The following is a 72,089-nucleotide window of genomic DNA, read 5'->3' as shown; positions in this document are numbered from 1 at the left end:
TTATAATTCTCCGAATAATATGAGCTTAATAAAATATAAGTTTCACAATTTTTAAAGATTCCCATAATTAAATATGGATTTTAGCATTTAACACACTCAGAAAATCATTTAAAAATGAATAATTAACGAAATATTGATTTCTCAATTTTATAAAGTCCTAAAAATAATTATTGAAATTATAAAATTAGAAAACCAATTTTAAAGACAACCCAAATATTTATGGAATTAAAATTATAATAAAATCACTTTTACAAGCGAAATAAAATCATATAACTCACCAATAAATCACATGATTCCAATCTCACGTATCAACAAATCACAAATAATTAAATAACAATCAGTAACCGCTGCCAAAATCAATACACACCTTTTATTTATTTACTTAAACTTTTATTACACTTCCAAATATTAGAAATAAAATAAAAATACACGAGTCGTTATACCAACTGTTAGACCAAGGCAATACGGCCCAAATGAGTTATAATTAGGATAATTATGGAACATAATGTAAAGTCCAAGAAGGCCCATTTTGTAAGAAAAATCTCATTTGGGACTTGGTATAAATATAAGACAACAACCTCATTTAAGGAGGTTGAAAAATTAAGTAAAGAAGATGCCTCCTTTAAGATTAAGTCTTAATTATTAATAATATTAAGGCATATCATTTGGTGCTAGAAGAAATTTTACTTTACAGATCCAACTGAGATATAATTGTAGAAGAAATTGATCCGGAAACGGCCGGACCAACCCCGGTGAAGGAGTTGACGGAAGAAATTTCCGCCGACCCCTCGACCCACGGTGGCCAAGAACCGCCTAAGCAGCCGACGTTGAAGCCGAAATGTTTATTTTCTCCACCGGAAGGTGCTTCCCATGATCAGCCACTGAACGTGAAAGATGCGGATCAAAGAGACAGGAAGAGAAAGTTTAAATCAGATCAGCGTTTAAGAGTCCAGACATCCAAATGAAAAAAAGTTCTCTCAAGTGACATGCGACTCCATCTGGAAAAGAGAGAAAGGCTAAAAGATTAAGACAAGGAAGATCCAGAAGAGCCTCCCTATTCAGATGAAGAACTTGAGCTCCTAAAGCGTGAGACTCGATTGCTTCAAGCTAAACTTGAACGACAACGTGAAATTTATCGTCTCTGTCGAGAGCTCCCGCAAACGTCAATTCAGAACCAAGGACAAGATGATGAGCTCTACGATGAAGATGATGATGCTGAATACGAATATGAACCATCAGCATAGTCAACATACTCACAGCCACACGAGCGTCGACAGCGCACAGTATCGTTTGCCGACGTCTCTCAGCGAACCGAGTCCACAGAGTCCATCTCCCATGAAGAATTTGCTAAAATGCAGGAGGAAATTGCTCAAAAGCGCACCATAATGAGAAATCAAACAGGATTTGAAACTGCCTCTGAGAGCCCCTATCATTGGTCCTCGAGAAGGCACGCATCGATAGGACGCTAAAAAGTCCTGCTCTCGATCATTTCGACGGATCTTCAGACCCGTTAGCATTTCTCAACACCTTCGACGACCGCATGGTCTTCTTCGGCCACTCAGAAAATGCCCGTTGTCAGTTTTTCTCAACGTGCCTTCAAGGCACAGCACTTCGATGGTACAACAATCTGCCCCCTCGATCAATCGACTCATGGACAACCCTAAAAAGCAAGTTTCAAGCTCGATTCTCCAGTAACTACAAAGGAATCAAAGTCACAGCATCCTTGATGACAATACACCAACATCATGGTGAGAGCCTTTGAAGTTTCCTAACTCGATTCAGAGAAAAAATAACGGAAATTTTGGATTTGATAGAACAGATGGCAGTCAATTTTCTAGCAGCAGGCATTGATAAATCTAAACATGGACTACTACTGGAGGAAATTTTTGAAAAAAGGCCAAAAACCCTTCAAGCTACATTTCAGATTATAGAACATCGAATGATGCTTCAAGAAGCAGTAAGCTGCATACAATCTCCTCGACGGTCGTCAAGATATGGCCGACATCGTAGTTATAGTCCACGATCTCCGTACCACCAGTCCAACGCTCCGTCGGTTAATTTCAACCCTAACAACCTCCTTCCTCGACCGAGGGTCGACAGTGTTAGACATCAAAGCACGATTACCAATCAGGGTTGTAGTCTTGTTAATTCCGCTACCCGTCGCAACGGTCTCCGCGAGGTTAACACCATCAACATTTTCTCCCTCAACCTCCCGTCGGCTCCTCTTGTGAGGGTTCAAACCAGTCACGTCAACATCTTCCACGACTTTCCCAGAATCTTCAACCACCTTATTCCCTTGTTCCTAGTTCATTCAGCCAAGAAAGAGCCAGAAGGCATTTTAGTGCATTTGTTCCTAGTTCTCACATATTCCGGTGGTCCTCCTCTATGTTTTTGATACAAACAAAGATTTTATATTGAAGATTTATTAAAAAAATTAATGAAAAAAAGGACAAATTATCATGTAATTATACAATCGTAAAATTATGGCTATCTTTACAATGTTAATCTTTCATTCACCGAGACTTATATCCAACTAAAACAATATTGGCATTGAGCACGGCTATTCCTTAAGAAAAATTAAGTTATCTCATTGAGCCCCAACAAAATTATCAATTTGATGGGTTTGTGCTGCGGAGGTAAGCTTAGAGAATCGCTCCACTTTCGGACTCATGCAGAACAACCAGTTTAGGAAGTCCTTTTGAATTGTTGTCTAAACTGAGCAATAATGTTATAAGTTCTTCATTTGCTCACCTGATATTTGACCTTGCATTATATGATATACGGGTATGAATGTAAAGGGCAGGTGATGATGGGTCGCTGCTGCCTGCTATTTAAGATAATGAAGCAGGCGTTGGGTTCAGTGACGAGTGGAGGAACTTTCTTTATGGTCTCCACAAGTAAAAATGAAACAATGTTAGAAATGAGAGTTGAACCATATTTCTTGATACATATATAGAAGCTCTATAGAGTACTCATAAAATACAAATTAAATTTGGAATATAAATCCAGGCCTTTGATTTTTTTGGTTTTACACATAAACATGTAGTTACTGCTAAAGTACTTGCTTGCTCAAAACCATTTGAACGAGGAGGATGAGACTTGAGAATGAAGACTAAAATCTTCTAAGCCTATTTATAATTAAATTCTTATGAATATTACCAAGGAATTAGTAATGGTGCAATATATAATAGCATTGTTTTCAATGTAATGCAACAATGTTAAGTTGTCGGCTTCATTTTAGATTTGGAACTGTACAAAAGCAATACATTTTGCTCTTGCTGCCTATTTTTTGACATTTTTCCAAGTCGATTCAGTTAAATGGAATCATGATGTAGCTTAAAATAATAAATTAATTTGTACCATACATTAATATCTTGCCTCTATTTTTTCTTCCCCAGCCCTAAATATGGTTGCCAAAACAGCTTGCACAATAAACCAACTTGATGGTCATCTTTAAACTCCTTGTTAACATCCTCGATATTGACTTTGCAGAGCCCATCACTATTCGTATAATTATTGATATTGGCTTCCCTTATCCTCTCTTCACATGTGAAACAAGCTGGCTTTTTTTTCCTACTTATTTCCATACGCTCAGGTGGAATCGAATTTGGGACCTTGATAAGCAACTGAGACACCTGCGCGGGATAAGCTGACTTTTATTTACACATTTCAATAATTCAATGTGATAAGGAGTTATACAGAGTATAATGTTATGTTCTTATATTAAAAAAAATTAAAAATAGTTTATAATATAACTTTTTTAATGCAATATAAAGTATATGTAAAAATTAAGATATTTTATTTATTTAACTTAAAACGGATGTAATAGGTAATTAGTGATATTATTCTTTAAAAAGTAAAATATCACACATATTTTTATCTTGAAATTTATTTTAATATGAAATGACAAAAATACAAAATAATATAAATTATTAAAAATTACTTAATATAAATTATTAAAAATAACTTAATATAATTAGATTTTCACGTAGAGTTAGGTTTACACGGGAAAAAGGAGGAAAAGGGGAATTGTTACAGCAGCCCTGTCCCTATATTTTTTTAATTTAAATTCGTGGCCGTTCATATCTTCATCGAACGGGGCAATCATTATGACCCCTTATTAAATACCAAATTATAATATTAGATTATAAAAACTTGTTTTTTAGTACAACAGGTTAAGGCTCTATATTGTTTGTATAGTGTTGTGACCATTTTCTTGAGTGAAAGCGCCATGAGCCCACAATAGGTGGTTAATATTGAAGTTATACACCCCTTTGGATGCTTAATTTCTTGTGTTTTGTTAATTATATTTATTCATATGGCTCCCCTGGTATCCGTGTTTTCTTGTGTTTTATCATTATATTTACCAAGGCTCACCCTTTACTTCCAACACCCGGCAAAGTTGATATAAATGGGTGATCATTTTAAAGCCATAAAAATTAAAGATTGTTTTTTCATGCACAACTACAACCTTAAGTAATACTTGTAGCTTAAATAACCTTCCAATTATTGTGACAACCCGGGTCAAATCCCGAGCCTTTTTCGAAAATAGTGTCAAATCCCGATTACGAGTCTGAAATAAGCCGAAGCATACTGTCCCGAGTGCAACCAACTTGGGTTACGACAAGCCCACGACAGGCTCCCAAAAGATCAGGATTTGTTGGTGCACCTAGTAGAAGTAGTTTGTCTTATAAACTGAACAGAATTCCCAAATCTACTCGATATGAGACTGGGATGTTACAAACTCCCCCACTTAAACTCTTGACGTCCTCGTCAGGCCCAAATAGACAGCCCATATCCATAGGACCAAGATCGCACCTCTCTAGCCACTGTGGGATAATACCGGCTGGCTTCGTGTCCCCACCTCCGGACCTCTTGCCATTGTGGGGTAATACCACAAGCCTTCGTGTCCCCACCTCCAACAACTTGACGCATCAAGCTTTTGAGAGTCGGCTCGGATACCATATGTGACAACCCGGGTCAAATCCCAAGCCTTTTTCGAAAATCGAGTCAAATCCCGATTACGAGTCTGAAATAAGCCGAAGCATATTATCCCGAGTGCAACCAACTTGGGTTACGACAAGCCCACCACATGCCCCCAAAAGATCATGATTTGTTGGTGCACTTAGTATTAGTACTTTGTCTTATAAACTGAACAGAAGTCCCGAATCTACTCGATGTGGGACTGGGATGTTACAAAACTGCAATACCACGACTTTTCAGAAAAATAGTTATACTTAAATATTCAGCTAAAACTCCAAATTAAATCCATAATAAGAATAAGTTTCTAGTTTTTCATAAAATTCTAAAATTCGAGACAGAAATAAAATCATCCAAGCTGAAAATAAAGCAAATCCTGGGAGACGCAGCTCCAATACAAACATAATCACTAAAATATTATTCCAGAGCAAGCTCAAATCAAGTCCACCTTTAAGATGTCCCAAAAGCTAAGCACCTGAAAATTTGTGAGTAATGAGCCAAGAGCTCTGCAAGAAAACAATTCTACACTAGTGGATCAAGTATCATAATTTTATAAAACAAAAATCATTTTCCGAAATCCATATGGCATAAGATATAAAATTTCACAGCTCGCTAAGGCCACAAATACCTGGTGACACAGTATCAAAAGTTCATAATTCCTGTCAATAATGCGCCCCTTACTAAGGTATCATAGAGTGTGCACTCCCGAAGGCATCATAAGTAGCACTCCCTAGTAAGGTATCAAAGGCTAGATCCGGAACTATACGCAATTACTAAATGGTTCAAAAGTCAGAGCTCACTGGGAATTCTTATTTCTAAAAAAGGGTATTTGATCTATAAATTTTAAAACAAAAGCAGTGCAAAAATATTTAAAAAATTTTAAAATAAAATAAAGTGTGAAGAGTTAACTTACCTTAATGGTCCAAAATATTTCTAAGTAATTCCTATATTTAAGTGAACCAACAAAAGATAATTACTAACCTAATTTATACAAGTAGAGCAAACACCTTAAATCCAATCTGAAAATATCATGCTAAGCAGCAATGTTACATATTAATACATGTTAGAATTGTGTAGCCTAACATGCTTACAAAAGAACAGAGTAATTGGTTGACAACAAAATAAAACAAAATAATAGGCTGGCAACATAAAATTATAAACAAAACAAACTTTAAGATTTTAAAACATAATTTAGATAGTGTAAAATAATAAATAAGTAATAATAGTTTTTCATTCATCAAATCAAATAAAATATTTACTAACTCTACCATATTATATAAATTAAGCCAAATACATTAATAACACGTAATTAATGTATACATAATGATGAAAATAAATATACACACATTACGAGGCACATTAAACTTACAAGATGTATAAAACTTTGAAAAATAAATAATAAAAACATGTGTAAATTTTACATTAACTAATATAAAATTAATAAACACATTATTAAAGTCTAGACATAATATATTTAGTATAATAACATGTTAAAACAATACCAAATCTATTTTTATTTTACCACTCACTAATAAATTATATATGACTACCCAAATTAATTAATATATAATAATAGCAATAATGATAACAATACATAATAATAATATTAATAAAATATGCAGGTTAGTGAACATATTATATACCATAATATTACAATAAAACATATCCATGCACACGAGTATATAATTATATCTAACGACAACATAAATTATTAACCTGATACTTTGCAGACACCTACATAATTTAATAAAATCATAAGAAACCTACCATAAATCATCTTATCTAAAATAAATTGCTAATTTAAAAACATGGTACTTAAATATTTAACAAATTACATACCAAGTACATATGAACTAATTAACAAATATCAATATCTAATAGCATGTATAAATCACGTATTATTAAATCAACAAGTATGCAAGCATTTGAAGGAACTTGACATCAATGTAAATTAAATGTATTAAAGTGAGTATAAAAAACTGAGAAAACACATTTTAAAAGAAAGGTAGAAGAAAACAGAGAGAATGAGGAGTACCTAATAAAGAAGATGATGTGCAAGAAATAAACTAGCTGAGACACGTATTTTTATTTACAAATTTGACGTAGTGCCCTCCTATTATGACGGTTACCCACTATTTTCTTAAATGACCCATATCTTATCTCTGAATAACATGTTGTTGTTTTTTTGACCAAGTAAAAATAGACATGTAAGCATATAAAATAATATATAATTGTTTTAAAAATATTTTGAAATATAAAGAAATGTATTATTCAAATATATATATTTTTTAAGATATTGCATATGTATGTATATGGATCCACTCAATTTAATAAATATTTATTTTTACAACTACAATTAACTTAATTCATATATATATTTACAAAGAAAAATACTGGTTATTACATTCTACCCACCTTAAAAAAAATTTGGTCCCCAAATTTAAACATATATAAAAATATATAAATTCCAAAAGTCACATAACATATCCATTTATGAACCAAACAGAATAGAAATAATTATGTACCTTAATTTGTGTTTGGCTCTGTAGGAAGCTTAAATACGCGTCCATAGTTTGGTCCAAGCGCGGCTAGAGTGCCAATGTTTCTATTGCCCTTGCCCTTTGAAGTATCGCGTTTTGGACACTTTGTAATCTTGTGCCCAGACTCCCCATAACTAAAGCAGGCTCCAGTGTTCCAACGATAATCCTTATCCAAGTGATTCCTTCCACATCTAGAACAAGAAAGCTTAGCTCTTGAATCACGTCGATTAAAATTACCTCGATTATTGAACTTCCTCGATGATCCATTCTCGTTAAATCCACTTGTAGGCTCAGCTCTCTTCTTAGACTCAAAATCTTTCATTCCTTCCTCTACCATCAATCCTCTCTCCAGTACTAAAGCTTTGTTCAACACCATCTTGTAACTACTTAGTTCAAATGCTGACACATGCCTCCTTATCTCACTTCGTAGCCCCTCTTCAAACCTACTTGCCCTACTAACCTCGTCTGCAACCAAAGATGGTGCATACTTGGCAAAACGGGCAAATTCAGCTTCATATTCTGAGACAGTTTGCTTTTCTCCTTGCTCCAACCTTATAAAATCACGCTCCAACTTAACCCGAATCGTTCTAGGAAAATACTTGTCCTGAAATGACTCTTTAAAAGTTTCCCAAGTGTATGCTTGGGCCGCTCCATCCTCGTTATCTTCAACACGCCTTTTCTCCATAATCCACCAATCATAGGCACTCCCTTGGAGTTGGTAGCTTGCCAAACTGACTTTCTGTTCGTCTGTACTCCCTAACAAATCAAAATCTTCTCCATCTCTTGCAGCCACTTATCCACTTCCGAAGGATTTGTGGATCCTTCAAAAATGGGTGGACTTAACTTCTTAAATTCGGATATCAAGCTCCTAGGTCCACCTTGCTGGTTCCCCACCAACGTTGCCAATGTTTCAGCCAATTGAGTCATCACGTTGTTAGTATTCTGACGAGGCATGGTTCCTACATAATTCATTTAAAACTCAATCCCGATATTAATAACAATATACAAAATATTTATGATAAAGTAAAATCAATACTCGAAACTTTATTTACAAATCTCTTAAAATAATACAAGTAATCAAAACAAATGCATATATGAAATGAACTACAATCTAATGATAAGCTCAATCTTTCTTAAATAAGCGCTCAATTTGTCGATTCGTAACTTCCATTTGGAGTCGTATGTCCGATATGAAGTTATTAATCTCCTTAAAACATGTTTCAGTACACCATTTTTCTAAAGTTTTTGGATCATAAGAGTTAGTGAATTGGACAATCTCATCTAATTTCTTTTTATAGGTCTGTTGTGAAATTCTTGACTTATTCCTTTTATCCTTCAATTCCTCCGCTAAAACATCTATTTCTATTTTCAAATTTCCACTTTCAATAGTCAACTCATCAATCTGCTCCTCCAGCCAAACAATAGTATCACTATCCATATCTGTCAACTCCCCAAGAATTCCTCCTCTCGCTACTACCAGTCTAGTAACAGAGTCACAATCATCATAATCAGGAATTGGTGCTGAATCCCCCATATCCATAGTAGTAGGGGCCGTTACCTCCTGCTCTTGTTCATCTTCATCCTCCATGAACTCCTCTTCCGGATCATCCTATTCAAATATCTCACCTTCAAAACCCCAAATATTATCATTATCTGCCATCTACAAGTGTCACAACAAAATGTTAATATTTTAAAATTCTCAACTCACATGTCACGCTTAAAAGGCAGTCTACAGAAAGTTAACCTGGCTCTGATACCAACTGTAATACCCCGACTTTTCAGAAAAATAGTTATACTTAAATATTCAGCTAAAACTCCAAATTAATTCCATAATAAGAATAAGTTTCTAGTTTTTCATAAAATTCTAAAATCCGAGACAGAAATAAAATCATCCAAGCTGAAAATAAAGCAAATCCTGGGAGACGCAGCTCCAATACAAACATAATCACTAAAATATTATTCCAGAGCAAGCTCAAATCAAGTCTACCTTTAAGATGTCCCAAAAGCTAAGCACCTGAAAATTTGTGAGTAATGAGACAAGAGCCCAGCAAGAAAACAATTCTACACTAGTGGAACAAGTATCATAATTTTATAAAACAAAAATCATTTTTCGAAATCCATATGACATAAGATATAAAATTCCACAGCTCGCTAAGACCACAAATACCTGGTGACACATTATCAAAAATTCATAATTTCTGTCAATTATGCGCCCCTTACTAAGGTATCATAGAGTGTGCGCTCCCGAAAGCATCATAAGTAGCACTCCCTAGTAAGGTATCAAAGGCTAATTCCGGAACTATACGCAATTACTGACTGGTTCATAAGTCAGAGCTCACTGGGAATTCTTATTTCTAAAACAGGGTACTTTATCCATAAATTTTAAAACAAAAGCAGTGCAAAAATATTTAAAAGATTTTAAAATAAAATAAAGTCTGAAGAGTTAACTTACCTTATTGGGCTAATAATGGTCCAAAATATTTCCATGTAATTCTTATATTTAAGTGAACCAAACAAAGATAATTACTAACCTAATTTATACAAGTAGAGCAAACACCTTAAATCCAATCTGAAAATATCATGCTAAACAACAATGTTACAGATTAATACATGTTAGAATTATGTAGCCTAACATGCTTACAAAAGAACAGAGTAATTGGTTGACAAAAAAATAAAACAAAATAATAGGCTGGCAACATAAAATTATAAACAAAACAAACTTTAAGATTTTAAAACATAATTTAGATAGTGTAAAACAAATAAATAAGTAATAATAGTTTTTCATTCATCAAATCAAATAAAATATTTACTAACTCTACTATATTATATAAATTAAGCCAAATACATTAATAACACGTAAATAATGTATACATAATGATGAAAATAAATATACACACATTACGAGGCACATTAAACTTACAAGATGTATAAAATTTTGAAAAATAAATAATAAAAACATGTGTAAATTTTACATTAACTAATATAAAATTAATAAACACATTATTAAAATCTAGACATAATATATTTAGTATAATAACATGTCAAAACAATACCAATTCATTTTATTTTACCACTCACTAATAAATTATCTATGACTACCCAAATCAATTAATATATAATAATAGCAATAATGATAACAATACATAATAATAATATTAATAAAATATGCAGGTTAGTGAACATATTATATACAATAATATTACAATAAAACATATCCATGCACACGAGTATATAATTATATCTAAGGACAACATAAATTATTAACCTGATACTTTGCAGACACCTACATAATTTAATAAAATCATAAGAAACCTACCATAAATCATCTTATCTATAATAAATTGCTAATTTAAAAACATGGTACTTAAATATTTAACAAATTACATACCAAGTACATATGAACTAATTAACAAATATCAATATCTAATAGCATGTATAAATCACGTATTATTAAATCAACAAGTATGCAAGCATTTGAAATAACTTGACATCAATGTAAATTAAATGTATTAAAGTGAGTATAAAAAAGTGAGAAAACACATTTTAAAAAAAGGTAGAAGAAAACAGAGAGAATGAGGAGTACCTGATAAAGAAGATGTTGTGCAAGAAATAAACTAGCTGAGACACGTATTTTTATTTACAAATTTGACGTAGTGCCCTCCTATTATGACGGTTAGTTATCACCCACTATTTTTTGAATGACCCATATCTTATCTCTGATTAACGTGTTGTTGTTTTTTTTATCAAGTAAAAATAGACATGTAAGCATATAAAATAATATATAATTGTTTTAAATATTTTGAAATATAAAGAAATGCATTATTCAAATATATATATTTTTTAAGATCTTGCATATGTATGTATATGGATCCACTCAATTTAATAAATATTTATTTTTACAACTGCAATTAACTTAATTCATATATATATATATATATATATATATATTTACAAAGAAAAATACTAGTTATTACAATTATGCTTAAAAATATAGCATGCCCTCATGCATATCTATTTATATTGCTGACTCTTTGGTTATCAATATTCACTATCAATACACTCATACACCCTTCAATAATTTTACAATGGGTTGCATATGTTCTCCTAATATATACCTTGCACTTGTCTTTTTACTCACTTGACTATCATCGTTCTCATTTTTTCCATTTAAAGACATTATGTCATGAAGATGGATAAAACTCTAAATTTTATTTTTGCTTTAAAAGCAGGTGTGGAGTATTTCTTCTCCTCTTCTTTGATTCTTTTATTTTGGTTTTTTTTTTATCAAACCTGATACACTTACAAGTTCTGTTATTCATTTCGTTACAAGCACACTTGCGATTTTTGTAATTGCCTCTGGGATGTGGATGTCTAAGATTATGGTGTTAAGATATTGGATTGTCGTTTTCATGAAAGAGATTACTTTCAAACTATTCAAGCTATGATCTCTCATGAGTATGTTCTATAGACTTTTTTCGGACTTTCTAGAGGAACTTAAAATTCTAATATCAAAACAGTGAAAGTTCAACTAAAATGGATCAAAGGAGCATTTGCTAATATGAAGCTTCTTGTTTGTGCGAGGTTACATCCATCAAATTGAAAATTCCATTTCATTGATTTTCAAGAATCTGACAAACAATGAGTTTAGGTAGCAGAGGCGTAGCCAGAAAAATATTATTATAGGGGCTAATTTAAAAATATATATATACTAAAAATTATTATATTAAAATCAATATTTTAACACGAAAATTCACCTTTCAGGTTTTTATATATTAAAAACCTTATAAAATTAAATTACCTTTCTATACACTGAACTCTACATACGTCACTAAATAATTGTTTTTTAATCATGTCACTAAATAATTATTAATCCATTTTTTATAGGTAATTTAATTTTCACAATATTCAGAGTTGAAAAAACTCTTGCAAACTAGTCTTTATTTTTGTAAAGGTTTAACATTTTTTAATGGGGTTTGAAAACCACTTTCAACCAAAATTTTATTCAGTTTATAACGTAATCATTACAAATTTATCCATTTAAAGTCCTAGTTGGGGCTTTAGATCCCACTTCCCCTATGTAGCTCAGCCAGTGTTAGGTAGATAGAAATCTATCATTGTCAATTTGTCAGCATATTAAATACTTTTGATTGTTCTGTCTTTGAATTCCCTTTTAATTTAGTGAAATAATTTTGTATATTTATATTTGACTAGGAATATAAATGAGGACGTCATTCTATGGTTCATGAAGAAAGAGAACATAGCAGACGTTCTACAATTATTCGAAGGATCCTCCACAACAAAGAGCATCAGTGAAGCATCTTTAAGAAACTAGATGGTAAGCTGGTCAGTTATTTGTGCTCCTTTTAGGTATTTCCCAGATTCGTATATATGGTTTCAATCAATTAATATGAATATCAATCCTTCACACTATCACTCACAAAATACTTTTTTGGTACATATTCATTGTTTTATAAATTTTAATACTGCACCTTTTTAACAGGTTAAAATCTTCAATGAGCGCAGACTCGTGGTTCATCTCTTAAATGATACTAGCAATGTCATATAGCAATTGAATAAAATTGTGTTGGTGAACCTATCATTTTTGTTACTTCTTTTTGGTCTTTCTTGATGGTTCTGGAACTACCAGAATTCTAATGTACATCTCATCTATTGGTATTGCTATATATCTTTGGTGATTATTGCAAAATGATTTGTGAAGGAATTATGCTTGCCATTGTAATGCATCCGTTTGACATAGGCGACCATTGTATCATTGACAATGAGTAGGTGATACAATATCTCTACGATTGCAATTTGGAGTATTTACAAATATTTTTTATTCTGTCGTAATTTGTAAAACAATCCGCAGTTGGTCGTTGAAAAGATGGGGCTTGTCACTACAGTTTTCTTGAAGGATAACAATGAGAAAGTGAATTGTTTGAATTCTATATTGCTCCCCAAAACTATCAGCAACTTAAACCGGAGCTCTAAGTTGAGGGATACTATAGAGCTTCTTGTCAGTAGTACAACTTCCTCAGATACTATTGCAGCTTTGAAGCTGGAGATAGACAAGTATGTAAGTTTAACTCTACTTTGAAGCCGTGAACTTTTCATGTTCTGGATTCTTATAAATCCTTGACCTAAATATGTTCCTAAAACTAATTAAATCGACTCTAGAACATTAAACATCAATGAGAAAAGTTTTATGTATAAAGTTTAGATCAGAATATAATAATCTTCAAACTATATGCATATCTTTGATCTTGCAGGGTACTGGAAAGTAAGACTGAAAGTTGGAGTGCTGAGCACTCTTTCATCCTTAAAGGAATAAACGATGTGAGGCATACTTATATTCTCGAGATCACTCAGGCAACAAAATTTTAGAACTACAAGGAGAAGAAATACCTAAGATCTAAGCTAGTCCTTAAGCTGAGTAGGGCTGAGCATTCGGTCGGTGCGGTCCAAAACCGGACCGAACCGAATAGACCGAAAAACCAAATTATCATTATTTTTTGGACCGAACCGGACCGAAATTATATTATGGACCGGACCGAACCGAACCGAAATAATTCGGTTTGGTCCGGTTTTGGACCGAACGGACCGAATTTTAAAAATATAATAAAATTATATTAAAATTTTAAATTAAAAATTATAAAATCTAAAATATAATTAAAGTAAGGTGATATGTAGAGTTCTAAGAGTGTATAAATACAATTACAAATTAAAAATTATGAATATAATTTTTAAGATATATGTAAAATATGTATAATATAAAATTATAGTATTTATGATTTGGTCTATTCGGTCTATTCGGTCCGGACCAAAATATTTTTTACAAGAACCGAACCAAACCGAATTTTATTTCGGTCTATTCGGTCCGGACCGAATAGATCGAATTTCTGAAAAATCAGGACCAAACCGAACCGAATTAGCATGGTTCAGTTCGGTTTTTTGGTTTCGGTTCGGTTTTGCTCAGCCCTAAAGCTGAGAGAGATTTTGGAAGAGCTTAATATTGAGAATTACACCATTCAATAAGCATTTGGGCCGAAGAGAACTTGTAATCTGTTATTAATATCGTCTAGCTAACTTTTGGCCAGAAACTTAGAAATATTTTACATCAACAGTCTTACTAAAAGGTGCTCCTCTGTATTCATCAATAAGCATTATATATGGGTGCATTATTGTTAAACCTTGTCTGTGTTAAGGAAGAATATTAAGGTTGTACTTCTATGTGCATTTGTCGTGCTTTAACTATCTAATCGTTATTACCATGCACATACCTTAAAACCATCCACATATGGTAGCTTTATAGCAGCAACATCTGCTTCATGGGACTCAATATTGTCATCAAAGTAGAAAATTCCAGAAGACATTCATGGTGGTATAGTTCTGGATCTTGGTCTTGTGACCTCGATGCTTTTCTTGCAACCAGTTTTCCATCAAATTATACCAAAATTATATTCCTCAATCTAATACAAGATTTGAAACTTCCAAGGTAGAATTACAAAAGAAAATTATAGTTAAAGTTCAAGCTTCCAAAATTTCTTCTCCATCAATTTTTTTACAGAAGTTTGAGATTTGTGCTGCTATGCCGGTCACACTCTGACCAACCACACACAGAAAAAAGAGAAAGGACAAAGATCAAGAATATTTTATGCTTTCTCCAGAAAGAGGAAAATCAGTCAAGCTGTCTATCTGAGAATAAAAAAACCAGTATGATAGCAGAAAGAAGACAGTATGCAGAACAAACTTTGGGCATTCCCAATATCCTTGAAGAAGTTGTGTTTTTGGACCATTGGAATCAATTTGTATGCTTCCTGAATTCTCTGCAAAATTCAAGAAATCGCACCTGAGATTTATATATAGATCATTAAAAAACTTCTTACTATTCGAGGAATCTATAATAGTATTTTATTCCCTTGGTCCCTCCTTGATTATCTAATCCACATCTGTCCTATGACTATGTTGCTTTAACTGCATTTTGTTCTCCATATATTCATCAGGTGGCCACTTTTTTTTCACAATCAAAAGATAATGCATTTCCTCATTCAAAAAATTGCACCAGCAAGGTTGTCATTAAGGTTATAACTTGCAAACAACTTTAGCTAATCCCTTTTCTCATATTTTACCCCACACAAAAGATATGAAAAAGGAGGTTGTTAATTGCTTTTCTCAGATTTAACCAAGAAGAAGAAAAATCAAGGCCAAGGTATGTTCTAAAACTAGCACATGATTTGGACAGCCAATATCTCTTTTCATTTGATGACCTTGTTTTAGTGACTGGCGGGGGAGATTCAGATCAGTTGGCACTGTACTCAACTTAATTAAGTAATTTAGGAGGAATCCGCTCACAACTGATCGATTTGCAGCATTGCATTATAAGTCAACAAGATATCCACTTTTACAAGAATTCTATGAAGTGCATCAGCTACAGACCTGAAATATAAAAAAAGTTGATAAATTTTCATTTTTATTCAGCACTACTTAGAAATCTGTTGTATATAGCTAGATTAATAAAGGTAGCATAACATATTGTCTAGATGATTTTGTGATTGTGTCTTTCGATGGAGTTTGGAACAAACAAAGTTCTTGTATCAACCTCGTCACCTCTACTGCTGGCGATTATCACAAAATTGATCATCTTTTACGGATTTATGCTTGCTATCGTGATGCACCCATTTGACATAGGCAACCGCTGTAATATTATTGACAATGAGCAGGTTATACAATCTCTCCTCAACTGCAAATTAGAGTCCATATAGTAGTTGTCTTCATCTGTCCTGACATATATCACATTATTCGCAGCTAGTTTGTTCAAGATGTATCAAATTAGACGAGTATGTGAATTTCAGCTATAATAATTTCATGTAATAAACCAATGTGCCTTTGAATTTTAGTGCTCCTACACCTATTCGTTTTCGTAACTAAATCAACTCTACATTACTGAAAGGCTTTTCTATACAAACTTCAGAATGTATAATCATTTAACTTTAACTAACTGATAAAACCTGTTTCCAAATGAATTAGGCGATGGTTCATGAATAATTTCAATATGGTCACGATGACGTATTGGCTGGCATCATGACAATAACCATATCGTTGAAAAGGGAGAGAGATGATCGACTTCATTTTTCCATCAATGTTACCCGTGTCTAGTGTGTGTGTGCCTGTAAAATAATTTTCACATCTTTGGCCGATAATTAAATATAAAGAAAAATGTTCTTAACCTGCCTTTGAGAGTTTTAAGTAACTTCTCTAATATTAGTACTTTTTGTAATAATAAAATCTGATTCTTTATATTTATAAAAATAATCTTAAAAAATTAAAAAATAATCTTAAAATTCTTTCAAAAAAATATTAATCTTAAATTGTATTGTAATATATCTTAACATTAAATATTATTAAAGATGATCTCACACCCATCGACTTTTTAAATATAATTTGTAATAACATTTAACATCGAGCATTTACTTGGTTCGCCTTTAAAATTGAAAATCGAATTTTTAATTTCCAGACAACCTAAATTTTAATTTTCTTACATGTATGTTATATTATTTTATTTGTTTTACTCATTAAGTTTATAGATAGTTGCTTTTTTTGAACTCGCTTCCACAATTTTAGGTATTCACTTAATCTTGTTAGGTATAGATGCTTTTCTTCTTGTATTCAAGACTCTTTATTTTGATGGTGTATATGATACCTGGGCTCCAAGAGGGGGAGATGTAAGAAAAATTACCAACCTGACTTTTTTTATTGAAAAACAAGGAATCTTATCGATCTAATTCATTAAAATTCCATCCAATAAAATGGAAGAATTATAAATCTCCAAAATAATAGATAGAAATATTGTAAATAGGGCCATTACGACACCCATGATGGATTATTTTGTGAAACAATTTTTGGGCCTATCAAAAGTAGAATTTGTGCTTGTGAAAATTATCAAGTTGACGAGAGTTACTTCACAAACAAAAAAAGTAAAGTCTAGGTATTCTCTCAATTCCAATAAAACGATCTAATATTTTAATTCTTCCGTGTTTCAGCAATAGCCTATTGTTCCCGAGAGGTAAGGTCCAAAATATAGAAGAAACAAGCGTTTTCGTCGACTCCAACTACCGTTTATGTACGATCCATACTGGATCTAACCAACTGCCTCCTCTGCGTTCTTGACAGCTCATCTTTATACCCACAGACAAGCGTTTTCGTCGACTCCAACTATCGTTTATGTACGATCGATACTGGATCTGACCAACTGCCCATCCTACCTCCTCTACGTTCTTGACAACCCATCTTTATACCCACAACTGCTACCATTTTGGGTGCGCACTAGGTAAACTCCTGACCCAGAATAACATAATCAGATATTCTCCTCCCGTGAGATTTGAACCTGTGAGCAAGAGGATAGTTATCACTCTCTTTAAGCAACTGAGACAACCCTTGCGGGCCTACTCAAGTTTCTGTTAGAAACATTAAGAGGTAGTTTTGGTATGTTTGGCTAAGCTTATAACTAGCTTATAAGCTGAAAAAGTTGGTATATATGTACTTATTCTGAAAATAAGTAACTTGTTTTCAAATTTAGAAATAAGATTTGGTCTTAAATTTCTAAAATAAATATTAATTTTAAAAAAAAAGTATGAAAATACTTTTTAAAAAAAGTAACTTATTACTTATAAGGTAAGCAAAATGCCCCCTTTATTTCGGTGGTTTGTAGCTTGAAATGAGGTATGGATTTAGAATGTATAAAATGCATACATGATATTTTGTTTCAATTTTTCTAATTTTAACCACACATATCAAACTCATAAAATATGAATTTTTGATATCAAGAGGGTGGTGAGTATGAGGAGAGAGTATGAATATAAATTATAATAATAGTATTTTATTATTGAAAATTAATATTATTACTAACTAAAAAATAATAATATATACAATCAAGCATAACTAATACTAAAAAATATATATTTATATTTTTTATATAATAAAATAAATTTATCTAATTATTAATTCAATAATATTTTAAATTAAATATTTTTATTTCAGAACTAAACCAGACACATGATATTAATAATGAAATTCCATCCTCATACTAAACTAACTCGATTCGTCAATAGCAAACACATACCGACTCATGAATCAAATGACTAGCAAATATAAGTTTTAACGGTAGGTCTACTTTAATAAAATAAAATTTAAATATCATTGACTATTATTTATGAATAATCATCACCTCTCATAAAAATTATAATATTTGAAATTTAAATATGATAAATGTGATATATTAACATACGTTACCAGATCGACATTGCAATCACTAATTTATACTAGAAAAATCATAAATTTGTACAACAAAAATTACTAATTTGTATTAGAAAAAATACCAAATATACGATAGATGCTCATTTATCTTTATTCGATCTCTAACTATGTTTACTCAATAATTCGATTTTCACCACATGCAACAATCATATATGTTGGAGCATATGACAGTGATGATTTACAGCATATAGGGTGGAGCATAATTAATTTATTAAGGAGAGCAAGATGGATTTTTTTTAAAGTGTCTATATTGGATGAACGGAGAAAGAGTGTGTGTGAGGAGGGCAGGGAGAGTGTTATGATGATAGATTTCTGATTAAAATTGTCAGAAGTTATTCATGGGAGCACACACTTCATAAAATATAAATATGATAATACATGTGTATTTGTATATGTGACTAATGTAAGTAGATGGAGGGTATTCAAATAAAACTGGAAATGGAGAGTGTGAGAGTGTGGAGGAATTTAGGTGAATATAAGATTTTTGTGGTAAAGAATTAATTGATTAATTTGTAATTTTTATTTTAATTTTGCTTCCATTAGATCAAATTCTTATGTAGAGTTTTGTTTATATGAGAATTTTTTTAAATGAAAATCGTGAGAATCGATGATTTTCATAATTAATACCGAGAAAAAATTGTTATATTTTACACAAAACACCAATTCTCATAATTCTAATTTTAAAAAATTCACTTGAGCGAGGCTTTTATTTAATATATATTATATATATACATGTTTAAATAAATATTAATCTCGTAATCTAAATTGTAAGAAATATAGAGATTAATAAAACCTAATCATTTTATTTACATTAGTAGTGCATTTTTTATGTAATTTGTATTTGCGGAAACAAACTGCTACATTTATAAAAAGTGGAGGTGAAGTCGTAATGATAAGTTAATGTGGTTTATCTCTCAAATTTTATATTTCACATTTATATGCATTGTATAAGTATTTAGATTTTCTAACAATATATAGTTAACATCCTTGGTTCTCTTTTCCTTTTTGCTTTTTGTATAAATATTTTAATCTCCCTAATCTCATTATTTTATTGATTAGCTTATATCATCTCAAGATTACAAGTCAGCTGCCATGCACGTCACTATATTTTAGAAGGAAAAATCTGCTCTAATTATGCTTCCAGAACAAAATTTTGTTCCAAAGTCTAGCTGACAAAGACAATTCTCTTAAGTGTCATGGAAAGTTAATTAATTACGTGGGTCACAAGTTAGATAGAATCTTTTGTTCATTATGGTAGGGATGAAATCGAGTCGAATAAGTATGATGTGCAAATAAAAGTATAATCAAATTTGATTCGCATTTATAATTACTCATTTAGATTTGATCTGGATTTGAATTAAAATTTTAACATTTTATTCATATTCGATTCGAGTTTAAATATCAACATTCGTATTTGATTCGGTTGGCCTGGAATGGATATTGAACTACTCATTTTAGTATATTCGAATTTATATGTAGTCGAATGCATTTTTACTTTATATTTTCATTTCAGGTTTGTAAAATTATCTCATAGTGACGTCTATAAATAAAAATTTTAATAAGGATTCTCATCGTCCATACTCCATACCCATGCGCATGTAAATTTTACTCATCCTCGTTCCAATCCGAAAATTTCCATATTCTGTATTTATATCAGGAAGCTTCTCCCAGTGGCTATGATAGCCTTCCTTCAAATAAAAAAGAATTCAATATTTTATATGAGAATAAAGTTTCTAAGGTTACCTTAGGAAAATTTCCTGAGATGCAAGTAATTTTTAATATGAATATTTTTATAATTGTATAAAAATATTTGTAACTATAAAAATACCCACATTAAAAACACTCAAAAACACTTGCATCTCACGAAATTTTCTTAAAGTAATCTTAGGAACTTTATTCTCATATTATATATTTATTGTTCGCGGTTAGATTATCTCTTTAAAGTTTCGATCACTCTGCTATTTGTTTATGTATTGGACATAAAATTTTAGATTCAGCACATTATAATAATAAATGTGATCCCTTCGATCGTTAAGGAGCATAGCAATAAGTATATATATTTCTCCAACTTCCTTCAATAGCTTGATTCGGCAATGGCAGAAGCAAATCAAGTTATATAAATTGAAGATTCTTTGTTGGCACCCACAACTTTGGCCTCTAGTAGTGCTACTATTAGTTGGCCAAAGTACCTTGTTATGCTAAAGAATGTAGTATGTTCCCTGCATTTGGACTATTTGTACTACTACTTCTCTACATAACAACTTCGGCTCTCGATGTATTCAAGCAAACTTCCATCCTTTTTCAGTGCCTTGCATTTGTTCTGCTAGTTATTTTTGTTCTTATTTTTGCTAGCCTTATTGTTACTCCTCTCATATATTTCATGGAAAGATTTTTTGTTACGAAAAATATCAAGATTTTCTATTTTCTCTTTGCATTGAAAAAACGTATTCCCCGCTTCTTGTGCTCTTGTTTGGTTCTTTCTTTTTGGTTTGTCCTCATCAAACCGGACATGAAGAGTCTTGGCATTCGTATTATTACAAGTACACTTGCCACTTCTGTAATTTACACTTTAATATCGATGTTAAGGATTGTGATTTTGATGGGATTGGATTGTTTCTTCCGTGACAAGAATTTCTTCCCAAACATTCAAGAACTGATATTTAACAAGTACTTTCTTCAGACACTCTTGGGGTTTTTAAGAGAATCTAATGATTCTAACAATACCAATATGAGAGCTCCACTTAAATGGATCAAAAGAGCATTTAACGAATAACGAATAACGAATAATTTCTTTGGTTTACAAGAATATAACGAATAACGAGTCCAGGTAAATATATTTTGGTTGTTTCACTTATAGTTCAGTTGCCATTCCTTTCTTTGTTTTGTCTTATAATTCAGTTACATATATAATCTTGTAAATTTTGTGTTGGCCGGGTAGGGATATACAAGAAACTGATCTTTTATTAGTCATGAACGAAGAGAATGCAGCAAAGTTTTTACAATCTTTTGATGTGGCGGGAGAAAAAAAAGCATTTCTCAAGAATCATTAAAAGATTGGATGGTAATTTATTCAATTTATTCATACTCTACTTTGAATTTCCTAGATGGGTATATCTGTTCATATACTTTTTTCTTTGTGGCTTTCAATCTCACGAGGTGGCACACTTTTGCAGACTACAATATGCAATAATCGCAAACACGTGGTTCAACTCTTAAACAGTACTAGCAAAGGCATAGAGCTGTTGGAGATATATTTGTGGGCGACCCAATTATACTTGATAGCGCTATATTGATGTCGTTTAATGAGTGTGACGACAATATCTTGAGGGTACTTGTCTCCTATTTTATTAGTTTGTGAATACGTTTTTGTGTACTGCTTACTATATGCGAAAAATAACCATATTAATCGATATGAATATGTATTTTAATGCGCCTTCCCTCTTTAGGGTTGTTAGATATATAAACGATCCAGAAAAGAAACTTACCCTCAGAAATTGGTATCAGAGCCAGTAATAGGCGGGAGATGAACAGTAAAAACACTGTAGCAAAAGTAACCGTGAATAGTAAGCCGTGAATTAATAAATAGAGAAACGAATAAAGAATATAAATCTAAAATAATAGCAACTCTATTAATTTTATTTATAGTAGAAAACAAAGCAACACAACAGATGTGTAAAAAAATTTTATACAGACAATTAATAAGAAGGAATTTGACTTATGGAAGATTCGAGGATACGATCAATTCAGTATATAGCTGATAAAGAACCAACATATAACAGGCTAATAAATCAACATATTGAAAGTTGTAAGATAAGCATGCAAATAATAAATGAAAAATTAGATATTATAGCTATGTTACGAACAATGTTGGAAGAAAGAGATGAAAAAATTAGGAGACTAGGGGAAGAAAATCTTTTATTAAAACGAGAAAAATTTATTAAAGACACTAATTTAGAAATCCAAATAAAAGACTTAAAAGAAGTATTAACTGAACAATATAGATTAATAAACGATTTGAGACAAAAAATTAAAAAATGAATTGGACATATCCAAATGCAATAACTAGAAATAATAGAAAACTAAAGCAATTAATAAAAAATCAAGAAAAATTAGAAATAGATCTGGAAAAATTATTAGAAAGAAAAAATAAAATAACATGGACAAGAGAGAATAGCGAAGAAATTATGAGAATTTACCAACAACTTGGAAATATGATAATAACATTTAGAAATGATAAACTAAGAATACAAGGACTTAAAAGAATAATTTTAACAAATAATATAACTGGATAAAATATAGATGGATAAAACAAGATATATATTATCAAATGGATGAATACGAAGGAGGAACATCACAAACCCTAAGTTTTAAACCAGATATATATAATCAAATTTAAAGTGAAACAAAAGAATTAACAATAAAAAAGATATTCAAGACATCATATTTTGAAAGAAATAAGGAAGTTAAGTATATAGCCCAAAAACATGAGAATGTAATAAATATAGATACAATAAATGGAAAAACAAGAATAAATTTAATAACGGATGGATTAATAAAAAGAGAATTATCCAAATTAAAATAAAAGGAAGCAAATAAACTAAAAAATATATATTTTGGAGTAATAGAATTTATAATAAAAGCATATTTTCAGAAAAATATCGATACTCCTATACAGATATATGTATTGGATGATAGAATAATAGGAAATATACAAGATTCATTAATAGCGGTAATAAAAGGAAACTTGATATATCAGAAATTAAAATTTATAATACAACCCGATTTCAGTATATCACTAAGGGATGAAAATAAAGAAAGATCTTTAACATTATACTATAAGTTAGATGGAATAAAAATGCAAAAAGGAAGTAAAGTTATTAGTATAGAAACCAAAATGGTTTATGCTATGACTGGAAACCATCACGTAAAGAAACAAACGGAATTAGGAATAATAGTACCAAAGTTGTATAATGATATATTAGAAAAAATTGAACATAAAGAAGAATCTCAAATAACAATCCCAGAAGAAATTACAATAGATTTTAGTAATAGACAAATGATTCCAAGGCAAAGAATTAAACCAATATTAGAAGGATCTAGATTAAGTTTTAGAAAAGAACAAAATCCAATAAGATTAATTAGATCAATGAGTATGACGAGTAGAAAGATAGATTTAATAAAGATAGATACTGATAGTTTGAAAATAAAAATAATAATATTTGACGAAACAATAACAAGAGACTGTATAGCAGAAATTAATACAGGAGCTACCAAAAGTTTTATTCATATAAGCAAGGTAAATGAAGAAAATTGTAAATGGATAGAACCTCAGACTTAAAGATATGCAGAAAATGATAGAGAAATATTTATTACTAAATGTACTAATTTAAAATTTAAAATATTAGACTTGGAATATAATATAAATATAGGAGTAATAGAATATGATAGTTTGAGTGAATTATTATTAGGGAGCGACTTCTTAAAAATGATAAATTATAAAATTAATAATAATGGAATAAAAATAGTAGATCAAGGAAAATAAAGATTTATAGAAAAACTATGAATATACAAGAAAAATTAAGAAATAAGAAAGAAAAGTTAAAGAAGATACAAAGTATGTTAGAGAGCGAAATAGATTCACAAATAAAATACTTAGAATATAAGGAAAGACAAACAAAGTTAGAAAATGATATTAAGAAATTAGAAGAACAGAGTAAAAATACTAGTAAATATTGGATAGATGTTGGAAATGGTTGGAAGAAGCGAATCAACAAATAATAAAATGTCAGACTCAGAATTTATAAAAAATTTATGGGAAGAAATAATAGTTAAGGAAAAACTAAATGCATTAATGAGACTAATAGAAAAACAAGATAATCAAGAAAATTTGAGACAAATAATAAGAGAAGAGTTAACAAGCTTATGGAATAATTCTCAAATACCTACTTTAAAAATGATACTAGACAAGTTAATAAAATTAGAAGAAGGAAAACAAGAAATTATATCAGAAAAAGAAATTACAAATAAGCCAGAGCTAAAAGCCATAAATGAATGGAGAAGAGTTAATGAGCCAATGATGATAGATATAAGTAAAATAAAACCTAATATATCTGAACCAATAGGAAAAGTATTAGATAATTTGGGACAATTTAGTAAAAAAGGAAAGTTCTAATGGAAACTAAAAAACAAAAAGAATATAATGTGATAACACTTTTAAAGAATCACGGAAAAGAAATTTTAGAAAGAGAAAAATATAAGTATGAACCATTAAAAAAAGAAACAACTAGTGAAACTAAAGCTGAGTTTAAGATTGATACAACTGTGATAGAATATTTAAAGTCAAAATTAGAACAACAAAAGGAAGAAGTAGAAGAAATAAGAACGGAGAATAAAAAACTACGATTAAATACTAATGAAGAATGGTTAGAAAAATATAAAAAATATAAGAATAAATATAAAGAAACTAAAAAGGAACTAAAAGAGGTAAAAAGAGATTTAAGACAAACAAAAAAGGAATTAAATGAAAAAACAGAAGAAAATAACAAAGAAATAGAAATATTGAAAAGGAAATTAAATAAGTTAAAAGGAAAAAAAAAGGATACAAGTGAAGTTTCTAGTACGGTGTCTACAAATAATAATACAAGTACTAGTGAATCGGAACAAGATAATTTAGGAAAAACGGTGAATATAATAGAAGAATATAACAGTAGTTATGAGGAAAATTCTGAAATAAAAATAGAAAATAAAAATATAATAGAAGCTTTAGAAAGAATGAAAAATGTAAATGCAGTAATAAAACAAGAATCTAATAGTGACCAAGAAGATAAAGATAATTATACTGATATAGAAACTGAAGGAATAAAAAATGAGGAGATGAATAACTACCCGGAAGAAGAAGTAACCGACCATAATATGGAAGTTATAACAAGATATAGGAACACGATACCAAAACACATACCAATAGGACAACATAATGAATTTAAATAATTCATAGGATCAATGTCACAAGGCGTAAACTTAAATGGATACTTTTTAGACTTAGATAATGTATATGAAGAACAAGAAATTAGCAGGAGAATAACTGATTGAAATTTAGGAATGTATATAGCATTAATGAACTTCACTCATACAGATGAGTTAGAATATACTTATAACTTGATCTCAAAAACGTTAATTGGAAAGGTAGCATATTGGATAGAATTCATAGAATATCAGTTAAAAACTGAAGTACTAAGGTATGCAACGGATTGGAAATCAATGTTACAAATATTTGATATGATATTAAAAAGAGAATTCTTAGGAGAACCTTGGATAGTAGTTAGAGACCAAGTTCTAATAGAAAGAAAAATATAAATAATAATGAATCTAAATAACATGAAATGCTGTAAAATTAACAAGTTACCAGAATATACTATAAGTTTTACTAAATTCTTTTATGAAGCTAGATTCTTACCCGAAGAAGGACATATATATCAACAATTATATTATGATCATTTACCAGAAGCTTATAATACTGAGATAACTAAGGAATATAATAAGTTAGAACCTCGTGAGAACACTCTGGGTGAAAGAATAAGAGTACTAAGAGGATATCTAACGAGAAAATGTGAAGAATATAGGGTACAACAGAAGGTTAAAAATGATAAAAAAAACTAGGATTAAGAGAAATATGTGGATTCACTGAAAGAAGACTAGTATTTGGATGTGAAGATAAAAAACCCTATAGGAACTATAAGAAGAGGTATAATAAGAAAAAATCATATGATAAGTACAGAAGCAAACAAAATAGAAATAATTATCCTTATAAATACAACAGATATAAGAGAAAAAGATTTAGGAAATTTAGAAATACACCAGAAAATAGGAGAAGATATAAAAATAAGAGAAAGTTTAGAAGAAAACCTTTTAAAAAGAAAGATATAAGTGAATGTAAATGTTGGAATTGCAATGAAAAAGGACATTATGCTAATAAATGTCCTAAACTGAAAGAAAAGAAAATAAAATATATAAATACATCACAATTCATAATGGAAATAGAACAAATTAAAGAAGATGACAATAGATGGTATGAATATGAAGAGTTTTATGTTAGTGAAACTGATAATGAAATAAACTTTATAAATTATGAATCATCTAGTGAAAGCAATTGAGAGGAATGGTAGCAATATACATAGAAGCAGATGTAGAATATAAAAAATATAAATTCCTAAAATAAAAAATATTTATAGATAGTGGAACAGATCTATGTCTAGTAAAAAAGGAAGTTTTAGCTTCATATAAATGGGAAAAATCTAATGCACATAGAACTAGGGTATCAGGATTTAATGAACAAAGGAAAGAATTAGATGTAATAGCAAAAAACATGAGAATAAAGCTAACTAAAACATTATTCAGTTTACCTATTGTATATCAGAATAAGATGAAGCAATCTATATTATTAGGAAATAACTTCTTAGATTATTTTAAAACACATATAGTAACTTCAAATACCCTATCATTACAAACTCCGTGTAGTAAGTGGATAATATTAAAAAGAATTATGCCAATAAGTACTATAAATACTATAAGAATAAACAATCTAAGAATAGAAAGAAATAATAATCTACAAGAATTAACTGAAAAATATAATAATTTATTAAAATCCAACTTCGGAGAAAATCCTATGAGTTTATGGGATAAGGAAAAGATATATGCTGAAATAAAATTATTAAACCCTAATGATATAATAAGATCTAAACCTATAAGATATAGCCCTTCAGACCAAAAAGAATTTGATAATCAAACCAATGAATTATTAAAACTAAAATTAATACAAGAAAGTAAAAGTCCACATAGCAGCCCGGCTTTCCTTGTAAGAAAACATAATGAACAGGAAAGGGGAAAAGCCCGTATGGTAATAGACTATAGAGAATTAAATAAGAAAACTATATTTGATGGATATTTCTTACCATATAAAAAAATCTTATAAATAGACTAGGAAATAAGAAATGGTTTAGTAAATTCGATTGTAAAAGTGAATTTTGGCAAATAAAATTAACCAAAGAATCAAGGCCTTTAACAGCCTTTAGTGCTCCGCAAGGACATTATGAATGGATAGTATTACCCTTTGGATTAAAAAATGCGCCACAAATATTTCAACGGGGAATGGACCAAATCTTTAGAAAATTAAAAGATTTCTGCATAGTATATGTAGACGATATATTAATATATAGTGAAACTCTAGAAGAACATATAAAACATTTAGAACAATTTATAAAAACAATAAACCAGCATGGAATATTATTGTCTGAAAAGAAATATGAAATCTTTAAGAATAAGATAGAATATTTAGGATACAAAATAGATAAAGAAGGTATACAGTTACAAGATCATATAGTAACAAAGATTGTAAATTTTAAGGATAAATTAGAAAATAAAAAAGAGGTACAACAGTTTTTAGGAATAGTAAATTATGCCTCAGATCATATTAAAGACTTACCTAAATTAAGAAAACCATTACAGGAACTAACAAAAAATAAACCTTTTGAATGGACAAAAGAACATGAAAACTGTATAAAAATTCTTAAGGAAAAGGTGGAAGATTTACCAAAACATAGAATACCCATAGAAACAGATCATTTAGAATTATATACTGATGCTAGAAATATAGGATGGGGAGCAGTCCTAATAGCATATGAGAAGGATGACATAGATAAAGAAAAGCCACATATATGTGGATATGCAGGAGGAACTTGGAAACCTAATGAATCAAACTACCACATAAATGAAAAAGAACTATTAGCTGTAAAATATGGGATTAAGAAGTTTCATTATCATTTATTGCCTGTTAAATTTGTAGAAAGAACAGATAATACTCAAGTAAAAGCCTTTATTACTAATAAAATAGAATTATTACCAGAATTAAATAAAAGAAGAAAATGATAAACTTTTTTCTGTTGTTATGATTTTGTAATAAAAAATATATCAGGAACAAAAAATGTGTTAGCTGACTATCTTAGCAGAGAAAATAAACAATGAAAATAGAATATACAAGAAGACAAGCTCAACCATGGAAAATAATATCGGGATCTTTAATAATATGGACTACTACTTCAGAAGCTGTAGAATTCATAAAAAGTTTTGCTCTCGAAGGATTAGATGAAAATAATACAGAAAAACTAGAAGAAGCATATAAAGGATTTCTAGAAATAGAAAAATACATTGGTTATTATTTCACTCCTAATAGAACGTATATTGATGAATTATTAATATCAATTATTAGAAAATTAAATGCCATTGAATGTCATGCATTTTGTTTTTGTAAAGGGAAAATTTAATTGTTTGTTGTTCTTAGCAGGATAACAAAAGATGGAAAATTTTGAGAAATATATCACTGATGTCACTTCTTATATATCAACCAATAATGAGAAAATCACCAAACTCCAAAAGGAGATAGAAACCCTGGTTCAGGAGAACCAACATTTTCTGAAACAAATAATAGAAGCTATAAAAGACAAAACAACTGTACAAGCTTCAGTTGCAATCCCTACAATAAAACCTATAATATTTTCATCAAAGCTTGCAATTATGCCATCACCTTCAACCAACATATCAACTACTCTGTCAAATTTATCAATGAGTGATAAGCTGAAACACTCACCTGAGATAGTGAAAACATATGAGCAAATGATGAAATATTATGATTATAAATCTAACCCTGATATTTGCATACTGACAAAATCTACGAAATATCCCAGATATATTTGTTGTGAAAATGCAAAACCTGACATAGTCTATAACCTGTTTATACATGGTTTTGTTGATAAGATCTTAACAAATGAAACCATGTATTGTATATCAAAACTACCAGGTATAATTGTCAAATCCATGGAAGCTATGGTACGGGAAATGGGAGCAGGCTCATACGCAATACAAGTTTTTGATGCATCAACCGATCTAGTTAGAAAACCCATAATAATATGTCAACTATTTAAATTGGGAAGGAGTATGGCAGATATTGTGGGAGAAACCAAAAGCTTGAAATTGCCAAATCCCTGTGATATTAACAAATTTTAGGAATGGTTATGTGAAAAACGAGCCATTGGACTAGCTACCCTCAGATCCAAAATATAAGATATACTACGAGCTCGGAAAGTTATAATCATTTCTGAAAGCCATTGGACTAGCTAGCTAATCAATATTGAAGAACAGCAAAGATCGAACCTCGATCTTCAACGCGAAAGCTCGAACCTCTTCGACTCGAAATCTTTCGATTTGGATTTGGGTAAGCTTTGTTTAGACTGAACCCTAATTTTTTCAATTTGTTTCTTTCAATTTTATGTACAGGAGCACCTATTTGATTGTGGTTTTGGATCCTTCTTCTAATTGGTAAGTAGCTTTAATTAGTGCTATATATATATATATGTATCACTGTGTTTATGTGTGTAGATTTAGATTATGTTATGTGTGTATATATATGCATATATCTGTGTTTGCAAGCGGTGAAGAGGCCGAGAGCTCTAAGCAAAACAATGACATCCTCTTAGTATGCAATATTCTTATCTGTGTGTATTCTGCTTTACATAGTTTTTTTGAGACTGAAACTACATCATTGGTCCTTGATATAATATGTAAAATTGTTGTGTTTAACGGTATACAATAAGTGTGTGTATCTATTGATTCTACGGTAGTGATAGTACATTGTGAACGACTTGTCGAGTTAGCAAGGCTTGTGATTTGTGTTCTGATAATACTTCAGCGTCTTATCTCCACATGGTTCTGTGACAACCATGTCTGTGTATGTTTCTGTTTTGTACTTTTCTTTCATCTTGTCACACACATGTAAGCAACTGTTAAGCAAACAACTACAAGTCTTACCTGCTGCAAACATCCCATTTATACTTGTCTTTGCATCATCTAGTCACACACATACATCTGATTATGTTGATTTTCTTGGCCATTTCTCTTGTCTCCCTTTTTGGAAGAACTGTTTTAGTAAGGCCATTGTGTTATGCTTTTAGCACCTTCTCAACTCATTGTCTACAAGCACAAACTCTGCAACACCTCTTTCAGTTTCTTGTAAATATCAGGTATCCTCACCTCTTATTTCTTGACTAATACATTTTATGATGCATGTTTTGAATTATATTGCAAAAGGGTTGCCGTAGGATGCTAGGAAGAATTTGCAGCTGGGCTATTTGTCAAATTAAGGTAATCTGGGCTATTCATATCATCAATTGATCTCAGCCTCAAGGATTCCAGGTGATGCAATTTTGATATTCAGATGGCTAATATACCCTGCTCTTTTAATGGTAACCATAATCCTGTTGTGATAGCTCTCACTCAAGTACAGATGTCGTAGTTGTGGCAACTTCCATATGGAACATGGAAGGCTCCTGAGGCAAGTGTGTTTCAAATCCAAGGTTTGAAGGTTAGATAAATTACCTATTAGCTCAGGAAGCAGCTCCATATGAGTGTGATGAAGGCCTAGATACTTCAATTGAGATAGCTTTATTATCGAATTTGGTAATTTAGGCCTAAATGCACCTTCAAGATCAAGTACGCGAATCATTCTTAAGCAATTTAACTTAATGCCTCGATAAATGAAGTTGCCTATGTCTTGTCCAAGAGTAGGCCTTTCCCGTGAATCAAATGAAAGCAATGAAATAAGTTGTTTGTAATGATGCTTGAAAGAAGAAGGACCAATGCTGTCATTCTCATGAATGTGTGAGAAGATGGCAGAATTATTATCAAGATGATCTGCTACTCAAAGGATTGTACTATTCTTGCTGGATGACTTGGACGCAGCGAATTGTAAGTTAGTTTTGAGAAAATTAGCTTTTCCTGCTTCTAACAGTAAAGTATCCATCAAGTCATAGTTCAGCCTACTGGTTTTAACCTTTCCGTTAGGCTTCCATTTTGCAACTTGGATCAATACGTTTTATGATGCATGTTGTGAATTATATTGCAAAAGGGTAGCCTTAATTAATTGAAGTTTGCAGCATCACTTCTCATGGCGAACACGTGCAATGTTTATAACCTAATATTGAGCTTATACAAGAAAAAGTTACATTAAATAATACTAGAATTGCTTTTATTTCACATTCCATTCAACACAATCTGTATAAATAACAAAATGCTTTAGATAGACATACTCATCTATGTAGTTTGTATTTTAGAAACAATGTCACATAATTGTGGTAATAACTAGAAAATCTAGTACAAGTGACTAACTGATAGAAACAGTGTCGGCTGAATATGAAACTAATTGAAATTAATATAACCAGTAATATAAGTAGTTATATAAGCAGTTTATACTTGTCTTTAAGGTATTCTGTAGTTTTCATGAGTTCTTTAATAAAATTCAATATTGCATTTTAGTGATAACATCTCTGTTGTAGTCTAACATTGTTGAATTAATGAATTGTTTGCAGAGGGTATTCGTCTCGATCAAAGCATGATATACAGTTCAGATGGCTTGCTTGGATTGCAGATGGTGCTGCACTTTCTGGTGAAATTAGGTTCTGTATGTAATAGCTCTCGGTTATTACGAAGTTCTTTTTTTGGTTACCAAAATGAAATAGCTTTGTTACTTGTGAATTAGCTCTTAGCTTCTTAGAGATGCAACCGTTATTGATTTGTGCAACTTATACATATTGGTGATTATTCAATCGTCTAGTTTTATGTTTCGGTTTCATTGTTGTATACTGGATTGGTTTTGCAATGATAATTGAAGTTCGGTATTTATTTCGGTTCGTTTTTTGTTGTGGATTTGGTATTTTTAGGTGTATTTATATTATATATATGTATGATTAGAGCATGTAAATAGACATCAGTTTTATATGAGACAAACATCAGTCAATTTAAAAGAAACTGATGTTAAAGGTCATAAACATCGGCTATAGTAAAGCAAAACAGCAACCGATGTCTTTGTCGGTGATGTTAAAGACCCCCTGTTTTAACATCGGCTTACCACCGATGTCTAAATACGCTTATAACATCGGTTGTATTAAAAGAAACTGTTGTTAAATGTTAGAAAAGATATCAGTTAGTTGAAGGAAAACGATGTTATAAGTAATTTTAGACATCGGTCAGGAACCGATGTTAAAAGGAGGGTCTTTAACATCACCCACGAAGACATCGGTTAAAATTTCTCATCCAGTTTTTCTAGTACTGAATCTTCTTTTATAGTCTGTATTAATTTCATCATAATCAATCTGCAGTATATCTTTAAAGCTATAGGATTTTACAGTACCGATTTCAGGAAGGACAACAATGAAACTATGACTTTTACGAATTTTTTATTATTTGCCAAATCTATCAGCAATTTAGACCGGAGTTCTGAACTGACTGAAACTTTCGAGATACTTGTCAGTAGCACAACTTCCTCCAATAACGATGCAGCTCTGAAGCGTAAAATAGACGAGTATGAGAATTCAACTCTATATTCATGTCATAAACTTTACATGTGAATTTTTACAGCACCTTCACTTATTTCATTCCATATATAACAACTTATCTAAGTGTAAATTTATGAAAAGTAAGGCTTTCTCTACATATATAACAGAATGATCTTCGATACTTGCAGGTTTATTCGTAATAAGCCTAAAAATTGGCGTGCTGAGTGGTGCTTCATTTTTAAAGGTGTAGACGGTGGGAAAGATATGTTTAATCTCGAGATCACTAACGTCAGAAAGTTTCAAAACTTTACGGTGAAGAAAGAACAAAGATCTGAGTTCATTCTTCAGCTAAAAATGCTTATGGAAGATCTCGGGATGGTTGATTTTACTATTAAATAAGTATTTAGGGTATAGAGTATTTATAGTTTGTTTTTAGTGAACAATTTTTTATTTTTGTGTTTCTCATTTTTTTATGAACACGATAGAATTATTGTTTCGATAAATTTTGTAATATAGTGACGACCGAGTAAGGTTGAGCATGTGTATGTCCAATATTAATGTTTAACATCATAAATTTTTTGAGATTGAGTTTATGAAAAATACCTGAAATGTAAGTATTTTTTGTTAATGATATTTTTGTAATGATATATATAATTTTTTTTAATTACAATAACATTCTTGTGTATTTATATGAACACTCATCTTCACACTCTTTATTAACATCCTCGGGATTGACTTTGCGGAGCCCCGAGCCCATCACTATCCGTAAATCCTAGCTTTAACATTTCATTTATTCATAATCTACCCTTGATCAACATTCTATTTGAAATAATTACAAGAGCAGTAGAGATATGTTCACAGCAGTAAAATAGATATATGTCATTCTTGAGATAAAGAGCAAAAAAATATATACTGATGCTTATTTAGGAACCAAGTAACCTTTAACTTTTATTATTACGGTGTCCCCTCTATTGAAACCAAGATGACTCTTCAAGTTGTGATTTAGCTAGCTTCAACTTTTATCCTTCTCAACATAATAATAACTAAACTGAAGTCAATTCCACTGCTTTAAAAACAAGTGTGCAGTATATCCTATGCTCTTCTTTAATTCTTTTATTTTGGTTTTTGTTTATCAAACCTGATACAACAAGTTTTGTTGTTCATTTTGTTACAAGCACACTTGCGATTTTTGTGATTGCCTCAGGGACGGGGATGTTTAAGATTGTGATGTTGAAGATATTGAATTGTCGTTTCCATGAAAGAGATTTCTTTCAGACTATTCAAGCTATAATATCTCATGTGTATGTTGTACAGACGTTATTGTGACCTTCAAAAGGAATTCAAGATTCTAATAACAGATTTAGGGGTGTAGCAAACATTTTGGGGGTCCTTTGCAAAATTTTAAAATTGGGCCATTCATATATACTTCGATTTACATTAAAATCATTAAACTATGTTTTTAAAATAAAATAAACTATCGAAAGATACTGTAAACAAAAATTAAAGTCTCACAAATGTACTTAAAAAGAGATGTTCTTTTGTTGCATGTTTTTTGACAAAATTATTTATAACACTTTCGATGTCAGCTTCATCCAAAAGATCACTTTCAATTTTCACCAAAGCAATTTCATATAAGGTGGTATAAATTGGGGGCCCCAAATTTTTAGGGCCCTATGCAGTCGTTCACCTCGCGTTACCCCAGTAGCGCCGCCCCTGAACAAACTAACAGTACAATGAAAGTTCAGCTTAAATAGATCAAAGCAGCATTTGCTAATATATATGCAGCTTCTTGTCTGTACGAGGTTACATACTATTTGTGATGCACTCTATAACAGTAATTTCGATGATAAGCATCAAACTGAAAATGCCATTTCAATAATTTTTAAGAATCTGAAAAATAATGAGCTTAGGCGTAAAGAAATCTATCATTGTCAATTTGTCATCACATTAAATACTTTTGATTGCTCTGTCTTTGAATTCCCTTTTAATTTAGTGAAATAATTTTGTATATTTATATTTGACTAGGAATATAAATGAGGACGAACTTCTATGGTTCATGAAGAAAGAGGACATAGCAGACGTTCTACAATTGTTTGAAGGATCCTCCACAACAAAAAGCATCAGTGAAACATCTTTAAGAAACTGGATGGTAGTCTGATTAGTTGGGAATCATCAATCCTTCATACTAACACTCACAAAATACTTTTCTGGTACATATTCATTGTTTTATAGATTTTATTACTGCACCTTTTTAACAGGTTAAAATTTTCAATGAATGCAGACTCGTGGTTTATCTCTTAAATGATACTAACAATATCATACATCAATTGAATAAAATCGTTTTGGTGAACCTATCATTTTTTGTACTTCTTTTGTGGTCTTTCTTGATGGGGTCTGGAACTACTAAAATTCTAATATACATCGCATCTCGTCTATTGGTGGTTGTTATATATCTTTGGTGATTATTGCAAAATGATATGTGAAGGAATTATGCTTGCCATCGTAATGCACCGGTTTGACATAGGCGGACATTGTATCATTGACAATGAGCAGGTGATACAATACAATCTCTCTACAATTGCAAATCCGAGTATTTACAAATAATTTTTATTCTGCCTTAATTTGTAATTTTGTAAAATAATACACAGTTAATCGTTGAAGAGATGGGGCTTGTCACTACAGTTTTCTTGAAGGATAACAATGAGAAAGTAAATTGTTTGAATTCTATATTGCTCTGCAAATCTATCAGCAACCTAAGCCGGAGCTCTGAGTTGAGGGATACTATAGAGCTTCTTGTCAGTAGTACAACTTCCTCAGAGATTATTGCAGCTTTGAAGCTGAAGATAGACAAGTAAGTATGTGAGTTTAACTCTTGTTCCTAGCCATAAACTTTTCATGTTCTGGATTCTTATAGAACCCTGACCTAATGTTCCTAAAACTAATTAAATCGACTCTAGAACACTAAACATCAGCATGAAAAGGTTCTTTGGATAAAGTTCAGATCAAACTATAAAAATATTCAAACTAATTGCATGTTTTTGCTCTTACAGGCTACTGGAAAGTAAGACTGAAAGTTGGAGTGCTGAGCACTCTTTCATCCTTAAAGGAATAAATGATGTGAGGCATACTTATATTCTCACGATCACTCAGGCAAGAAAATCTCAAAACTACAAAGAGACTTTGGAAGAGCTTAATATTAAGAATTACACCATTCAATAAGCATTTGGTCCCAAGAGAACTTATAATCTGTTACTATTATCGTCTAGCTAACTTTTCGCCAGAAACTTAGAAATATTTTACATCAACAGTCTTATTGTTAAACCTTGTCTGTTAAGGAAAAATATTAATATTGCACTTCTATGTGCATTTGTCGTGCTTTAACTATGTAATCATTACTACCCACATACCTTAAAATCAACCACATATGGTAACTTTATATATTAGTGACATCGACTTGTTAATGACTTGATTCTTTAGGCTGATTAGGAAAAAAAATACTCATCTTTACTTATTTACAAATGTAATATAAGTATACATTATACATGGATGTACATTGACGATCAAGGTCACTTGGTAGTTTGGTTTTAGGAGATATAATCTAGTTTTGGTGTTATGATTGCACCCTTACTTAACCATGCATTCTATCACTTATCTTGTGAGAACCACATTTAGGTGTCTATTTTACATTGGTTGCCTGCTCAGTAAAACTAGTATTACTTGCCAAGAATGTTATATATTGTGCCAGAATGAATACGTGTTATATACAAATTTAATTTGGGAAATGTTCTCTGGAGAGCTTGGGACCATATATATTGCAAATAGAGCACAGGCACAACATAAAATTACTCTGTATCAACCAGATGTTTTTATGCATTTAGAGAACTCGTCTCTGTGAAATGGTATTTGTTTTTGTTACCTTTTCCATGTATTTATTCATTGGTCATTGTCCATAAAGGTTTCTTCATGCCTAATGTTTCAATTATAAGTTATATTCCTAAAATGGATGCTTAACTGCAAAAAACAAGAGGAAACCTGCTTTTAACTAGACTTCGTCAAACACTCAAAACACACAGGTACTTCAACATCAAATTTTATGTATCTATGTTTCTTATCACAGAGAGGATGTGGGTTTTATTTTCCAATTATGTTACTTTAATTGCATTTTGTTCTCCATATATTCATCAGGTGGCTACTTGTATTCGCAATAAAAAAGATAGTGCATTCCTCCTATAATTCAAAAAATTGCACCAGCAAGGTTGTGGTTAAGGTTATGACTTGTAAAAAATGTAGCTATCAATTTTCATTGCAAGGTTCATGCCCTGCTCCCTCCCACCAACCGCACACAGAAGATATGAAAAAGGAGGTTGCTAATTGCTTTTCTAAGATTTCACCAGGAAGAAGAAAAATCAATCCCAGAAGTTTAATGGGAAAGGCAGTTATGTTCTAACAGAAGTACGATTGCAAAAAGAAGACAGGTTGGCTAAACAAAGCAGAACATGCGCAGACATTCCCATTCTCTTAAAATCAGTTTTCTATTGGATGAACATAATTTCAGGCAAACTGAATTCTACATCCTTAGGACCTTATTAAAATATCAAAGTGACTCGAGGGGCGGGGCTAACTCTTAAGATCTTGCTCTGAAGCTTTGGCGTCTCTTTTTATCTGAATTACCATTAAATAATTTTTAGATAAATTAATAAATTGTAAACAAAATGAATGCCAAAGAGAGGTGTGTAAGGATGAAATGAAAGGGTAAAATGAATAGGAAGTACCTAAGAAGTTTGTTATCCATGGAAATTAGATGTGAGTCTAAAATAAAGTTATACCGTACTTTATAGCAGCAACATCAAGAAATCTCTGAATTCTCTCCAAAATTCAAGAAATCGCACCTGAGATTTACAGTTGTATAGATCATTAAAAAAAACTTCATACTGTTCGACGAATCTATAGTAGCATTTTATGTCCTTGGTCCCTCCTTGGTTATCTGATTCACATATGTCCTATGACTACGTGGCTTTAATTGCATTTTGTTCTCCATATATTCATCGAGTGGCCACTTTTTTTCACAATCTAAATATAATGCATTTCCTCGTATAATTCAAAAAATTGCACCAGCAAAAAATTTACCTAATTGCTTTTCTCAGATTTTACCACTCACAAAAGATATGAAAAAGGAGGTTGTTAATTGCTTTTCTTAGATTTTACCAACAAGAAGAAAAATCAAGGCCAACAGTTTTTCTGGAAACGCATGTTCTAAAACTAGCACATAATTTGGACAACCAATATCTCTTTTCATTTGATGACCTTGTTTTAGTGACCGGCGGGGAGATTCAGGTCAATTGGCAGTGTACTAAACTTAAGTAAGTAATTTAAGAGGAACCCAACCTTGATCAATTCCTTAATTTCATCTTTTAGGTGACGACACTCGTGGGTGTCATGGCCGGTAGACTCATGGTAATCACAATATTTCTTCTTGTCTCTACTCTGCCATGAAGTTAGACGGTCTGGTTTCTTGAAGATTCCTCTGATATCCCCGGTAGTGATTCCCGGGCCTTCCTCACAGAAGGGCATGCTCGTGCTCGCGGTGCCGTACCCTGTCATCCCTTTGGAATGTAGGGGGCATACGCGTTGTATAACGGGGCCTCGCTTCTCCAGAGTTTCCTTCCTTTTGTCATTCTACCAGTAACATCCTCAAATTGTCATCTTCCAACCTTATGCCAAGCCTTCTTTTCAAGGTTGAAAAATCTCTTCCTTCCTCATCTTGATTCTGAGTGTTCTCCGCACGACGACGCTCATCCATCGTTCTCCCAGACCTATGTGGGTGTGGTACCACCTGGTTACCAAGGTGAGGCCTTTCCCTACCATCAGTATCCTCATCGACAAGCTCCACAATAGGTTCTACATAATCAGAATATTCCAAGCGCCGCAGAGTGATTCGCGGATTTTCTCCGCTGCCCTGGGTATCTCCTTCAACTACTGGCGCCTTCCCCACGGCATGGCCGTGACGGGGAAAACGACGACCTCTCCTCGTTCTCCGACGCTCCACCGTATTCAGTCTTGAGTGAAAACTATTAAGAGTATCCCTCATGCGGTACAGCTGCTCCAAGATATCAGCATTACTGATGAGAACCGGAGGTGTCCCCCCCCCCACATCCGGAGCTCTCGGTGGATCTGCCATGTTTCTGGAAACGTAGGGTTCATGGCGAGTGTAGCCTCCCCCGCCTTCTCCTTTAGATCTGCTATCACTTCCATCACCATTGTAAGACATCTTTTCCTCCTAAGATTACGATCTTAATTAGCACCCCTCCTTCCAGTGCCAATTTGTTGACGGAGGAATCTGGTAACAACAAAGATTGAGGTTTTTCGCCGGAATTAAGATCTATGATGGTGGTTCTTTGCCGGAAAATCAAGCGATTTATGGTGGTTTATGGTTGTTTCAGGCTGAGATTGATCAGAGTAAGTGGTGGCCCTCTTATCAGTTCTCAACTTCTTACCCTCTCAATGTTCCTACGTACCCTTTATATAGGGATCAAGCCTGACGTAGTTCTTGTGAAACAAGAAATCTAATGGGCTTAGACTTCTTATTCCTAGGCCTGGTAGAAGCCCATCCAAAGTCCGTCTTCCGCTAGCTTTAGGAGTGTCCAACTATGAGGCCCAACCGCGAAGGCCCAGGGCTCGTCCGTAATCGCAGGACTTCACGGATAGTGCATCTCCCTGCACAAGGATAACACCCCGCTACAGCTATCTCCCTTGATTTACGGACGTAGGTATAGCCACGGTTCACCCCAAGTGTCCGACGCATCCCTGTCCCCGAATGAGGATAACCCACCAGATAACAGGACAGGTGATCCCAAGCTCTTGGGTGCAAAGTGCAGGATGACTCCAGAGTTCTCTAACGAGGACACCCGTTGAATACAAGAACAGAGTTCCCAAAGCATACACCAATGTTAACCCCGCATCTCCAACGAGGACACCCGTTGAATACAGGAGGAGGCCTTCAACCATCAGGCATACCCCTGGAGGCTTTCAAGCTTTTCACGGACATCCCCTTCCTTGACCGTCTCATGGAGGGAATTCTTCAAAGAATACCTGCAACAAATACGTTAGTAAAAACAATCTCCATTGTTCCTCTCCATGCAAGTTTTGTCCTGAAGTCACCATTAAGGATACATAGACCAAGCACAGGACGTGTCCTAAGACACTGGGCGCGTCCCTACCTCTATGAACCCTGTATTGTCTCTTTAGAAACCGTTACACACAACATTGCAATACTGAGGGCGCGTCCTCAGCAAGACAGGCGCGTCCTCCAACTTCTATTGCCACAAAACCACAATTATCAAGTACTTTCACCAAGACTGACGCGTCCACCACGATTGGGCGCGTCCTTCCCTAATCATGCACTCCCAAGCTTCACAATTACTAGACCATTAAACATCTCCTCAAAGGTAGGCGTGTCCTACGTGCCTGGACGCGTCCTAACCATCCACGATGCAATACCGGTTTTGACTGTACTTAATCCACATTTGACCCGAGTCAATCCAATGCCAAATTTTGGGTATAACGAATAGGAAGTACCTAAGAAGTTTGTTATCCATGGAAATTAGATGTGAGTCTAAAATAAAGTTATACTGGACTTTAGAGCAACAACAGCAAGAAATCTCTGAATTCTCTGCAAAATTCAAGAAATCGCACCTGAGATTTACAGTGGTATAGATCATTAAAAAAAACTTCTTACTGTTCGACGAATCTGTAGTAGCATTTTATGTCCTTGGTCCCTCCTTGGTTATCTGATTCACATATGTCCTATGACTACGTGGCTTTAATTGCATTTTGTTCTCCATATATTCATCAAGTGACCACTTTTTTTCACCATCTAAATATAATGCATTTCCTCGTATAATTCAAAAAATTGCACCAGCTAAAAATTTACCTAATTGCTTTTCTCAGATTTTACCACACACAAAAGATATGAAAAAGGAGGTTGTTAATTGCTTTTCTTAGATTTTACCAACAAGAAGAAAAATCAAGGCCAACAGTGTTTCTGGAAACGCATGTTCTAAAACTAGCGCATAATTTGGACAGTCAATATCTCTTTTCATTTGATGACCTTGTTTTAGTGACCGGCGGGGGAGATTCAGGTCAATTGGCACTGTACTCAACTTAAGTAAGTAATTTAGGAAGAATCCGCTCACAAATGATTGATTTGCAGGATTGAACTATAGGAATTGCAGTAAAAGTGCATGAGTTACAGACCTGAAATATAAAATAAGTTGATAATTTTATTTTTATTTAGCACTACTTAGAAATCTGTTGTATATAGCTAGTTAATAAAGGCACCATAACATATTGTCTAGATGATTTCTTCAAGTAACCAGAACAATAACGAATTAAAAAAAAAGTTATAAGCAAACCAATTAACCATATGCAACATACAGAAGAAGAATAGAAACACTAGTTATAACACAATATGTCACCAAACTTTCATAGAATTTAATTCAATATTCTTAGATTTATTTGTTAATAAAATGATTAACGTATGTGTGCCTCTAGTAAGTACTAGTGTATGACCCGTGCGATGTACGGATTCTTTTTAACACTTGAATGATTTTTAATAATATAACTATAACTTAAAATTATTATATTTTGATATATAGTTTCAATAGTTGAAAAATAAATTGAAAAACATAATAAATTATAATAATAAATGTTTTGTGATAATTTGAGACTTGACTGAAAATAAATAATATAATATAATATGTTGTTCACGGGACTCGATCCCTAAACCTGTAGAAATTGTTAAAATAAAGATTATAAAAGTTTAAATATAATAAGCTGTTGACGGGTTTCGAACCCTGAATCCATGAAAGCAGTTTAAATATTAATGTAATAATATTTTATTATCGCATCCCACGGTTCTCATCTATCTGACTTTAGATCTGACGGTTGTTATTTGTCGTACCAAACAACTGTACCGAACAACCGACTACCAAATAGGGGGTGTTCTGTTTATAATAGTATATTATAGATATCTCTCGATTATACCCATATTGCAATGAATCAATTCATGATATCGTCCGATTACATAAATCAATAATTAAAACCTATCAATTAGAATTACACATAACCCATCAAACCACTGTGAAAATCATGCCAGAATTATGGTGCAAACATGACTCCCCCTTAAGCTCTAGAAACAACTACTCACTAATAATTAAACAAGTAAAACAACTAAGATAACAAAGAAACATGATTAAACTAATAAGAATACATAAAAGATTTGGATAGGAAAACCTTAAATCCTCCCTATCACATGGAAAAGTCGTGGTCTCCCTACATCTCTATTCAACCCTAGCTAGCCAAAGTAAAAGTGAAAGTAACGTATGTCTGTATTGTACCTAATATAAAAACTAATTCTAATAATAAAATCTGATTTATATTTCTAATAATAAAAGTATTTTAATACATTAAGCCAAATACAAATAGGCTTCCTAAATTGAATAAGATTCTTTAATTAAAATTTGTAGCTCTGTTTCTCCTCTGGTTCTGGGTTGTTCTAGTTGGATTTTTCTTATTGGCCCACTTCTGAATAAAAGAGGATTCCATAAGTTTCGAGTGGACTGTAAGATCGTTTAAATGGACTCCTGAAACTCGAGATATGCCCCAAACAATATAGTCAACTCGTACAACCCAATATATACGAATTTTCTTCTAATTTAACTCCAAATTAGCTCTTTAAGTCCAAATCCTTCCAAATATAGGAATCATATCTTTTCTGCAATAAAACATTAAAATCTTTTAAATAAATGTCGAGTTAATGCAAAATACAATTAAATATGATAATAAAATAAGATAGAATATATATATGTTCTATCAACCAATATCTTAATATTATTTTAGAAAAACAATATTAAAATTGAATATATATAAATTTTCAAAATTTTAAATTTTAATTATAAAAACATTATTAAAAGAAAACACATGCATCGCATATGGTTTAAGCTAGTAATACAAAATTACCCAAACACACATTTTAAGCTCCTGACTTACTACGTTAAATCATTTTAAGTCATAAATCACAATTTTAAGCTAAGCTAAACCGACTCTTGAACAAAATTTGCAAATTTTAAAGTATAATATTAAAATAATTTTTCCACGACATGCAAGATTTTATATTTCATAAAACTTTTTGAGTGCGTTCTCCAAACATTTCTGATAACAATACTATACTCAAATTATTGAATGGAGCATTTTCTACTCTATTACTTCTTGACAAGAGTGATTCTGAAGATGAACATCAAGTGAAAATTGTTTGTTTTATGGCTTTCAAGAATTTAACGAACAACGAGCTTAGGTAAATACCTATATCTATGTTATCGCTCCGATTTAATTTTGCTCGTAACTTTATAATAGTTTATTAAATTTAAATGTTGAATAGGGATATACAAGAGACTGATCTTTTAAGGGTCATGAAGATGTAGGATATATAGAAACTGTTTTTCAAACATTTGAAGGAGCTGCTGAAACAGAATGAATCAGTGAAACATATATCTTTTAAAAATGGATGGTAATGTAATTCATTTCCTCGTGCTCTGTACGTACGTTTGAAGTATTTTTTTGAATATGTATATGTACTATTAATACATCATTAAAAATATAAGAATATCCTTTTTATTCTAAGAATCGAACGTTCTCTCCTTTGGTCTAAATTTTTTTAAATTGGGATCTCGGTATTTATGTTCTTTGCATTTGGTTCCAAATTAATCTTGAACGGCTTGAAAAAACTATTCATATCATCTCTTGGTACAATGGTTGTTTCAGTTTGCAGCAAGCGCAAGCTTCTGTTTCATCTCTTAAGCAATAATAGCAAGCTGATAGAGCTAGCAATTGAATAAAATAGTCTTGGTGACCCTGTTACTCTTGGTAATTATGGTATGGTGTCTTTTGATGAGGCTCTGAGTTGAGGAGTACTTTTTGTAGATTCATGTCATTAGTACAACTTCGTAACTCTAACACTATTGCTGCTCTAAAATTAGTTTAAAATAGATATGTGAATTTTAACTATAGTTTCATGTCATAAACTTAAATATACGCTTTTAATTCTTAGAGCTCCTTCACCTATTCGTTTTCGTATTTACTCTGGATTGCTGATTCTATACAAACTTCAGAATGTATAATCATTTAACTTCATATATTTATATAAATATATCTTGATCCTTACAGTTTACTTAAAAGTAAGCCTGAAAGTTGGCGTGATGAGCCCTTCGACCTTAGAGGAGTTGAAGCAGTCATTTACTCTCCGGATCACTCATGCAATTAATTTTCAAAACTAAATAAATGAGCTTGTTGTTAAGCTGAGCGATCTTTTAGAAGAGATAATGGAATGAAAAATCTTGAATAAATTTTTTGAAGAAAGAAAAATGTTTGAGTGAATTAATCGTGAACGAAGAAGACTAGATTTTCTATGATGAGTATTTGTAGGAAAAATGATAAAAAAAGTGGCATGCAACATTATTTTAAAAAAATGTGGGTTAAAGTTCTAATTCAAATAATTTGAAATGGAATGGAAAAAAGGGCTAACATTTAATTGATATAATTACACTTCGACAAAAATTCGATAAATAAAATGTATGCAACAGGAGAGGAATGAATTGTGAGAGTTACCATTTCAGAATGTTTGATATGGAATGTGTAATTATAGAAATGTGTGTTCGTGTGTGTATATATATGATTTAGAAGATTGTGTTTGTGTTTGTCTTAAGTGTTTGTGTTATGAATTCTGTTCTAAAAGACCGCGATTAATTGGGATTAATAACTGATTAATCGTTGTTCAGTGACTTACTGTATTGATTTTACACTAATCGGATTAAAAAACATTTTTGTAAAAATCAGTTAGAAATTGAATAAATCGGTCAAAAATCGGTTAATCGGTCAAAAATCGGAATTAATCAGTCAAAATTTAGAAAATATATATAAAAATTATTTTATAATAACTTCAATTAGTTAACTTGTAAGTTTGTTATCTCTTATTTTAAAATTTTATTATATAATTACTTAAATCTATATTATGTATACAAAATAATTATATATATAAAAAATAATATTAAATTGATCCCGACTAATGATCTGATTAATCACTCCGATTAATCCCCGATTATCCGATTAATCCCTGTTAGGTGCCTCCACCGATTAGTTCTGAATCCCGTCTTTTAGAACACTGGTTTTGAATGGTATTTGATTGGATTTAAACGCTTGACTTGTCTTCAGCAGTGAAATGTGTGTTTTAGTTTGTGTGGAGAACTGACTTATAAAAGAATTGTTTTAGTTTGTGTGGAGAAGTGACTTATAAAAAAATTGTTGTTGGAGATTTTTTTTTTATTATTATTAATTTGGTGAGAGTCGAACTCGTGATCCTTCATATCAATGCATTGGTCCTTACTACTGGACAGCTCGCACTCTCGTTGGAGATCCTTTTTGAGTGAATACAAAAATTATAAACATTTTGCTTAATATCATTCGAATACTGATAGAGTATATATTTATATATATTTTATAGGATTTTATTCTCATATTTCTAGTATTTTCTATTTCATTGGATATTTATTAATTAGAGTTTAATGTTTAATTGCAGGAAACAAAGAATTCCTAAAGTTGGAAGAATTGGAGAATAATGAGTCTAATTTGGAGATAAATCAGAAGGAAATTCGGAATTGATGAGCAGCTCACACACAAGCTCACACACAGTTCATTATTTAAGCCATAACTTGACTTCTAGATGTCAGAATTGGGCGATTTTACAGCCCACACGAAGATAATAGAAAAATCTACAATTCAGAGGTGGTCCAACATACATATCTCAACTGGAGCAGCCCAGAAATAGGCCTGGACAGCAGACTACGAATTTCAACATTAGAGTCCAACTCATTATAGGATTTTGATTGTGTTTCCATGCAAAGTATTAAAACTCTTATATATTACGGTTTTATATTTTTAGATACATACAACAATATCATAGAATATTAGTTAGCCGTACTTTCGAGAGAACATGGAGAGAAACACTTTGAGAGGGAGATTGAAGGAAGGAGTGAAGGGATTCTTCTGGACTTCAAACGAATTTTACAAGTTGTATTCTTTGTACTTCAACTCTTATTTTCATGGTTTGTTTTATTAATATGTACATGTTTTTATCCATCATGAGTAGCTAATCCCTTAATCTGAGAATTTGGTAGTATTTATTGGTTTATTATGTTTGTTTGATTATATTGTGATTTCTCTTTATTTGCTAATCTATCGTTCAGCGCATAACACAATTACAGGAGTCGCGAACCTTTAATTGTATCTGTAGGGGTTATTAACGAATCGGGAGAGGACTTGTAATTCTAGTACATGATATGATAGACATGATTCAAGTATTAGATCGGGAGATTGATATGTGAATTGTGAGACTTATAATTCTTGGTGCTTAAAGTCTATGGATGTACTTTGTTTGACCATGGGAGTGGCGTTCAAGAGATAATTGTAGAAATTATAATTTACCTTGGGAGAGGACTTTATAATCATTAGAAAAATTATTTTTAGTAAAACAAGAGACACAAATTAGACATTCATAATAGCCAATTGAAGAACCCTTGTTCCTGGATTATCTTATCTCATATTTAATATATATTTGTTAATTAATTTATTAAATTAAATTAGTTGATAACTATACACACCCACAAATTCTTCACCGCACTTCTAAATTGTAAGGAATAATATATTTGAAATTAAGATTGATAACAATCATTCCCTGCTGCGAACGATACCCTCCAAAATACTCGACAATAAATACAAATTTCATTTTGTTCTCAATTCATTTAATTACATCAAATTACATCAGAGTAAACACAACTTGAGAATATTTTTATTTAAGAAAAAAATAGTATTTTCATCAATGTTGAACATGCCATTTGTGACTTTGGGTAAAGTTATCACATTTATCTTCTCATAAATTTTAAAGATAAATACTTGTAAAATATAAATAATAAATTTAAGTATATATATTTCTTTTTGAAATCTTATTATGAAACAACTTTTTGAGTAATTCCTATTTTTATATAATAATTAAAAAACGTCAACTTGCTTAAAGCTACGCCCAAGTTACAACATGACTTTCATAATAATTAAAAAATGTCAACTTCACTTGAGCAATGTCATAATAATAATATTTTGAGATTTTGTTAGTCGGTTGCTTGTTTAATCGCCTAATCAGTAATATAAACTCCTATTCACTCTATCCCATCTTCATTCAGCCATATTAGTTCCTATAACACCCTGACGGGCAATGGCAGAACATATTATACATGTTCAAGATCATCATTTTTCTGCATCCCCAACTTCGGCCTCTAGTAATGCTACTAGTAGCTGGCCAGACAGGCTCAAGAATGTATTCTACACCTCTGCATTTCAATTACTACGCCTTGCATATTTTCTTCTATCATCTTCTATTCGTTTTTTATTGGCCTTATTGTTACGCCTCTCATATATTGCGTTGAACAATTTTTTGTCTTCAAACATATCAAGGTTTTTCATTTTCTTTTTGCTTTGAAAAACTGTATTCACCACTTCTTCAGCTCTTCTTCAGTTCTTTTGCTTTGCTTCGTCCTCATGGAACCGAACATGAATAAGATTGGCAGTCGTATTTTTACAAGCACACTTGCTGATTTTGTAATTTATACTTTCGTATCCATGTTGATTATTGTCATTTCTAAGGGATCGGATTTTTGCTACCATAACAAGAATTTCTTTCCAAAAATTCAGAGTCATATATCTAAAGAGTACTTTCTTCAAAAACTCGTGGGATTTTCAAGGCAATTGAATGTTCTAACGATACTGATATGATAGCTCCACCGAAATGGTACAAAAGAGCATGGAACCGTATGCTGCTACTTCTACGTATAAGGTTACATACCATTTGTGATCAAGTTGAAGGCAGTAAATTCTCCAGCCATGAGCATAAAGTTGAACATATTATTTCTTTAATTTTCAAGAATACAACGAACAACGAGCCCAGGTAAATGTATTTTGGTTGTTTTGTTTCCTTCCTCTGTTTTGCTCTTATAATTCAGTCATATGATATTGTAAATTTCAATGTTGATTAGGGATATTCAAGAGACTGATCTTTTATTAGTCATGAACAAAGACAATGCTGAAAAGTTTCTTCAATCTTTTGATGCAGCGGCTGAAACTAAAAGTATTTGTCAAGAATGTTTAAACGACTGGATCATAATTTAATTCATTCATGCTCTACTTTGATTTTCCCAGATTGGTATATTTGTTGTTTAATGAGTGTGACAACAATATCTTGAGGGTACTTGTCTCCTATTTTATTAGTTTGTGAATACGTTTTTGTCTACTGCTTACTACATGCGAAAAATAACCATATTAATCGATATGAATATGTATTTTAATGCGCCTTCCCTCTTTAGGGTTGTTAGATATATAAACGATCCAGAAAAGAAACCTACCCTCAGAAATTGGTATCAGAGCCAGTAATAGGCGGGAGATGAACAGTAAAAACACTGTAGCAAAAGTAACCGTGAATAGTAAGCCGTGAATAGTAGACAGTGAATAGTAAGCCGTGAATAGTAGACAGTGAATAGTAACTAATGAATAGTAAAAGGTACATGAATAGTAAAAATGAAATAAAATTTGAAGGTTAAATGAGACCTCCGACAAGAATAAATAGAGAAACGAATAAAGAATATAAATCTAAAATAATAGCAACTCTATTAATTTTATTTATAGTAGAAAACAAAGCAACACAACAGATGTGTAAGAAAATTTTATACAGACAATTAATAAGAAGGAATTTGACTTATGGAAGATTCGAGGATACGATCAATTCAGTATATAGCTGATAAAGAACCAACATATAACAGGCTAATAAATCAACATATTGAAAGTTGTAAGATAAGCATGCAAATAATAAATGAAAAATTAGATATTATAGCTATGTTACGAACAATGTTGGAAGAAAGAGATGAAAAAATTAGGAGACTAGGGGAAGAAAATCTTTTATTAAAACGAGAAAAATTTATTAAAGAAACTAATTTAGAAATCCAAATAAAAGACTTAAAAGAAGTATTAACTGAACAATATAGATTAATAAACGATTTGAGACAAAAAATTAAAAAATGAATTGGACATATCCAAATGCAATAACTAGAAATAATAGAAAACTAAAGCAATTAATAAAAAATCAAGAAAAATTAGAAATAGATCTGGAAAAATTATTAGAAAGAAAAAATAAAATAACATGGACAAGAGAGAATAGCGAAGAAATTATGAGAATTTACCAACAACTTGGAAATATGATAATAACATTTAGAAATGATAAACTAAGAATACAAGGACTTAAAAGAATAATTTTAACAAATAATATAACTGGATAAAATATAGATGGATAAAACAAGATATATATTATCAAATGGATGAATACGAAGGAGGAACATCACAAACCCTAAGTTTTAAACCAGATATATATAATCAAATTTAAAGTGAAACAAAAGAATTAACAATAAAAAAGATATTCAAGACATCATATTTTGAAAGAAATAAGGAAGTTAAGTATATAGCCCAAAAACATGAGAATGTAATAAATATAGATACAATAAATGGAAAAACAAGAATAAATTTAATAACGGATGGATTAATAAAAAGAGAATTATCCAAATTAAAACAAAAGGAAGCAAATAAACTAAAAAATATATATTTTGGAGTAATAGAATTTATAATAAAAGCATATTTTCAGAAAAATATCGATACTCCTATACAGATATATGTATTGGATGATAGAATAATAGGAAATATACAAGATTCATTAATAGCGGTAATAAAAGGAAACTTGATATATCAGAAATTAAAATTTATAATACAACCCGATTTCAGTATATCACTAAGGGATGAAAATAAAGAAAGATCTTTAACATTATACTATAAGTTAGATGGAATAAAAATGCAAAAAGGAAGTAAAATTATTAGTATAGAAACCAAAATGGTTTATGCTATGACTGGAAACCATCACGTAAAGAAACAAACGGAATTAGGAATAATAGTACCAAAGTTGTATAATGATATATTAGAAAAAATTGAACATAAAGAAGAATCTCAAATAACAATCCCAGAAGAAATTACAATAGATTTTAGTAATAGACAAATGATTCCAAGGCAAAAAATTAAACCAATATTAGAAGGATCTAGATTAAGTTTTAGAAAAGAACAAAATCCAATAAGATTAATTAGATCAATGAGTATGACGAGTAGAAAGATAGATTTAATAAAGATAGATACTGATAGTTTGAAAATAAAAATAATAATATTTGACGAAACAATAACAAGAGACTGTATAGCAGAAATTAATACAGGAGCTACCAAAAGTTTTATTCATATAAGCAAGGTAAATGAAGAAAATTGTAAATGGATAGAACCTCAGACTTAAAGATATGCAGAAAATGATAGAGAAATATTTATTACTAAATGTACTAATTTAAAATTTAAAATATTAGACTTGGAATATAATATAAATATAGGAGTAATAGAATATGATAGTTCGAGTGAATTATTATTAGGGAGCGACTTCTTAAAAATGATAAATTATAAAATTAATAATAATGGAATAAAAATAGTAGATCAAGGAAAAGAAAGATTTATAGAAAAACTATGAATATACAAGAAAAATTAAGAAATAAGAAAGAAAAGTTAAAGAAGATACAGAGTATGTTAGAGAGCGAAATAGATTCACAAATAAAATACTTAGAATATAAGGAAAGACAAACAAAGTTAGAAAATGATATTAAGAAATTAGAAGAACAGAGTAAAAATACTAGTAAATATTGGATAGATGTTGGAAATGGTTGGAAGAAGCGAATCAACAAATAATAAAATGTCAGACTCAGAATTTATAAAAAATTTATGGGAAGAAATAATAGTTAAGGAAAAACTAAATGCATTAATGAGACTAATAGAAAAACAAGATAATCAAGAAAATTTGAGACAAATAATAAGAGAAGAGTTAACAAGCTTATGGAATAATTCTCAAATACCTACTTTAAAAATGATACTAGACAAGTTAATAAAATTAGAAGAAGGAAAACAAGAAATTATACCAGAAAAAGAAATTACAAATAAGCCAGAGCTAAAAGCCATAAATGCATGGAGAAGAGTTAATGAGCCAATGATGATAGATATAAGTAAAATGAAACCTAATATATCTGAACCAATAGGAAAAGTATTAGATAATTTGGGACAACTTAGTAAAAAAGGAAAGTTCTAATGGAAACTAAAGAACAAAAAGAATATAATGTGATAACATTTATAAAGAATCACGGAAAAGAAATTTTAGAAAGAGAAAAATATAAGTATGAACCATTAAAAAAAGAAACAACTAGTGAAACTAAAGCTGAGTTTAAGATTGATACAACTGTGATAGAATATTTAAAGTCAAAATTAGAATAACAAAAGGAAGAAGTAGAAGAAATAAGAACGGAGTATAAAAAACTACGATTAAATACTAATGAAGAATGGTTAGAAAAATATAAAAAATATAAGAATAAATATAAAGAAACTAAAAAGGAACTAAAAGAGGTAAAAAGAGATTTAAGACAAACAAAAAAGAAATTAAATGAAAAAACAGAAGAAAATAACAAAGAAATAGAAATATTGAAAAGGAAATTAAATAAGTTAAAAGGAAAAAAAAAGGATACAAGTGAAGTTTCTAGTACGGTGTCTACAAATAATAATACAAGTACTAGTGAATCGGAACAAGATAATTTAGGAAAAATGGTGAATATAATAGAAGAATATAACAGTAGTTATGAGGAAAATTCTGAAATAAAAATAGAAAATAAAAATATAATAGAAGCTTTAGAAAGAATGAAAAATGTAAATGCAGTAATAAAACAAGAATCTAATAGTGACCAAGAAGATAAAGATAATTATACTGATATAGAAACTGAAGGAATAAAAAATGAGGAGATGAATAACTACCCGGAAGAAGAAGTAACCGACCATAATATGGAAGTTATAACAAGATATAGGAACACGATACCAAAACACATACCAATAGGACAACATAATGAATTTAAAGAATTCATAGGATCAATGTCACAAGGCGTAAACTTAAATGGATACTTTTTAGACTTAGATAATGTATATGAAGAACAAGAAATTAGCAGGAGAATAACTGATTGAAATTTAGGAATGTATATAGCATTAATGAACTTCACTCATACAGATGAGTTAGAATATACTTATAACTTGATCTCAAAAACGTTAATTGGAAAGGTAGCATATTGGATAGAATTCATAGAATATCAGTTAAAAACTGAAGTACTAAGGTATGCAACGGATTGGAAATCAATGTTACAAATATTTGATATGATATTAAAAAGAGAATTCTTAGGAGAACCTTGGATAGTAGTTAGAGACCAAGTTCTAATAGAAAGAAAAATATAAATAATAATGAATCTAAATAACATGAAATGCTGTAAAATTAACAAGTTACCAGAATATACTATAAGTTTTACTAAATTCTTTTATGAAGCTAGATTCTTACCCGAAGAAGGACATATATATCAACAATTATATTATGATCATTTACCAGAAGCTTATAATACTGAGATAACTAAGGAATATAATAAGTTAGAACCTCGTGAGAACACTCTGGGTGAAAGAATAAGAGTACTAAGAGGATATCTAATGAGAAAATGTGAAGAATATAGGGTACAACAGAAGGTTAAAAATGATAAAAAAAACTAGGATTAAGAGAAATATGTGGATTCACTGAAAGAAGACTAGTATTTGGATGTGAAGATAAAAAACCCTATAGGAACTATAAGAAGAGGTATAATAAGAAAAAATCATATGATAAGTACAGAAGCAAACAAAATAGAAATAATTATCCTTATAAATACAACAGATATAAGAGAAAAAGATTTAGGAAATTTAGAAATACACCAGAAAATAGGAGAAGATATAAAAATAAGAGAAAGTTTAGAAGAAAACCTTTTAAAAAGAAAGATATAAGTGAATGTAAATATTGGAATTGCAATGAAAAAGGACATTATGCTAATAAATGTCCTAAACTGAAAGAAAAGAAAATAAAATATATAAATACATCACAATTCATAATGGAAATAGAACAAATTAAAGAAGATGACAATAGATGGTATGAATATGAAGAGTTTTATGTTAGTGAAACTGATAATGAAATAAACTTTATAAATTATGAATCATCTAGTGAAAGCAATTGAGAGGAATGGTAGCAATATACATAGAAGCAGATGTAGAATATAAAAAATATAAATTCCTAAAACAAAAAATATTTATAGATAGTGGAACAGATCTATGTCTAGTAAAAAAGGAAGTTTTAGCTTCATATAAATGGGAAAAATCTAATGCACATAGAACTAGGGTATCAGGATTTAATGAACAAAAGAAAGAATTAGATGTAATAGCAAAAAACATGAGAATAAAGCTAAATAAAACATTATTCAGTTTACCTATTGTATATCAGAATAAGATGAAACAATCTATATTATTAGGAAATAACTTCTTAGATTATTTTAAAACACATATAGTAACTTCAAATACCCTATCATTACAAACTCCGTGTAGTAAGTGGATAATATTAAAAAGAATTATGCCAATAAGTACTATAAATACTATAAGAATAAACAATCTAAGAATAGAAAGAAATAATAATCTACAAGAATTAACTGAAAAATATAATAATTTATTAAAATCCAACTTCGGAGAAAATCCTATGAGTTTATGGGATAAGAAAAAGATATATGCTGAAATAAAATTATTAAACCCTAATGATATAATAAGATCTAAACCTATAAGATATAGCCCTTCAGACCAAAAAGAATTTGATAATCAAACCAATGAATTATTAAAACTAAAATTAATACAAGAAAGTAAAAGTCCACATAGCAGCCCGGCTTTCCTTGTAAGAAAACATAATGAACAGAAAAGGGGAAAAGCCCGTATGGTAATAGACTATAGAGAATTAAATAAGAAAACTATATTTGATGGATATTTCTTACCATATAAAAGAAATCTTATAAATAGACTAGGAAATAAGAAATGGTTTAGTAAATTCGATTGTAAAAGTGGATTTTGGCAAATAAAATTAACCAAAGAATCAAGGCCTTTAACAGCCTTTAGTGCTCCGCAAGGACATTATGAATGGATAGTATTACCCTTTGGATTAAAAAATGCGCCACAAATATTTCAACGGGGAATGGACCAAATCTTTAGAAAATTAAAAGATTTCTGCATAGTATATGTAGACGATATATTAATATATAGTGAAACTCTAGAAGAACATATAAAACATTTAGAGCAATTTATAAAAACAATAAACCAGCATGGAATATTATTGTCTGAAAAGAAATATGAAATCTTTAAGAATAAGATAGAATATTTAGGATACAAAATAGATAAAGAAGGTATACAGTTACAAGATCATATAGTAACAAAGATTGTAAATTTTAAGGATAAATTAGAAAATAAAAAAGAGGTACAACAGTTTTTAGGAATAGTAAATTATGCCTCAAATCATATTAAAGACTTACCTAAATTAAGAAAACCATTACAGGAACTAACAAAAAATAAACCTTTTGAATGGACAAAAGAACATGAAAACTGTATAAAAATTCTTAAGGAAAAGGTGAAAGATTTACCAAAACATAGAATACCCATAGAAACAGATCATTTAGAATTATATACTGATGCTAGCGATATAGGATGGGGAGCAGTCCTAATAGCATATGAGAAGGATGACATAGATAAAGAAAAACCATATATATGTGGATATGCAAGAGGAACTTGGAAACCTAATGAATCAAACTACCACATAAATGAAAAAGAACTATTAGCTGTAAAATATGGGATTAAGAAGTTTCATTATCATTTATTGCCTGTTAAATTTGTAGTAAGAACAGATAATACTCAAGTAAAAGCCTTTATTACTAATAAAATAGAATTATTACCAGAATTAAATAAAAGAAGAAAATGGCAATCTTTTTTCTGTTGTTATGATTTTGTAATAAAAAATATATCAGGAACAAAAAATGTGTTAGCTGACTATCTTAGCAGAGAAAATAAACAATGAAAATAGAATATACAACAAGACAAGCTCAACCATGGAAAATAATATCGGGATCTTTAATAATATGGACTACTACTTCAGAAGCTGTAGAATTCATAAAAAGTTTTGCTCTCGAAGGATTAGATGAAAATAATACAGAAAAACTAGAAGAAGCATATAAAGGATTTCTAGAAATAGAAAAATACATTGGTTATTATTTCACTCCTAATAGAACGTATATTGATGAATTATTAATATCAATTATTAGAAAATTAAATGCCATTGAATGTCATGCATTTTGTTTTTGTAAAGGGAAAATTTAATTGTTTGTTGTTCTTAGCAGGATAACAAAAGATGAAAATTTTTGAGAAATATATCACTGATGTCACTTCTTATATATCAACCAATAATGAGAAAATCACCAAACTCCAAAAGGAGATAGAAACCCTGGTTCAGGAGAACCAACATTTTCTGAAACAAATTATGGAAGCTATAAAAGACAAAACAACTGTACAAGCTTCAGTTGCAATCCCTACAATAAAACCTATAATATTTTCATCAAAGCTTGCAATTATGCCATCACCTTCAACCAACATATCAACTACTCTGTCAAATTTATCAATGAGTGATAAGCTGAAACACTCACCTGAGATAGTGAAAACATATGAGCAAATGATGAAATATTATGATTATAAATCTAACCCTGATATTTGCATACTGACAAAATCTACGAAATATCCCAGATATATTTGTTGTGAAAATGCAAAACCTGACATAGTCTATAACCTGTTTATACATGGTTTTGTTGATAAGATCTTAACAAATGAAACCATGTATTGTATATCAAAACTACAGGTATAATTGTCAAATCCATGGAAGCTATGGTACGGGAAATGGGAGCAGGCTCATACGCAATACAAGTTTTTGATGCATCAACCGATCTAGTTGGAAAACCCATAATAATATGTCAACTATTTAAATTGGGAAGGAGTATGACAGATATTGTGGGAGAAATCAAAAGCTTGAAATTGCCAAATCCCTGTGATATTAACAAATTTTAGGAATGGTTATGTGAAAAACGAGCCATTGGACTAGCTACCCTCAGGTCCAAAATATAAGATATACTACGAGCTCGGAAAGTTATAATCATTTCTGAAAGCCATGGTGGAGGTTTCACCGAAAGTATAATAACCTTATATTATGATAATATTATACAAAATTCAGGTACTGTGGCATTAGAGATAATGCTTGATAAAATAGAAAACCTGAAATATAATCATGCAAAACATACTACTGAATATTATCAAAGAATAACAGGTCCTAGAAAGAGACCTATTATCAGTCTAAAAGATGATGATAAATGGAATTCTGATCCCTTTGCATGATACAAAAATGGTGTGATACACCAAAACACTGTAAATTGAATGGTGAAAACCAAAAAATATAAAAGAGTTATATTACCAGGAGATAGAAGATTTCCTTCAACAACAAAATATCAAGGCAAAATGACAAAAATGGAGAAAGAAGAAAAGAAAAAGCAGATTCCCTGGAAAAGATGACAGATCCTGCAAGATATCATGGCAGACACAGAAGATAAAGATGAAGAAAATATGAAGAGACGACAAAAGAAGAAATGACAGACAAAGAAATTAAAAAATTCCTGGAAAAAACCTGCAAAAGAAAATTATTAGTAATTATGTAAAAGAAACCGGTTATCCCGGTAATCTGTAACCATATAGAAGGACTACTATAAATAAGTCCATGCATGAAAATGTAAAAGATATCTGAAATTTCTGAAGTTAAAAATTCTCTCTTTGAATATGTCTGGCTAAACTTCTTCACTCTCTATAATCTCTACTAAGAATATATCATAATAATAGAAAAGATTATTTTATATGTATTATATACAATCAGGATTGATTCAGAAAAATAATATCTTGAAGAATAGCAATATGGAAGAGACCGTGTGAGGACTCCTGCATCCAGCCAAGAATATCCAAAGGAGCTTGGAGAGCGTTAAGGATAATAGGGCAAGGGTGAGTTGAGACTTCCGGTGATCAGAAAGCTATTGTAAGAGGTAAAAATTCTAATTTAAATCTTATTGTGTATGATAGCATTATAAAATAATGTTCTCTAAGATTGTGATGTTTAATTAGTATGAGGTTATAGGGATGATTTCATAAAAAAAAATGAGTTCATTTTTGTCTACTGCTTACTACATGCGAAAAATAACCATATTAATCGATATGAATATGTATTTTAATGCGGCTTCCCTTTTTAGGGTTGTTAGATATATAAACGATTCAGAAAAAAAACCTACCCTCAGAAATTGGTATGTTTGACATAGGAGACCACTGTATCGTTGATATAAATTGTGTCTTCAATTCAACATTTTCTTCTACAATCACTCCTAGAAAAAGGTGAATAGACATCATATTTTTAACATTGATAGAATTAAAACCGATATAAAAACCATTTATTACATCATTTTTCACAAACGATGTCTTTTAGTTATTTTAAACATTAGTTATTGGACTAACCGGTCTTAAAGGTGTTTAGTAAAAAAATGAAATTCTCGCTCTCGATTCATTTCCCCCCTGACCAAATTTTCTCACTTTATATCATATCATTCCCCCTTAATCAAAATCTTTCCCTCCTTCAACTTCAAAAAAAAAGAGCTTAAATTAAAAACTAAAAACCAAAACACAAAAATTATATAACATGTAACATAAAAACAATCAGCCAAAACATAAACAAACCCCCGACTCCCTCCTTTCACTCAAGAATCCTAATTAGCTAATCACTCTGCCTAACACGGAGTAATCTTTTGATTACTCAAAGCAATCAACGCGAAGTAAACAATCTCGAAGCTAGCTAATCAATATTGAAGAACAGCAAAGATCGAACCTCGATCTTCAACGCGAAAGCTCGAACCTCTTCGACTCGAAATCTTTCGATTTGGATTTGGGTAAGCTTTGTTTAGACCGAACCCTAATTTTTTCAATTTGTTTCTTTCAATTTTATGTACAGGAGCACCTATTTGATTGTGGTTTTGGATCCTTCTTCTAATTGGTAAGTAGCTTTAATTAGTGCTATATATATATATATGTATCACTGTGTTTATGTGTGTAGATTTAGATTATGTTATGTGTGTATATATATGCATATATCTGTGTTTGCAAGCGGTGAAGAGGCCGAGAGCTCTAAGCAAAACAATGACATCCTCTTAGTATGCAATATTCTTATCTGTGTGTATTCTGCTTTACATAGTTTTTTTGAGACTGAAACTACATCATTGGTCCTTGATATAATATGTAAAATTGTTGTGTTTAACGGTATACAATAAGTGTGTGTATCTATTGATTCTACGGTAGTGATAGTACATTGTGAACGACTTGTCGAGTTAGCAAGGCTTGTGATTTGTGTTCTGATAATACTTCAGCGTCTTATCTCCACATGGTTCTGTGACAACCATGTCTGTGTATGTTTCTGTTTTGTACTTTTCTTTCATCTTGTCACACACATGTAAGCAACTGTTAAGCAAACAACTACAAGTCTTACCTGCTGCAAACATCCCATTTATACTTGTCTTTGCATCATCTAGTCACACACATACATCTGATTATGTTGATTTTCTTGGCCATTTCTCTTGTCTCCCTTTTTGGAAGAACTGTTTTAGTAAGGCCATTGTGTTATGCTTTTAGCACCTTCTCAACTCATTGTCTACAAGCACAAACTCTGCAACACCTCTTTCAGTTTCTTGTAAATATCAGGTATCCTCACCTCTTATTTCTTGACTAATACATTTTATGATGCATGTTTTGAATTATATTGCAAAAGGGTTGCCGTAGGATGCTAGGAAGAATTTGCAGCTGGGCTATTTGTCAAATTAAGGTAATCTGGGCTATTCATATCATCAATTGATCTCAGCCTCAAGGATTCCAGGTGATGCAATTTTGATATTCAGATCGCTAATATACCCTGCTCTTTTAATGGTAACCATAATCCTGTTGTGATAGCTCTCACTCAAGTACAGATGTCGTAGTTGTGGCAACTTCCATATGGAACATGGAAGGCTCCTGAGGCAAGTGTGTTTCAAATCCAAGGTTTGAAGGTTAGATAAATTACCTATTAGCTCAGGAAGCAGCTCCATATGAGTGTGATGAAGGCCTAGATACTTCAATTGAGATAGCTTTATTATCGAATTTGGTAATTTAGGCCTAAATGCACCTTCAAGATCAAGTACGCGAATCATTCTTAAGCAATTTAACTTAATGCCTCGATAAATGAAGTTGCCTATGTCTTGTCCAAGAGTAGGCCTTTCCCGTGAATCAAATGAAAGCAATGAAATAAGTTGTTTGTAATGATGCTTGAAAGAAGAAGGACCAATGCTGTCATTCTCATGAATGTGTGAGAAGATGGCAGAATTATTATCAAGATGATCTGCTACTCAAAGGATTGTACTATTCTTGCTGGATGACTTGGACGCAGCGAATTGTAAGTTAGTTTTGAGAAAATTAGCTTTTCCTGCTTCTAACAGTAAAGTATCCATCAAGTCATAGTTCAGCCTACTGGTTTTAACCTTTCCGTTAGGCTTCCATTTTGCAACTTGGATCAATACGTTTTATGATGCATGTTGTGAATTATATTGCAAAAGGGTAGCCTTAATTAATTGAAGTTTGCAGCATCACTTCTCATGGCGAACACGTGCAATGTTTATAACCTAATATTGAGCTTGTACAAGAAAAAGTTACATTAAATAATACTAGAATTGCTTTTATTTCACATTCCATTCAACACAATCTGTATAAATAACAAAATGCTTTAGATAGACATACTCATCTATGTAGTTTGTATTTTAGAAACAATGTCACATAATTGTGGTAATAACTAGAAAATCTAGTACAAGTGACTAACTGATAGAAACAGTGTCGGCTGAATATGAAACTAATTGAAATTAATATAACCAGTAATATAAGTAGTAATATAAGCAGTTTATACTTGTCTTTAAGGTATTCTGTAGTTTTCATGAGTTCTTTAATAAAATTCAATATTGCATTTTAGTGATAACATCTCTGTTGTAGTCTAACATTGTTGAATTAATGAATTGTTTGCAGAGGGTATTCGTCTCGATCAAAGCATGATATACAGTTCAGATGGCTTGCTTGGATTGCAGATGGTGCTGCACTTTCTGGTGAAATTAGGTTCTGTATGTAATAGCTCTCGGTTATTACGAAGTTCTTTTTTTGGTTACCAAAATGAAATAGCTTTGTTACTTGTGAATTAGCTCTTAGCTTCTTAGAGATGCAACCGTTATTGATTTGTGCAACTTATACATATTGGTGATTATTCAATCGTCTAGTTTTATGTTTCGGTTTCATTGTTGTATACTGGATTGGTTTTGCAATGATAATTACGGTTCGTTTTTTGTTGTGGATTTGGTATTTTTAGGTGTATTTATATTATATATATGTATGATTAGAGCATGTAAATAGACATCAGTTTTATATGAGACAAACATCAGTCAATTTAAAAGAAACTGATGTTAAAGGTCATAAACATCGGCTATAGTAAAGCAAAACAGCAACCGATGTCTTTGTCGGTGATGTTAAAGACCCCCTGTTTTAACATCGGCTTACCACCGATGTCTAAATACGCTTATAACATCGGTTGTATTATAAGAAACTGTTGTTAAATGTTAGAAAAGATATCAGTTAGTTGAAGGAAAACGATGTTATAAGTAATTTTAGACATCGGTCAGGAACCGATGTTAAAAGAAGGGTCTTTAACATCACCCACGAAAACATCGGTTAAAATTTCTCATCCAGTTTTTCTAGTACTGAATCTTCTTTTATAGTCTGTATTAATTTCATCATAATCAATCTGCAGTATATCTTTAAAGCTATAGGATTTTACAGTACCGATTTCAGGAAGGACAACAATGAAACTATGACTTTTACGAATTTTTTATTATTTGCCAAATCTATCAGCAATTTAGACCGGAGTTCTGAACTGACTGAAACTTTCGAGATACTTGTCAGTAGCACAACTTCCTCCAATAACGATGCAACTCTGAAGCGTAAAATAGACGAGTATGAGAATTCAACTCTATATTCATGTCATAAACTTTACATGTGAATTTTTACAGCACCTTCACTTATTTCATTCCATATATAACAACTTATCTAAGTGTAAATTTATGAAAAGTAAGGCTTTCTCTACATATATAACAGAATGATCTTCGATACTTGCAGGTTTATTCGTAATAAGCCTAAAAATTGGCGTGCTGAGTGGTGCTTCATTTTTAAAGGTGTAGACGGTGGGAAAGATATGTTTAATCTCGAGATCACTAACGTCAGAAAATTTCAAAACTTTACGGTGAAGAAAGAACAAAGATCTGAGTTCATTCTTCAGCTAAAAATGCTTATGGAAGATCTCGGGATGGTTGATTTTACTATTAAATAAGTATTTAGGGTATAGAGTATTTATAGTTTGTTTTTAGTGAACAATTTTTTATTTTTGTGTTTCTCATTTTTTTATGAACACGATAGAATTATTGTTTCGATAAATTTTGTAATATAGTGACGACCGAGTAAGGTTGAGCATGTGTATGTCCAATATTAATGTTTAACATCATAAATTTTTTGAGATTGAGTTTATGAAAAATACCTGAAATGTAAGTATTTTTTGTTAATGATATTTTTGTAATGATATATATAATTTTTTTTAATTACAATAACATTCTTGTGTATTTATATGAACACTCATCTTCACACTCTTTATTAACATCCTCGGGATTGACTTTGCGGAGCCCCGAGCCCATCACTATCCGTAAATCCTAGCTTTAACATTTCATTTATTCATAATCTACCCTTGATCAACATTCTATTTGAAATAATTACAAGAGCAGTAGAGATATGTTCACAGCAGTAAAATATATATATATATGTCATTCTTGAGATAAAGAGCAAAAAAATATATACTGATGCTTATTTAGGAACCAAGTAACCTTTAACTTTTATTATTACGGTGTCCCCTCTATTGAAACCAAGATGACTCTCCAAGTTGTGATTTAGCTAGCTTCAACTTTTATCCTTCTCAACATAATAATAACTAAACTGAAGTCAATTCCACTGCTTTAAAAACAAGTGTGCAGTATATCCTATGCTCTTCTTTAATTCTTTTATTTTGGTTTTTGTTTATCAAACCTGATACAACAAGTTTTGTTGTTCATTTTGTTACAAGCACACTTGCGATTTTTGTGATTGCCTCAGGGACGGGGATGTTTAAGATTGTGATGTTGAAGATATTGAATTGTCGTTTCCATGAAAGAGATTTCTTTCAGACTATTCAAGCTATAATATCTCATGTGTATGTTGTACAGACGTTGTTGTGACCTTCAAAAGGAATTCAAGATTCTAATAACAGATTTAGGGGTGTAGCAAACATTTTGGGGGTCCTTTGCAAAATTTTAAAATTGGGCCATTCATATATACTTCGATTTACATTAAAATCATTAAACTATGTTTTTAAAATAAAATAAACTATCGAAAGATACTGTAAACAAAAATTAAAGTCTCACAAATGTACTTAAAAAGAGATGTTCTTTTGTTGCATGTTTTTTGACAAAATTATTTATAACACTTTCGATGTCAGCTTCATCCAAAAGATCACTTTCAATTTTCACCAAAGCAATTTCATATAAGGTGGTATAAATTGGGGGCCCCAAATTTTTAGGGCCCTATGCAGTCGTTCACCTCGCGTTACCCCAGTAGCGCCGCCCCTGAACAAACTAACAGTACAATGAAAGTTCAGCTTAAATAGATCAAAGCAGCATTTGCTAATATATATGCAGCTTCTTGTCTGTACGAGGTTACATACTATTTGTGATGCACTCTATAACAGTAATTTCGATGATAAGCATCAAACTGAAAATGCCATTTCAATAATTTTTAAGAATCTGAAAAATAATGAGCTTAGGCGTAAAGAAATCTATCATTGTCAATTTGTCATCACATTAAATACTTTTGATTGCTCTGTCTTTGAATTCCCTTTTAATTTAGTGAAATAATTTTGTATATTTATATTTGACTAGGAATATAAATGAGGACGAACTTCTATGGTTCATGAAGAAAGAGGACATAGCAGACGTTCTACAATTGTTTGAAGGATCCTCCACAACAAAAAGCATCAGTGAAACATCTTTAAGAAACTGGATGGTAGTCTGATTAGTTGGGAATCATCAATCCTTCATACTAACACTCACAAAATACTTTTCTGGTACATATTCATTGTTTTATAGATTTTATTACTGCACCTTTTTAACAAGTTAAAATTTTCAATGAATGCAGACTCGTGGTTTATCTCTTAAATGATACTAACAATATCATACATCAATTGAATAAAATCGTTTTGGTGAACCTATCATTTTTTGTACTTCTTTTGTGGTCTTTCTTGATGGGGTCTGGAACTACTAAAATTCTAATATACATCGCATCTCGTCTATTGGTGGTTGTTATATATCTTTGGTGATTATTGCAAAATGATATGTGAAGGAATTATGCTTGCCATCGTAATGCACCGGTTTGACATAGGCGACCATTGTATCATTGACAATGAGCAGGTGATACAATACAATCTCTCTACAATTGCAAATCCGAGTATTTACAAATAATTTTTATTCTGCCTTAATTTGTAATTTTGTAAAATAATACACAGTTAATCGTTGAAGAGATGGGGCTTGTCACTACAGTTTTCTTGAAGGATAACAATGAGAAAGTAAATTGTTTGAATTCTATATTGCTCTCCAAATCTATCAGCAACCTAAGCCGGAGCTCTGAGTTGAGGGATACTATAGAGCTTCTTGTCAGTAGTACAACTTCCTCAGAGATTATTGCAGCTTTGAAGCTGAAGATAGACAAGTAAGTATGTGAGTTTAACTCTTGTTCCTAGCCATAAACTTTTCATGTTCTGGATTCTTATAGAACCCTGACCTAATGTTCCTAAAACTAATTAAATCGACTCTAGAACACTAAACATCAGCATGAAAAGGTTCTTTGGATAAAGTTCAGATCAAACTATAAAAATATTCAAACTAATTGCATGTTTTTGCTCTTACAGGCTACTGGAAAGTAAGACTGAAAGTTGGAGTGCTGAGCACTCTTTCATCCTTAAAGGAATAAATGATGTGAGGCATACTTATATTCTCACGATCACTCAGGCAAGAAAATCTCAAAACTACAAAGAGACTTTGGAAGAGCTTAATATTAAGAATTACACCATTCAATAAGCATTTGGTCCCAAGAGAACTTATAATCTGTTACTATTATCGTCTAGCTAACTTTTCGCCAGAAACTTAGAAATATTTTACATCAACAGTCTTATTGTTAAACCTTGTCTGTTAAGGAAAAATATTAATATTGCACTTCTATGTGCATTTGTCGTGCTTTAACTATGTAATCATTACTACCCACATACCTTAAAATCAACCACATATGGTAACTTTATATATTAGTGACATCGACTTGTTAATGACTTGATTCTTTAGGCTGATTAGGAAAAAAATACTCATCTTTACTTATTTACAAATGTAATATAAGTATACATTATACATGGATGTACATTGACGATCAAGGTCACTTGGTAGTTTGGTTTTAGGAGATATAATCTAGTTTTGGTGTTATGATTGCACCCTTACTTAACCATGCATTCTATCACTTATCTTGTGAGAACCACATTTAGGTGTCTATTTTACATTGGTTGCCTGCTCAGTAAAACTAGTATTACTTGCCAAGAATGTTATATATTGTGCCAGAATGAATACGTGTTATATACAAATTTAATTTGGGAAATGTTCTCTGGAGAGCTTGGGACCATATATATTGCAAATAGAGCACAGGCACAACATAAAATTACTCTGTATCAACCAGATGTTTTTATGCATTTAGAGAACTCGTCTCTGTGAAATGGTATTTGTTTTTGTTACCTTTTCCATGTATTTATTCATTGGTCATTGTCCATAAAGGTTTCTTCATGCCTAATGTTTCAATTATAAGTTATATTCCTAAAATGGATGCTTAACTGCAAAAAACAAGAGGAAACCTGCTTTTAACTAGACTTCGTCAAACACTTAAAACACACAGGTACTTCAACATCAAATTTTATGTATCTATGTTTCTTATCACAGAGAGGATGTGGGTTTTATTTTCCAATTATGTTACTTTAATTGCATTTTGTTCTCCATATATTCATCAGGTGGCTACTTGTATTCGCAATAAAAAAGATAGTGCATTCCTCCTATAATTCAAAAAATTGCACCAGCAAGGTTGTGATTAAGGTTATGACTTGCAAAAAATGTAGCTATCAATTTTCATTGCAAGGTTCATGCCCTGCTCCCTCCCACCAACCGCACACAGAAGATATGAAAAAGGAGGTTGCTAATTGCTTTTCTAAGATTTCACCAGGAAGAAGAAAAATCAATCCCAGAAGTTTAATGGGAAAGGCAGTTATGTTCTAACAGAAGTACGATTGCAAAAAGAAGACAGGTTGGCTAAACAAAGCAGAACATGCGCAGACATTCCCATTCTCTTAAAATCAGTTTTCTATTGGATGAACATAATTTCAGGCAAACTGAATTCTACATCCTTAGGACCTTATTAAAATATCAAAGTGACTCGAGGGGCGGGGCTAACTCTTAAGATCTTGCTCTGAAGCTTTGGCGTCTCTTTTTATCTGAATTACCATTAAATAATTTTTAGATAAATTAATAAATTGTAAACAAAATGAATGCCAAAGAGAGGTGTGTAAGGATGAAATGAAAGGGTAAAATGAATAGGAAGTACCTAAGAAGTTTGTTATCCATGGAAATTAGATGTGAGTCTAAAATAAAGTTATACCGTACTTTATAGCAGCAACATCAAGAAATCTCTGAATTCTCTCCAAAATTCAAGAAATCGCACCTGAGATTTACAGTTGTATAGATCATTAAAAAAAACTTCATACTGTTCGACGAATCTATAGTAGCATTTTATGTCCTTGGTCCCTCCTTGGTTATCTGATTCACATATGTCCTATGACTACGTGGCTTTAATTGCATTTTGTTCTCCATATATTCATCGAGTGGCCACTTTTTTTCACAATCTAAATATAATGCATTTCCTCGTATAATTCAAAAAATTGCACCAGCAAAAAATTTACCTAATTGCTTTTCTCAGATTTTACCACACACAAAAGATATGAAAAAGGAGGTTGTTAATTGCTTTTCTTAGATTTTACCAACAAGAAGAAAAATCAAGGCCAACAGTTTTTCTGGAAACACATGTTCTAAAACTAGCACATAATTTGGACAACCAATATCTCTTTTCATTTGATGACCTTGTTTTAGTGACCGGCGGGGAGATTCAGGTCAATTGGCAGTGTACTAAACTTAAGTAAGTAATTTAGGAGGAACCCAACCTTGATCAATTCCTTAATTTCATCTTTTAGGTGACGACACTCGTGGGTGTCATGGCCGGTAGACTCATGGTAATCACAATATTTCTTCTTGTCTCTACTCTGCCATGAAGTTAGACGGTCTGGTTTCTTGAAGATTCCTCTGATATCCCCGGTAGTGATTCCCGGGCCTTCCTCACAGAAGGGCATGCTCGTGCTCGCGGTGCCGTACCCTGTCATCCCTTTGGAATGTAGGGGGCATACGCGTTGTATAACGGGGCCTCGCTTCTCCATAGTTTCCTTCCTTTTGTCATTCTACCAGTAACATCCTCAAATTATCATCTTCCAACCTTATGCCAAGCCTTCTTTTCAAGGTTGAAAAATCTCTTCCTTCCTCATCTTGATTCTGAGTGTTCTCCGCACGACGACGCTCATCCATCGTTCGCCCAGACCTATGTGGGTGTGGTACCACCTGGTTACCAAGGTGAGGCCTTTCCCTACCATCAGTATCCTCATCGACAAGCTCCACAATAGGTTCTACATAATCAGAATATTCCAAGCGCCGCGGAGTGATTCGCGGATTTTCTCCGCTGCCCTGGGTATCTCCTTCAACTACTGGCGCCTTCCCCACGGCATGGCCGTGACGGGGAAAACGACGACCTCTCCTCGTTCTCCGACGCTCCACCGTATTCAGTCTTGAGTGAAAACTATTAAGAGTATCCCTCATGCGGTACAGCTGCTCCAAGATATCAGCATTACTGATGAGAACCGGAGGTGTCCCCCCCCACATCCGGAGCTCTCGGTGGATCTGCCATGTTTCTGGAAACGTAGGGTTCATGGCGAGTGTAGCCTCCAGGGGCCTTCTCCTTTAGATCAGCTATCACTTCCATCACCATTGTAAGACATCTTTTCCTCCTAAGATTACGATCTTAATTAGCACCCCTCCTTCTAGTGCCAATTTGTTGACGGAGGAATCTGGTAACAACAAAGATTGAGGTTTTTCGTCGGAATTAAGATCTATGATGGTGGTTCTTTGCCGGAAAATCAAGCGATTTATGGTGGTTTATGGTTGTTTCAGGCTGAGATTGATCAGAGTAAGTGGTGGCCCTCTTATCAGTTCTCAACTTCTTACCCTCTCAATGTTCCTACGTACCCTTTATATAGGGATCAAGCCTGACGTAGTTCTTGTGAAACAAGAAATCTAATGGGCTTAGACTTCTTATTCCTAGGCCTGGTAGAAGCCCATCCAAAGTCCGTATTCCGCTAGCTTTAGGAGTGTCCAACTATGAGGCCCAACCGCGAAGGCCCAGGGCTCGTCCGTAATCGCAGGACTTCACGGATAGTGCATCTCCCTGCACAAGGATAACACCCCGCTACAGCTATCTCCCTTGATTTACGGACGTAGGTATAGCCACGGTTCACCCCAAGTGTCGGACGCATCCCTGTCCCCGAATGAGGATAACCCACCAGATAACAGGACAGGTGATCCCAAGCTCTTGGGTGCAAAGTGCAGGATGACTCCAGAGTTCTCTAACGAGGACACCCGTTGAATACAAGAACAGAGTTCCCAAAGCATACACCAATGTTAACCCCGCATCTCCAACGAGGACACCCGTTGAATACAGGAGGAGGCCTTCAACCATCAGGCATACCCCTGGAGGCTTTCAAGCTTTTCACGGACATCCCCTTCCTTGACCGTCTCATGGAGGGAATTCTTCAAAGAATACCTGCAACAAATACGTTAGTAAAAACAATCTCCATTGTTCCTCTCCATGCAAGTTTTGTCCTGAAGTCACCATTAAGGATACATAGACCAAGCACAGGACGTGTCCTAAGACACTGGGCGCGTCCCTACCTCTATGAACCCTGTATTGTCTCTTTAGAAACCGTTACACACAACATTGCAATACTGAGGGCGCGTCCTCAGCAAGACAGGCGCGTCCTCCAACTTCTATTGCCACAAAACCACAATTATCAAGTACTTTCACCAAGACTGACGCGTCCACCACGATTGGGCGCGTCCTTCCCTAATCATGCACTCCCAAGCTTCACAATTACTAGACCATTAAACATCTCCTCAAAGGTAGGCGTGTCCTACGTGCCTGGACGCGTCCTAACCATCCACGATGCAATACCGGTTTTGACTGTACTTAATCCACATTTGACCCGAGTCAATCCAATGCCAAATTTTGGGTATAACGAATAGGAAGTACCTAAGAAGTTTGTTATCCATGGAAATTAGATGTGAGTCTAAAATAAAGGTATACTGGACTTTAGAGCAACAACAGCAAGAAATCTCTGAATTCTCTGCAAAATTCAAGAAATCGCACCTGAGATTTACAGTGGTATAGATCATTAAAAAAAACTTCTTACTGTTCGACGAATCTGTAGTAGCATTTTATGTCCTTGGTCCCTCCTTGGTTATCTGATTCACATATGTCCTATGACTACGTGGCTTTAATTGCATTTTGTTCTCCATATATTCATCAAGTGACCACTTTTTTTCACCATCTAAATATAATGCATTTCCTCGTATAATTCAAAAAATTGCACCAGCTAAAAATTTACCTAATTGCTTTTCTCAGATTTTACCACACACAAAAGATATGAAAAAGGAGGTTGTTAATTGCTTTTCTTAGATTTTACCAACAAGAAGAAAAATCAAGGCCAACAGTGTTTCTGGAAACGCATGTTCTAAAACTAGCGCATAATTTGGACAGTCAATATCTCTTTTCATTTGATGACCTTGTTTTAGTGACCGGCGGGGGAGATTCAGGTCAATTGGCACTGTACTCAACTTAAGTAAGTAATTTAGGAAGAATCCGCTCACAAATGATTGATTTGCAGGATTGAACTATAGGAATTGCAGTAAAAGTGCATGAGTTACAGACCTGAAATATAAAATAAGTTGATAATTTTATTTTTATTTAGCACTACTTAGAAATCTGTTGTATATAGCTAGTTAATAAAGGCACCATAACATATTGTCTAGATGATTTCTTCAAGTAACCAGAACAATAACGAATTGAAAAAAAAGTTATAAGCAAACCAATTAACCATATGCAACATACAGAAGAAGAATAGAAACACTAGTTATAACACAATATGTCACCAAACTTTCATAGAATTTAATTCAATATCAATGTACAAACAGTTGCTTAAAAACCAATTACATTTACAATTTGTTTTTGAAAAGGAAAAGGGCCTCGTTAAAACCCCATAAGAGCAAAACCCAATGGGAAAAAGCTCAAGGGGGAAAAAGAGTGCCCTACTTAGTACATGAATTCATCGTTTTACGTAGCCTAATAAGCAGATAGTTGGAGCCTCTTGTTGACTTTGTGAGTCCCCAATGCCATAAGCCTTTTCCGCAAACTTGACTTTCCCTTTGATTGTGCCTGGCACCTTGGCTGCTCCTTTACTGGTTTTTGGAAATCGATGACTTGAATCTTTTTTGTTTGCTTAGCCTCTCTAACTCGATTGTATGACTCGTGTAACTTTTTCCTGGAAGCTTCGAATCTTGAACTGTAATCTTCTTGCATCTTCTTATCTGCCACAGCTAGTTGATTCGTATAATCCAAACTCATCTTGTCCTCTCGCCACATAGGTTGGCAAGCTGGCTTGGACGCTACCAATCTGAAATCAATATCAGCATTCTTCTTGTTATCCACCATCTCAGGTCTATGCATATGATCCATTCCTGTCCTGTTCTTTGGCTGCAAGGGTTCGTGTGACTGATGCCTTTTGGCCTCCAATCGTATATCAGTATCAGCTTTCCTCTTGTTATCCACCACACCAAGCTCTTTTGTATGATTCAGGATCTTCATGCCCTTATGCCTTGAGGCTTCCAATTTCAAATCAAAATCAGCTTTCTTCTTGTTTTCTACCACAGCAAGTCGAGTCGTATTATACAGCTGCATCGTATCCTTTGACTGCATAGGTTGGCAAGTTGATTTGTGCGAGTCCTGCATCTTCTGTCTCGAGGCCTCCAATTTCAAATCAAAATCAGCCTTCCTCTTGTTTTCTACCCCAGCAAATCGCGTCGTATTATATAGCTCCTTCAACTCCTTCAACTCCTTTCCTCTACCATGATTTCCATAAAGATGCTTAGCCTTCTTGTCCACCCCAGAATCTTGATCACACCTACAATCAATCCCAACTTCATTAACCGCAGTTGACTGTTCTTCTCCGCCTTCAAGTAACGGATCATCGAGAATACCATCCAACTTATAATTACACGTCTCATCGAAGTCGAAAGCAAAATCGTCAAGAGGAGGGCATGCCAACCCCTCCCACGAAAAATCATCACTATCACCATAGCCAAATTCCATATTCTCTCTCACTCTCTTACTCTCTCTCTCTCTCTCTCTCCCACTTTTCTCTTTTCTCTCTTCTCTCTCACTCTCTCTAATTTATGTGGAGTCTGAAAATACAATATGGAATTCTATTTCTCCGTCTGTTATGGTTTATATATGAGCGCAGTCACTTACATTATAATTACTTTGTTGTCACGTAATTGTGTATAACAACTTTCCTAGGATCTAGGAAGTGAAAGATTTTCTGGATATGCATGTAATGAATCTCTTAATGCCCAACTCACATTAAGTCGATCATTTAATTTTTCTAATTATCTTTTACCTTCAAATTAGTTGTATTATTTTATGAATCATAGTTGGATTTTAGTTAGTTTTCTATATTTTATTCATGTTTACTTTTATGTAATTTAAATAAAATTCAGATTTTGTCTCAATACTTTCTTCACTATCCTGTTCTAAGAATATTGGTAAATTTTTGTTTGGAATTTTATTTTATAATTATTTTAAAAATCATAACTTTAAGTTTTTTTAATAATATTGTTTAATTATGAAAATTTTATTTTAATATTTTAACATTATGTGAATTTAGTAACTTTTTCCACGACATGCAAGATTTTATCTCTAGACATTTCTAATAACAATACTATACTCAAATTACTGAATGGAGCACTTTCTAGTAACTTTTTTTTATTATTTTAAGAAAAGTTATCCATATGTCATAAATTATTTATAAGTTACTCTTATCGTTATTACTATATTTTTAAAAACTCATAAGTCACTCATACTATATATCAATTTATTTTTCAACTATTGAAACTATATATCAAAATATAATAATTTTAAGTTATAGTTATATTATTAAAAATCATTCAAGTGTTAAAAACAATCCGTACATCGCACGGGTCATACACTAGTACTTACTAGAGGCACACATACGTTAATCATTTTATTAACAAATAAATCTAAGAATATTACTCCCTCCGTTTCATATTAGTAGTTCACTTTC

The 72,089-nt window shown here is 31.9% G+C and overlaps 2 long non-coding RNA genes across 7 annotated transcripts; both read left to right on the top strand.

The window, feature by feature from the left end:
- The first annotated feature begins 29,724 nt into the window (after positions 1-29,724).
- On the top strand, positions 29,725-33,777 carry LOC141666620 (uncharacterized). 2 transcript variants are annotated; one of them, XR_012552304.1, is made up of 3 exons: positions 29,919-31,625; positions 32,246-33,237; positions 33,400-33,777. It is a non-coding gene; the product is annotated as an uncharacterized LOC141666620 (long non-coding RNA). The 2 variants fall into 2 exon arrangements; XR_012552303.1 differs by lacking the exon at positions 33,400-33,777 and having other exon boundaries at positions 29,725-31,625; positions 32,246-32,566.
- Positions 33,778-57,929: 24,152 nt separating this feature from the next.
- LOC141666622 (uncharacterized) lies at positions 57,930-61,972 on the top strand. Of its 5 annotated transcripts, none has more exons than XR_012552306.1 (3): positions 57,997-59,837; positions 60,458-61,432; positions 61,595-61,972. It is a non-coding gene; the product is annotated as an uncharacterized LOC141666622 (long non-coding RNA). The 5 variants fall into 5 exon arrangements; XR_012552309.1 differs by lacking the exon at positions 61,595-61,972 and having other exon boundaries at positions 58,024-58,412; positions 59,181-59,837; positions 60,458-60,713; XR_012552308.1 differs by lacking the exon at positions 61,595-61,972 and having other exon boundaries at positions 58,037-59,285; positions 59,360-59,837; positions 60,458-60,713.
- The last annotated feature ends 10,117 nt before the right edge of the window (positions 61,973-72,089 follow it).

Source organism: Apium graveolens, chromosome 6 (assembly GCF_009905375.1).
Source record: "Apium graveolens cultivar Ventura chromosome 6, ASM990537v1, whole genome shotgun sequence".
NCBI classification, from domain to species: Eukaryota; Viridiplantae; Streptophyta; class Magnoliopsida; order Apiales; family Apiaceae; genus Apium; species Apium graveolens.
Note: the sequence above shows the minus strand (reverse complement) of the source record. Positions and strands in the feature narration are given on the sequence as shown.